This window comes from Mustela putorius, unplaced genomic scaffold, assembly GCF_011764305.1.
Source record: "Mustela putorius furo isolate JIRA1106 unplaced genomic scaffold, ASM1176430v1.1 tig00537227_pilon_pilon_pilon, whole genome shotgun sequence".
NCBI classification, from domain to species: domain Eukaryota; kingdom Metazoa; phylum Chordata; class Mammalia; order Carnivora; family Mustelidae; genus Mustela; species Mustela putorius.
This window is the reverse complement of record NW_025422368.1, coordinates 36,867,100-36,939,188: the sequence shown is the minus strand read 5'-3', so window position 1 is coordinate 36,939,188 and position 72,089 is coordinate 36,867,100. Positions and strand designations below refer to the sequence as shown.

Genomic DNA, 72,089 nt, shown 5'->3' with positions numbered 1-72,089 from the left:
CTACCTCTCCAAGAGACTTAACGCCACCTAGAGTGGATGGGACTTGGTGACTTTGTACAAAGAACACAGAATAGAAGGCAGAAAATGGTTAACTCTACCATAGAAATAGGCAAATGCTAAATTAACCAATCAATAATGTTAATAAGCCCAGTGATGTCATGTAGATAACATGTACCCTTGATGAGATTTGATTCTACCTTTGGAACTGCCATTCTAGTAACCAGTAACTCCATTCTGAACACGAGAGAAACATTAGAAAAACAAAAATTGAGAGGCATTTTACATACAATCTGGCTGCAAGAAAAGACTGCAAGTGTCACAGATCAAAGAAAATGTGATGACTAAATGTCATGACGTATTCTCAATTAAACCTTTTTTTAAAGGAATATTAACTAAGGAGGTGATAAAATTCTAATACTATGTGGAGACTCTTTATTAGCAATGTGTCAATGTTCAGTAATTTGGGTTTTGACTGTGGTAACATATGATTACATTAAAGGAAACTAAATGAGGAATGTAAGGAAATTGTACTATATCACCAACTTTTCTGTAAAATCTAAAGTTATTATAAAATAGGGGTGTCTGGGTGGCTCAGTCATTAAGCATCTGCCTTCAGCTCAGGTCATGAACCCAGGGTCCTGGGATGAAGGCCCACATCAGGCTCCCTGCTCAGCAGGAAGCTTGCTTCTCCCTCTCCCATTCCCCATGCTTGTGTTTCCTTTCTCGTTATATCTCTTTCTGTCAAATAAATTTAAAAATCTTTAAAAATAAAAAGAAATAAATAAGATCATTATAAAATAACAAGTTATTTTTCATCACATTTAAAGAATATTCTTGCACAAAAATATGTAACAGTACTATTAGTCATTTGAAGAAAATAGAACACCTAAAGTCTGTCACTTATTTTACAAAAAATCATAACAAAGATGTTTGCCTAATATTTAAATGTTTTATTGAGTAGCTATTGTTAAAATTTTTTTAACTCTACTTACAAAGTACTAATATTTCTTTTTTCAGAGAGCAAAATATTTACTACTAATGGCTATAACCAATTATTATTTAAATACTACATGGGACAGAAAGGAAAATACAGTGTATGTAGTGTATAAAGGAAGTCAGAAAATGTAAAACTGATTCTTAATTTTCATAATCAAAGAAATAAGGCATAAAGACTATTTTGAAAAATGTAATGTTTTTCAAATATTATTTTTAAAAATACGTCTGCCTCATAGATGACAAATATTGCGTTCCCAATGCTAACATTTTCTTAGTACTCTCAACTTTTCCATGTATTTAAGTAAGCCCCATATCCAGCATGGAGCCCAATGTGGGGCTTGAACTCATGACCCTGAGATCAAAACCTGAGCTGAGTTCAGAAGTCAGATGCTCAAATGACTGAGCCATGAGGTGCCCTCCATAATTTAAATGTTGAGTTATTTAAACTTGTTTTTTTATTCTTGATGTTAAGTAATGGCTACCTGAGGCTTACATGAATAGGGTTGGTTGGTTGGTTTTTTTTGTGTGTGTGCTTATTTTCATATTTTTTGAGTCTTCATTTTAATTTAATTTAGTTAATATATACTGCATTATTATTTTCAGAGGTAGAATTTAGTGCTTCATCATATAATTGCATATAACTGAATTGACACCTCTAAGCGCTTAGCACAGTGCTGACTTTTAAAGTGTTCAGTAATCTGGGTGAATTAATACTAAAAAATTAGAGAAAGTAATTGTAAAGTGAGGCATAATATAGTGAAGACTAAGAGAACCGTGTTGAATAGGAAAGATTAAAGAATTAGTGAAATTTGGGGAAATAATGGGGCTCATGTTCTGTATAATGAAAATAACTATTATAGTCTTATCATTCCTTAAAAAAAGATGAAGTGCTAAGAAGAATTAAAACATTTGACAGACTTGCAAATGTGAGAAGCTCAGGCCTCAGCAAATAATTTCAGGGTCTAACATTCCCATCGCATCCGTGTTGAGAGCTGAGCTTGCCAGGGGGCTGTTGCGGTGTAGTCTCTAGCTGTTGGAGAGATCAGGACCCAAATGAGAAATAGCTTTAGAAATCCCAAAGGAACATACAGTCAGAACAAAAGTAGCATTATTCTTTCACAGGCTGCCTGTAGTTATCCTTTGATTGCATTCTCTCTGTCTGAACATTTCTTTCTTTTACTACCGAAACAGATTTCCCATTACCTCATTTTTCCAGACTAGAACTCAATGGAGGATGTTTACAAATATGCCACTCCCCCAAAGTTTTTCCATATGAATGGAATCCACCACTGAAATATATCCCTTTACTGTGCTAATTGAATGTGAAAACAGATAAAACTATTTCAGTCTTCCTCTACTGCGCCAGAATCCATTTATTTCACCTACGTTTGTGACCTTTTACTTCTGATCCCATAGGCAATGCTTCTTCAGACTACAAAGAAGGAAGCTAACATATTTCTATTTCTTATAATTACAGACTGAAGAGGAAGGGCACCAACAATTATTATAACTTGAAATTTAGTTTAAATATACTCTATACTTACGTTGGAATGAACTGAAAAGCAGACTGCAAATACAGCAGCATGTTACGGGGGAAAAATATTTCGAGAGGTAAACCAATTGAATTTACATGTATTTTGAAACCACGGATTGAGTGGTTCTCAATCTAATAAACTATAAGACCTAAAGAATTTGTTTTTCAATAATTTCTTTCAGATAAATGTGAGGAATGATAGGCTATTAGTGTTTATGGATTTTCACCTGACACAATAGTAGTTTAGAAGATGGATTTAAGTATCTCATTAAGAACAGTTTCTATTTAGAACCCTAAAGGTTAGTGTCTGTTATAGGGATTATATTTAGAATCTTAGCACTTAGTGGTGATGGTGGTCTTTCTTTTTTATATATATATATATATATACTGTATTTTGATTCTGCAAAAAATGGGCATGGCCCTTTAAATTATATTGCCCTTTCATCTTCTCTGTTGGATAAACTGCCTATTTCCATATTAAAGTATGCAAATGAGAAGCCAGAAGTTCAAATATGAACTGCTTTCCCACACTTTCACATGTAGCTGACAAATACTGACGCCTGATGGGTAACAAGAGCAGAGAGCATACAGAGCCCAGAAGAATCGCATTGGGTCCCAGCTCCCACATCTATCCCATCCGCCTGCTGGAGCTCCCCTCTTCTGTTTGAATCAGACTCCGTGCCCTTAGAAGCTGCAGCCCACGGATACAGGTATCACCAACTCTATCTATAGCTATTGCTTTCAGCGCATCTCACTGGTACTAGTACTGCTTGATTGTGTATAGAATAGAGAATTTAAAAAAAAAAAATCCAGTCAATTTTATCTTGCAGGCAGACAAGCTAATTAATTCAGACTTAAAAGTTACTTTACAAGATGAATTTTTCATGGCTTACTATTGAATATAACTATAGTTTTCTTAGCAAATATTTCAATATATCCCTGGCATTAACCATATGTGTTAATAAAGCAAATGGTCACGTCGGGGAAGATAGGATATGAGTATTAACTAATTATTTAATCAATGATTAATTTTTCTTGTCTACATAATAATGTATTTCTCTATTTCACATCCACATTGAGACTTTGCTTATTTATGTGATATAGTTTCTACATTCTGATATACTCCAGACTTGGAAAACAATTTTTAAAGCTGCTATAAATGTTTTTCTGAATGATCATAATTTATTTTATTTTATTTTATGTTTTTGGAGAGACGAAAAGAGAGAGTGCTAGCAGTGGGGTGGGGGGCAGAGGGAGAGGGAGAGAAAGAATCCAAGGCAGGCTCCATGCTCAACAGAGCCCAATGTGGGGCTCAATCTCAGGACCCTGACATTATGACCTGATCTAAAAATCAAGAGTCAGTCATTTTAAATGACTACACTACCCAGGAGCACCACGATCATAATTCCTAAAGAACAGTCATCATGAGGGAAATTATTAAGTATCAGAAGTGAACATTATGAACACATACAGGCCCATATATTTCTAATTACACTATAAGAGATAACAATAGAGCATAATTCTCTGAAAATACTAAAATATGTAAAAAGTGTTTAGTGTGAATGAATACTGGCAAAGAAGTGAGCATAAAAACTGTAAAAATTCTTATGGTATCAGCATTCTATTTGATATAAATTTGTTTGACTACAAGATATTTAAATACTTGAAACAAATTAACTGCTTAAAAATTTGCAAGGAAAATCAGTTGCTTTTAATCTATGCCTTCAAATAATATGGAAATACAGCACACCCCACAGGAGCACAGCTAAACCAAATTGTTCCTAATTGTAGAGCATTCATTTTTTTTTTTTAATTTTTTATTTTAACATCATGATGGAAGAGTTGACAATAATCCTTTAGGAGATTATGGAAAACAAATTGTCTTTGAGTCATAAAAAAGACTCAGTAAAGATAAATCAAATAAAAATACATCAGGAAAGATCACGAGGGAGAAATTTTAGAATGATCTGTTTATAACACATAACACTATTTTTACAATACAAATGACATATGGGAATTTTTTGGTATTTTTCTGGATAGGGACAATTTTTAAATGTAGTATAAACATATCATAGGTTACCATTGTTGTACTTTTAAAATTTATTTAACACCACATCTGGAAAACTCCAAGTGGTAAGTGAATGACAATACCTAAGCATGCTAAAGAGATATGCTAATCACTAAAAGAAAATAATCTGAAGCAAAAATATTTTTTAGAAAAAAACTGAAAGATAAAATCATACATTAGCAATTAAATGGCATGAAATACCAATTTCAGTGGTATATAGAAAACCCAGGATGAGCAGAATGTGAAAACTTACTTTAAAAGACAACTGTCAATCTTTGTGTCTTTTAGAATTGTATCTTAAAGTTTCTCAGAGATGAATGAAAATTATTCAGAGATCGAACTTATTGCACCAAAGAAGCACATGGAAAAAGAAAGTAAGTATTTTTCCTCAAACCTTACTGAATCTTGATATTATATTTTGTTCCTTATTCTGTTGTTGTTGTTGTTTAAATTCAATTTATTTATTTTCAGCATAACAGTATTCATTATTTTTTCACCACACCCAGTGCTCCATGCAGTCCGTGCCCTCTATAATACCCACCACCTGGTACCCCGACCTCTCACCACCCCCCGCCACTTCAAACCCCTCAGGTTGTTTTTCAGAGTCCATAGTCTCTCATGGTTCACCTCTCCTTCCAATTTCCCCCAACTCCCTTCCCCTCTCTATCTCCCCATGTCCCTCCATGCTATTTGTTATGCTCCACAAATAAGTGAAACCATATGATAATTGACTCTCTCTGCTTGACTTATTGTTCCTTGGTTTTTGTTTGTTTGTTTGTTTGTTTGTTTTATGTTTGTTTGTTTGCTTTTTTTTGGACAAGGGGTACCTGGGTGGCTCAGTCAGGTAAGCATTTGATTTCAGCTCAGGTCATGACTTCTTGGTCCTAGGATCCAGCCCAGCTTTGGGATTCTGTCTTAGTGGGGAGTCTGCTTTCCCTCTCCCTCCCCCTCTTTTTTCCCCCACACCCCCTTCTGCTCCTCTCTCTCTCTTTCTCTAATGAATAAATAAAATCTTTTTTTCTTAAGAATTTCATTATATTTTAACATTTGATACATTATGTCTAACTTATGTTCAAGATTTTGTCATTTAAAAGATTTACCTGATTGGCTTAAGCTACTAAGCAGAAAACAATTCCATTGATTGTCTTTATTTGGGAAAAATCTTACTCTGCCAACTCTCTTCATGCATATTAATAATTACATGCTTTCTCAGAAATGATGAGAATATGAAGCAGTAAGTACATTTCTGTCTTAATCTTCAGAAAGGAAAATCCAGCCAGTTTACTCAGAAGTGAAAATATATACTTCAAACTCCAATCAGACAAAGATGAGAAAAATGCAATCATCTATAGAAAAAGGTAAAGTACATGTAGAACACCTAGCTTACCTGTCCTCCAATTGCTTAGCCTGTATGTATGTGACTCAAGCAACTTCAAACAGATGAAACGGATCCAAATAAGAGTGAACCTTGCCCATTCATGAGGTTCATGAGGTTGCTTAAACTGTATCTTACGAGGTAAGTGAAAAAAGCAGTGTTGAAAACCAAATATCCATTGTACATTAAATTAGTTTGAGTGCTATAATCATACATTCATAATCAAGTCAAGTATGGAAATTATTTCTTTTCAATTTGTTTGGAAACAATTGTGGGTCTCCTGATGTCACTACTGACTCATTCTATGATGTTTAAAGAAATGACACTTGATTAACATTATTGGATACATGTTTGTGATTATAATTTCTTCCATATAATAGCTGTGGCTATTCCTAATGTTGAGAACACTATTGCGGCTCCAGTGAGACAATTGTGTATGTTTAAATACCTAAGCAAGCATATGATGTTACAAGCTAATAAATATCTTCTGATTGCGGGTCATTAAAAGAGTTTTCTACAGATATATTTTAGAACATATTACTTTACATTTTTGAAACCAAGTCCATATATCTATTCCACTTTGAACCCTTAAATCACTGAGCTAAATTGGGGAGTTATTTTGATAAAGGTAGAATCAGTGCGTTCCCTACCAGATAGCATACTAACAGAGTTGGGAGCAGAAGCTAGGCATGTAACTCTCAGTTCATTATTGTTTCCAGATGATCAATGTCCCTTTCAATTTAACGTTCCCAGTTTGAAGACATTCAAGAGTTAGGCTCTTGAATTTATGGGAAAATCTCCCTCCAAACCCTGCTCTTTAATTCAGTGTTTTCTCTGCTGACTTTCTCAGTGTCTCATTTTCTCTCTGGGCAGGGTCTTCAGTACCATTTGCCTGGTGTCTCACTGTAGTGATTCTTGGAATCTGCTGTTTCTTTCTCCTTTTAACAGTGGGAGTCTTGGGATTCTATGGTAAGTTAGACAAGATCCGTGCCTTGAACCAAAAATCTCCTGCTTTAGGAATAACTATTTTTATTGGTCTTCCGCTTCTGCTAGTTCCATAGCTATGATTTCTAATTTTACGCAGAAAGCCCTTCCACCTTCACCAATGATGTCATTACTTGGCAATTACAATATTCCTCAGAAGCCTCTGATGCCTCCCTTACTTATAAACCCTGGATTGTATTCCAGATATTTTCGGAAAGCTTATCTTTGAGGTTTATTTTTGTTTGTTTGTTTGTTTTATTAAATTGATTTATTTATTTTCAGAAAAACAGTATTCATTATTTTTTTCACCACACCCAGTACTCCATGCAATCCATGCTCTCTATAATACCCACCACCTGGTACCCCGATCTCCCAACCCCCCCACCACTTCAAACCCCTCAGATTGTTTTTCAGAGTCCATAGTCTCTCATGATTCACCTCCCCTTCCAATCTTTGAGGTTTTATTGATGGTCAGTCATGCTGGATGGAGAGGAATCGCTCCCTCCTCTCTGACATATCTTTTCAATAAACTGTCCCAACCTCAGATCTACCTCCATGTTTCCATTCTGCAACACAAATTTAGTTTTTAAATTGTTTTTTCTCATAAATACTTAATACAATCATCCATAGTTTTCTCCTGTACTATTCCAATCACTTCCTAATTTACCCTGAAGTCATCAGACTCTCAAACTCCTATTTAAATAGCAAAAAAAAAAAAAAAAAAAAAAAAAAAAAAAAAAAAAAAAAAAAGATTTCTACAAATACATCTCTGATCATGTCACCAAATGCCAAGAAAATATTAAGTTTTTCGTTTTTCCCTGAATTAAGTTGATGTTCTCCTGCTTATATTTATTTCATGGATCATAATCTTATTTCAACCAAATAATTTTCAGCTCACAGGTCATGGCCCAAGGGTACAGACTCTCAGTGGTCTCATCAAGACTTAGCACATTGTCTTACATAAAAGTTTCTTACTTTGGCATATGCCCCTAGGCAAATTCCAAAGACTTTAAACGGTTGATATTTTATAATGGTGGTGCTTTTCATCAGTTATGGTTATTTTGCTGAAGAGCAGTTCTACATGCCACCATTCTGGCAGGAAAACTCCTCTCTGCATATTTTAAATATACTCTTTAGAAGTTAAAACCTCTGTATTTGTTAGCCGCAACATTTTCAGGACATCTTACATGTAGTGGATCCTTATTTAGTATCTTCTGGATTGAAATATAGTTTACATTTCAGTCCTGCACCTAACATATTGTAGCAACATTGAGACAAGCAATTCTGCTGTATTTGTGTAAGATCCATTTAAATCTTAGCTTATAGAGAGGAAGGTGAGGAACAACCTTAGAATGATTCAAATTATGTAATCAGAATGCCTCATAGTGCTGCATTCAAGTGTTTTACTCCTTATTAATTAAAGAACACATAGAAGAACTTCTAGGCTATGTTTTTTTCCCCCTTTTTTCTCTCTCTGGGCACTGAGAGATGAGTTTCACACCAAGATTTGTTTTTATTTAATTGTCTTTTAAAAATGCAATTTAATAAATGTATAATCTTTTTTGAAATGCATTCATCCTTACCTTGAAGAGATTTGGAGATCAATGGATATAATTTATCTTTTAGTAGTTGTAGATTATTTGTAACATGGTAGCAAAAAATATAAGGCTCCGTTTGTGGTGATGCTATACAATTTTCCTTCAAATAAACTTATTTAAATTGAAAATAGTTAACATAACACACTACTTATATAATTATATGGATTGCATGTAAATACAGGAAATTTATCACATGGCAGATAAATGACTAGGGTTTACAAAAAGTATAAAAACACTAATTCAAATGAATATGTGCCTCCTGTATTTTTGGAGCATTATTACATAGCTAAGAAGTGGAAACAGCCCAAGTGTTCTTTGGCTGATGAATGGATAAAGAAAATGTAGTGTGTGTGTGTGTGTGTGTGTGTGTGTGTGTGTGTGTATTATTCAGCCATAAAAAATGATCCCTTGCTATTTGCTAGAAAGTATAATGCTAAGTGAATTAAGTTAGTCAGAGTAAGACAAATGCCATATGATTTCACTCATATGAACTACTTATGAAACAAATAATCAAAGGAAAAAAGAGACAAACTAAGAAACAGATTCTTTAAAAAAAAAAAAAAAAAAGATTTTATTGTGGCACCTGGATGGCTCAGTGGGTTAAGCTTCTGCCTTCGGCTCAGATCATGATCTCAGGATCCTCGGATTGAGCCCCGCATCAGGCTCTCTACTCAGCAGAGAGCCTGCTTCTCCCTCTTTTTCTCTGCCTGCCTCTCTGCCTACTTGTGATCTCTCTCTCTCTGTCAAATAAATAAATAAAATCTTTTTTTTAAAAAAAAGGAACTTAAAAAAGAGATTTTTATTTATTTGACACAGAGAGAGATCACAAGTAGACAGAACAGCAGGCAGAAAGAGGGGGAAGCAGACTCCCTGCTGAGCAGAGAGCCCAATGCAGAGCTTGATCCCAGGACCCTGAGGTCATGACCTGAGCCGAAGGCAGAGGCTTAACCCACTGACCCCCCAGGGGCCCCAGAAACAGACTCTTGAACATAAGACAACAAACCAATGGTAAGCAGAAGGGAAGGCAGTGAGAGAATGGATTAAATAAGTGAGGGGGATTAAGGAGGGCACTTGTGATGAGCACTGGGTGATGTATGGAATTGTAGAATCACTGTATTGTGCACCTAAAACTAATACAACAGTGTGTGTTAACTATACCAAAATCAAAATAAAAACAGTTTAAAACAAAGGAAGAAAAATACCAGTTATTTCAAGTGTCTGTCCAATGATGAATGAATAAAGATGTGGTGTATATACAATGGAAAGATACTCAGCTGTTAAAACAATGAGATCCGGCCCTTTGCAGTAACATGGACAGACCTAGAGAGTATTACACTAAGTGATATAAGTCAGAGAAAGGCAAATACTATATGATTTCACTCATCTGTACTATTTAAGAAACAAAACAACTGAACAAACAAAGAAAAATAGAGACTAACAAAAAAGAATAAATTGGTGGTTGCCAGAGAGAAGGTGGGTGGGGTAAGACAGAAGAAGGGGACTAAAAGTATGCTTATCTTGATGAGCGTGATTAATGTATAGAATTGTTGAATTATTATATTATGTATCTGAAACTAAAATAACACTTATGTTAATTATACTTCAATTTAAAAACAATTAAATGACTGGGATTTAAAACAGTGCTTAATTTAAGTTTTAAAAGGAACATCTTTAAAAAAATTTATAAATTTTTGAAATATATTATTTCCCCTTAAAATAAGTAATATACTACGTATAAAACATCAACCGTTCTCTTTAAAAGACAATTCTCATAAAAGATACACTCCATTTTACATACACACACCACGTCTTTATCCATTCATCTAGCAATAGATTCTTAGGTTGCTTCCATTTCTTAGTTATTTTCAGTAATGCTACAAGAAACATAGGGGTATATATGTCTTTTTGAATTGCTGTTTTCCTTTTCTTGGATAAATACGCAGAATTTGATTTATTAGAATATATGGTATTTCTATTTTTTCTTATTTTTTGAGGAAACTCCATACTGTTTTCCACATGACTGCACCAATTTGTGTTCCTCCCAACAGTGTATGAGTCTCTTTGAGTATTATTCAGTCATAAAAGAGAAAGAAATCTTGCCTTTTGCAACAGTACAGATGGATGTAGATGTTTTATACTAAATGGAATAAGTCAGGATGAGAAGAAAAGTACCAAATGATTTCTCTTATATGTAGATTTTTTTTAAGTATATACAAACAAAAACCAAGAACAGACCATAAATTCAGAGAACAAACTAATGGTTACCAGAGCGGAAGATGGTTGGGGGATGAGTAAAATAGGTAAAGGGGAGTGGGAGGTAGTGGCTTCAGTTATAGAATAAATAAATCATGGTTACGAAAGATACAACATAGGGAATGTATTCATTGTTATCATAATAGCATTGCATGGTGACAGATGGTAGCTACACACTTGTGGTGAGCCTAGCATGATGAACAGAGTTGTCAAATCACTATGGTATACACCTGAAACTATTATAAAATTAGTTTGTCAACTATATTTCAATAAAAAAATAAAAATTTTTTAAAAGATGTAAGAATTCATCATCAATATTTTAAAAGGTTCTATCTGGAAATTACTTTTTTATATTGTGGAGAGAGTGAGAAACAGGGCTAACTAATAGAAAAAATATCACTGAACAAAATTAATATACTAATCGAGAAATTTTATCATGTATCCAGGAGCACTATTCTAAGTTGTTACAAATATTATTCATTCATTCATTATCAAATACAATTTGTGTCACATAGTAAACACTCAAACTCTGTTTTTATCATTTTATCATTTCAAAATCAAAACACAAAACAAATAAGAATTAAACCATCTAACTATTGAGGGAATTTCTATCACAAACTTTCCACAGAAGGATAGTAAGGATATTCCTTAGTTAGACTGAAAAATGAACTGTTCAGAAAATGTTTCTCATACAAAGAGTAAGACTCTGATTTACCTAAAGAAGAATTAAAAATCAATAGATGGGAGGAAAGGCAGATATTTAAGGAAGATAAATATTCAGACTTCATTTTATGGCTGATAAGTTGTGGGATATAAAGGAGAAGAATAAATGATATTTTAAATCCATATTCTGGGGTCCTTTTATGTGGATAGTGTACTTTGCAAGAAAAGAAATAGAAAAGTTCAGAGGATATTATACTGTTTTGCAAAAGATACTGAGCTGTATAAGAGCTTTTGAGTTTGAGGTGATTGCAAACAGCCCAGTATGGAGCTGGTAATGTAATAGTTGTAGGACTGCAGCATGAAAGATTTAGGAAAACAATTGTGCCTCTAAATTACTTTTCATAATTCCCATATCTTTCACTTGTGTTCATCCCTTGCTCAGCAATCAAGTGCTATTTAAAATCTGATCATTTGGCTTTACTGTTAGGTAATTTTCAAAAGTTAAACAAACTCCATATCAATGATTTTCAGTGAATGGGGTAGTGACATAGTCTTCATGATGATCAAGGCCATTAGAATAACTAGCAGAATATTGAACATTACTGATTTCACAAGTGTACTGGTGTGGAAATTAAAACCATTTAGACTGTGGTCCTGTGTTAATAAATTAGCATCTATATAAAATTATATCTTTTTTATGATGTGATTTTTGTTTTTCTTCACAGCCTTATTCCCCTAAAATCCTTTATATACAGTGTACCTTCTGGATGGACTAACTTTGAACCAAATTAATACACCATGTTGTCTCCCTTTTTCAATTTTAGAAAATTGAGTGCCCAAATCTAGATTTTATCATCCATCCTTTTCACTTTCCTATCTCTCATCCATAGACAAACAGCAATTTTAAGGTTAATACTAACATGTGAAGTCTTGCTGACCTGCCACACTATTTTGAAACATATATTTAGTCCGTCAGCCCTCTTCTGAGTTCTAAGAGCAGCTCCCATTACCTTTGCTCTATCACCCACCACATAGTCCTATAATTTCATGCTCTCCCCATTATAGTGAGTTCCTTGAAGCCAGAAGCTTTGCATTTCTGATTGCTGTATTATCAAGCTCTAGTAAGATGTCTTGTCATTAGTTTATGGATTTTCCGCAAATGGGGTATAAGTGTGTAAATCATATGTGGAGAAGAGAGGCCTAAAAACAACAGAAATGAAAATGGTCCTTATTCATGGACATTGACTAATATATTAAAATTTAAATTATGCCATTTATTCAGTCCCATGTTGTTTCCTTCAAGCTAATGATGTAGACTAAAGTTTTTCAGGGTCAGAAGACATGCCAACCCCAGACTCTTTTGCTGGACAACATAACACAAGAAGACAATTCCACATTTAAGAATACGACTTTCAAAGAATCTCCACTTAACACAGGTATGCAGGTATGGATTGACAGAGACCTACAGGTTTCTACTGTTTCCCTGGCAATATCCTGCTGCTCTGATCAAATTGGACTTTCTTACAGACTTATAGAGTCCCATTTTATTCTTATATAATTGCAAAAGAAATCAGTCTTTCCCAGAGCTTAGATTTTTCTGGAAGAATGATATTATATATTTTATATCACCATCTCTCAAAATAATATTTTTCTACAAAACATCCCCAAAGATTTATTTTATCATATTTTCTTTTTTTTTCCTTTACTAATCATTATGCCCTTTAATACTGGAACACACTGGAATATAGTCAAGTACTAAGTTAAGACCAACTCTGTCCCTACAGATTTTCCTCATCTTGAGAAAACAAAGAAGCCACTTTCCACCCTGGAGTCCTTTCAGTAAGGTCCTTTTCCTAGAGATCTTTGGATATACATAAGTAATGTGACCCTCTTCCTGGCTCTTTTCAGAAAGCAGAAATGGAGAGCATCAGTCTTATAAAATAAGTGTCCTTCAAATGACTAGGACTCGATCTCTAAAAACCAGAGGTGCCTGTCAGGGACAACACTGAGTTGTCTCTGGGGCGTATCTTTTGTTTTCAAGGAAACAAGTACGGTACATGTAAAACTCAATGGTCATGTTGTGAAGATAAATGCTATCATTTTTCAAGTGAAATGAAGAACTTTGAAGACAGTAGGAACTCCTGCAAGACAATGGGCTCCATTCTTGCTAAAATAGAAGATGAAAAGGAACTGGTGATGTATATTTTCTGTTTTCTACCTCACACTGTATTTGTCTAGCCTGTAGTTGTTGGCTAAACCTTAATGCTCAGTAATATTTGAGTGCTTCAAAGGCTGATTCAGATCCAGACAGGGGCCATGTTGAAATCAGACACACCAATTGAAATGAGATTAGAATTTCATTTAACTTGTGTGATTCATCCACTATTAGAGCTTCCACAGTAATATCAAATATAAAGTCAAACATGAAGCAACTAGAAAATATTTATCTTTAAAATATATTGTTTTTCACAAATGCCTTTATGTCTCCTAAGAGTAAATCATAGAGGTAAAGGTAAAAGTAAAGATTGAGGTAAAAAAAAAAATCTCTATATGAATTTAAATTGAAGATTAGTTCATCCCAACTCATATAACATTTCAATTCACATTAGCTTCCAAAGAACTGAAATGAATGTTTTATAATACTTACCATTATGTCTTGCTTTGAATATAGAAATAATTCACCATTATTTCTGTAAAAATAAATATGTTAATATTCTCAGATGAGGGTAATCTTTTAATATCCTCCCAAAGATAGATTAATAGTAAGAATCACTCAGTTCTCTGTACTAGTTCAATTATCCACATATGTTCAACAGCTCTGAAATGGCTATAAAAAATATGACCATGAAAACCATCAATAAAACCAAGCAAACTTGGAATCCAGAAAGAAAACATTTGCAGAGTCTGAATTAATCTCCTTTTTACTCCATTACAAAATTGCATGTGTGGTGAAGAGGTTGACTAGATTTATTGAGATCATTTCTCAATACATTCAAATAGTAAATCATTATGTTGTACACCTGAAATTAATATAACCTTATATGCCCACCTATATCTCAGATTTAAAAAAAAGAAAACTGAAATTTTTCTGTTGTTATTGTTAATACAATTAATTTTTAAAATCCTAATTTGTTTACACACAAGGTAAAGAATTTATATAAAAATATAGTGAATGTAGCCAGATAATGGAGTGAATGTGAAATCTGTTCAGCATAAATTAATAATCACATTGAGGTGAGAAAATACCTTATAATCTTTTTAGATGAGAACTATACAATACACATGGAAAGTGACCACATTTTTAGAAATATTATGTAACTGTACTCATACCATCCAGCACTAATACAGAAGCACAGGAAAAGAGATGAGAAGGGTTAGCCTGTGGAACTTTGGCTCTTCCTATGAGTGTCTCTACTTTAACTGAATTTGTTTACCTTCAGCCTTCGTATAGACCTACAGAAATTTCAGAACATTGTAAAAGATGTATTCAGTCATCCTCTATTGGTTTACCCACAGGTGACGCATCGTTCAACATAAGAAATCTTAACTTGGGCTGCATGGGTATACAGAGAGTCCAAGTATGAGTGTCAGGTTTAGAAGCCTTAATTTTTCCTTCAGTTTATCTTCACTGACAAATAAAGCCATATGGAGAAACCCTGAAGTCAAGTGTCACAGCTGATGTTCAGATGCTCATATCTCAGGGTAGAGTGACTAAGCCTTCCTCATTTTCTCAAAGGGGTAGGCATAAAACTAAGGAATAAAAACTAAGGGTGAAAATTAAAGCAGAATGGAGAAACAGAAAGTATAGTCAAAAACCATAAGTTTAGGGTGCCTGGGTGGCTCAGTCATTAAGCATCATTAGCATTAAGTGATGCTAATGACTTAGCCTGGCTAAGTCATTAAGCATTAAGCTCAGGTCATGATCCCAGCATCCTGGGATTGAGCCCTCCATCAGGCTCCCTGCTTAGCAGGAAGCCTGCTCCTCCCTCTCCTTCCTGCTACACACCCTGCTTGTGTTTCCACTTTCACTGTGTCTGTCTCAAATAAATAAATAAAATCTTAAAAAAAAAAAAGAAACCATGAATTTAACTCTCTTTCACATGTTATTTTGTGTAACTAAATGAATTAGAGCATCAGTCTCCCCACTTGAAAATGGCAGGAAGTAGCTGCACTTGTGGTGAGCAGAACAATAACCTATAAAGTTGAACCACTATGCTTACTCTACACCTGAAATTAATAATTGTGTGTCAACTATACTCAGATAAACAAACAAGCAAATAAATAAACTATCCTGAGTGTCCTCCCTCCCCCCCAAAAAAGCTGACTGTATTTTCTTTCCAACATATTTAGGAAGATCAAGTAAAATAATATATGTGCAGATGCTTTGTAAAAATTAAAGTACAAGATGAATATCGATATTTTATACTTAGCAAGTATACCAAGCTATACAAACACCTTATCTGATGGGATCAGGACCCTTTCCTCAAGATGACCATTTTGTAAGAAATAAACACAGTGCATATGGAATGAATATATAAAACAACATTGGTAGTAATCTTAGAGCTATTATACCTGCACTTCAAGGGAAAAACCAGACTTTGCTAAGAATTCATCTTTGAGCTGCAGGAATGAGTTCTGCAAGGAAATTAAGAAATAAACATGGATGGAACTAGAGCGTATCATGCTTAGCGAAATAAGTCAAGTAGAGAAAGACAACTATCATATGATCTCCCTGATATGAGGAAGTGGTGATACAACATGGAGGCTTAAGTGGGTAGAAGAAGAATAAATGAAACAAGATGGGATTGGGAGGGAGACAAACCATAAGTGACTCTTAATCTCACAAAACAAACTGAGGGTTGCTGGGGGGAGGGGGTTTGGGAGAAGGGGGTGGGATTATGGACATTGGGGAGGGTATGTGATTTGGTGAGTGCTGTGAAGTGTGTAAACCTGGTGATTCACAGACCTGTACCCCTGGGGATAAAAATATATGTTTATAAAAAATAAAAAATTAAAAAAAAAAAAAAGAAATAAACATAGTTAAACTAAGAGACCCTTATTTTATGTCTCAATCATGCCTCTGTTTTTAATAAAGTATCAATAATTGAAATTTATTATTTGGTGATTTGAATCAGTATGAAATTAATTATATGCTTCTTGTTAGTCACGATTACAAAATAATGTTAAGATTATTACTTAATTTCAGAAACTTAAAAAGATTCTTTTTCTTACAAAATGTGTTCCTTGTTTTACAGAACTTCATTCGAAATCAGGTGTCCTATTTCACTTGGATTGGACTGTCCCGTAAAGGAACCCAAAGTACCTGGACATGGGAAGATAACTCACCACCCTTCCCCAAAATGTAAGGTTCTAAAATAGATACTAACTAGTAATTTCTATATCCACAGACAGGGATTTGCACTCCTGTAAGTACAGAGGAAAAAGATGCACACATATGTATATAGGCATATGCATACATACATATATACATGTGTACACAAACACACACACAAACGCACACTAACACACCAACTCCACGCACACCTCCAAAGGACTTAAGCTCAGAAAAGGACTTTGTGCAGAGAGAGAGAGAGGCTTTCTGACTGCGTGCCTCTCTTCTTTATAAGTCACTCTCTGGGAAAGCCTAGGGTACAAAGGATGAGTTTCTATAAGGAAAGAAAAGACATACCACCTTAGTTTTGGACCAATATTTTCTATTATCTCTGCATTTATGAATTTTTTTACATCATTTATATGCTCCAGTTTCAGGGAAATTGAATGGAAAGGGCTAAAGGCTGGAAAATGTGCAAGCCTGGCTGCAAAGCAGATAGCTCCTTTTGACTGTTCCAGACTCATGCCTTCTATTTGTGAGAAGAAAATTACTTCTCTGGCCACCTGATAATAGGAACAACAGCAGAAGACAAGTGCAATATTTTTTCTTATAAAGACCCAAACTCTTGAAAGTCCTAATCTTCCTCTCCCATTTCAGAGTATCTTTGCTCTTTTATGGGCTGTACCCACATTTCAGTTTTTAACTGATATGACGTTGGAGTATTGGGTGCACATTCTTGTACATTGTGGTACATCGGTCCCTCCACCTCTCCTTTTCACGTAGAGACAGCCATGTTATGGGCACAGTTCGGTGGAGTAAGAGAATATTGGTGCTCCTGATAAAGACTAAAAAGCAAGTATCTCTATAGTTTATTTCTGTAACTCATACAAATTAAGGAAGTAACCCTGCAAAACTTCGATCACTATCATGCATATTTTGTCTGGAATCCAGTACCCAAAGTAATTAAAACGATTACTATTCAGAAAAATTGTGTATGCATTTCTATTTGATTCCTTACTTTTCAAGAGAAGGACAACGTGGTATCCTGGAAAGTAAACGGTATCTTGAATTAGATCCGAGTTTGAGTTAACTCTGTGCTCTCTAGCAAGTTTAAACTTCTGGGTCTTAATTTCTTTATCCACGGGTAAACTACAAGCTGCTTTTGCAAGGTGCATATATCATTTTGCATTTCCATCCATGGTGTATGAAAGTTCCATTGTTTGCATCTCTCCAACATCTAGTACTGTAGTTTTTAAAGCCATTTTCGTAAGAGTGTACTATAATTAAATGTGCTTTTAGTATTTTCCTAATGAATAAAAAAATTCTAACCATACTTTCAATGCATTTTTTTGTCAACCGTGTGTCTTTTTTCTTTTTTTATTAACATATAATGTATTACTTGTTACAGTTCTGTGAATCATCAGTCTTATACAATTCACAGCATTTGCCATAGCACATACCCTCCCCAATGTCCATCACCCGGCCACCTATCCTCCCCACCTCCCTCTAGCAACCCTCAGTTTGTTTCTTTTATGGTAAAGTGTTGATTCAAATTTTTGCCTATTTTTATTTGGCTGTTCGTTTTCTTATTATTCTTTTTCTTTTGGGAGGGGAAAGCAGGGAAATTTGGATTTATTGTTTCTGACAAATGAGTAGTAACTTTCACTTTGTTCCTAGCATTACAAATATGAAATATAGTTTTTATCCTCAATTGAGAACACATGCTCTTAAAAATGTTTTCATAGTGCATTTTTTAAATGCACCAAATAATTAATTAATTTAATTTTATCTTATTCTATTTAGATTCAGGTATAGATTTGAGTGATTTATCACTTATCTCCAATGCCCAGGGCTCATCACAGGTGCCTCCATAATCCCCATAACTTCTTCATCCGTCCTTCACCTGCCCACGTCCCCTATAGCAACCCACAGTTTGTCTCTTTTCTTATCTTTCATTCTCTTAATATTATCTTTAGAAGATTTTGGAAGTTTAGAAGAGCAGAACGTTCCAATTTGATAAAGTATAATAATTTTTTTAATTCATGATTTCTGAAGGTTTTTTTCCTAAGAAATGTTTAATTGACTTGAGGTTGAAAATTTCTCCCCCATGCAGTCTTCTAGAAGCTCTAAGTTTACATTGAATTCTAGATTCCATTTTTTAAAATTTTTTTTAAAAATTCTAGCAAGTTAATATACAGTGCCATACTGATTTCAAGGTGATATTCAGTGATTCATCACGCACATACAACAACTAGTGCCCATCACAACAAATGCCCTTTTCAATACCCAACACTGACATAGCCCATCCCTTACCCATCTCCTCATCCACCCTCACTTTGGTCTCTATCATTAGAGCCTCTCCTGGTTTCTCTCTCTTCTTCTTTAGTTTGTTTTCCCCCATTCCCATATGTTCATCTGTTTTGTTTCTTAAATTCAACATATCAGTGAAATCATATGGTGTTGTCTTTCTCTGACTGACTTATTTTGCTTACCATAATACACTCTAGCTCCATCCACATCATTGCAAATGGTGAGATTTCATTCTTTTGATAGCCATGTAATATTCACTTGTATCTGTATTTGAGGTTTTCTTAATCCATTCATGAGTCAATGGATATTTGGGCTCCTTCCATAATTTCACTATTGTTGTAATGCTGTTGTAAATATGGGGGTGCATGTATTCTTTCAAATCTCTATTTTTTTTTTTTTTTAAAGATTTTATTTATTTATTTGACAGAGAGAGATCACAAGTAGGCAGAGAGGCAGGCAGAGAGAGAGGAGGAAGCAGGCTCCCCGCTGAGCAGAGAGCCCGATGCGGGCCTCGATCCCAGGACCCTGAGATCATGACCTGAGCCGAAGGCAGCGGCTTAACCCACTGAGCCACCCAGGCGCCCTCAAATCTCTATTTTTGTATTCTTGTTTAAATATCTAGTTGTGCAATTGCTAGGTTGTATGGTAGTTTTATTTTTAACTTTTTGAGGAAACCTCAATAATGTTTTGCAGAATGGCTGCACCAGTTTGCATTCCAACCAACAGCACAAGAGTGCTCCTCTTCCCCACATTCTTGCAACACCTGTTTTTTCTTTCTTTTATTTTTAATTTTAGCTATCCTGACAGGTGTGAGGTGGTATCTCACCATGGCTATGATTTGTATTTCCTTGATGATGAGCGATGTTGAGCATCTTTTCATGTGTCTGCTGGCCATTGGGATGTCTTCTGTGGAATAATGTCTATTCATGCCCTCTGGCCATTTTTTGCCTGGATTATTTCGTTTTTGGTGTGGATGTTAATAAGTTCTTTTTTTAAAAATTTTATTTATTTTATTTCTTTTCAGAGTTCCAGAATTCATTGTTTATGCACCACACCCAGTGCTCCATGCAATATGTGCCCTCCATAATACCCACCACCAGGTTCACGCAACCTCCCAACCGCCTCCCCTCCAAACCCTCCGTTTCTTTCTCAGAGTTCTGTTCTTTATAGATTTTGGATACTAACCCTTTATCAGCTATGGCATTTGCAAATAACTTCTCCTCTTCCATAAACTGCCTTTTAGTGATTGTTTCCTTTGCAGTGTGGAAGCTCCTTCTCTTCATGAAGTCCCAATCATATGTTTTTGCTTTTGTTTCCCTTGCCTCTGGTGACATGTACAGTAAGAAGTTGCCGTGGCCAAAGTCAAAGAGGTTGCTGCCCGTGTTCTCTCTAAAGATTTAATGGTTTCCGCTCCCACATTGAGGCCTTTCATCCCCTTTGAATTTCCTTTTGTGTATGGCAGGAGAAAGTAGTCAAGTTTCATTCTTCTGCATGTTTGCTGTCCAGTTTTCCCAACACCATTTGTTAAAAAGATGGTCTTTATCCACTGGATACTCTTTCCTGCTTTGTCAAAGATTAATTGACCATAGAGCTGTGGGTTCATTTCTTGGTTTTGTATTCTGTTCCATGGATCTCTATATCTGTTTTTGTGCCAGTGTCATACTTGATGTGGTCTTGATGACTACAGCTTTGTAAAACAGCTTGAAGTCCAGACTTGTGGTGTCTCCAGTTTTGTTTAGTTTTGTTTCTCTTTTTCAGAATTGATTTGGCCATTCCTGGTCTTTTCTGTCTCCATTCAAATTTAGGGTTATTTATTTATTTATTTATTTGGGATTGTTTATTTATTTATTTATTTGGTTTTATTTATTATTTATTTTATTTTAGCTCTGTGAAAAAGGCTGGTGGTGTTTTGATAGGGATGCATCAAATGTGTAGTTTGATTTGGGTAGTACAGACATTTTAACAGTATTAGTTCTTATAATCCATGAGCACGAATTGTTTTTCCATTTTCTTGTGTCCTCTTTAGTTTCCTTCATAAGTGTTTTATAGTTTTCAAATACAGATCTTTTGCACCTTTGGTTAGGTTTATTCCTAGGTATTTGTGTTTTGGGGTGTAATTGTAACTGGGATCAATTCATTGATTTTTTCCTGCTGTTTTGTTTTCAATGTATAGAATTGCACTGGATTTCTGTATGTTGATTTTATATCCTGTATGTTGATTTTATATCCAATTTGTTGAACTCATGTATCAGTTCTAGCAACTTTTTGGTGCAGGCTTTTGGGTTTTCCATACAGAGTATCTTGTTGCTGATTCCATCTTGTTGTCTGCAAAAAGTGAATGTTTGACTTCTTTGCTGATTTGGATGCCTTTTCTTTCTGTTTGCTGTCTGAATCCTGAAGCTAGGACTTCCGGTACTATGTTAAACAGTAATGGTGAGAGTGGACACTTGGTCTTGTTCCTGACCATAGGGGAAGGGCTCTCAGTTTTTCCCCATTGAAAATGATATTAGCTGTGGATCTCTCATATGTGACCTTAATGATATTGAGGTATGTTCCATCTATCACTACTTTCTCGAGAGTTCTTGTCAAGAATGGATGCTGTATTTTGTCAAATGCTTTTTCTGTATCTATTTAGAGGGTTATATGATTCTTATCCTTTATTTTATTAATGTGGTGTATCAAATTGATTGCTTTGTGAAAATTGAACCAGTCCTGAAGTCCAAAAATGAATCCTACTTAATTGTGGTGAATAATTCTTTTAATGAAGTGTTGAATTCAATTAGCTAGTATCTTATTGAGAATTTTTCCATCCATATCTATCAGAGATATCTCTAAATATAGTTTTTATTGGGGTCTTTGTTTGGTTTGGGGATCAAGGTAATGCGGACCTCATAGTATGAGTTTGGAAGTTTCTTTCCATTTCTAATTTTTGGAACAATTTCAGAAGAATAGGTATTAACTCTTCTCTAAATGTCCAGTAGAATTTCCCTAGAAAGACATTTAGTCTTGAAATACTGTTTGTTTGGGAGATTTTGATTACCAACTCAATTTCTTCATTAGTTATGAATCTGTTCTAATTTTGTCTATCATCTTGTTTCTGGTTTGGTAGTTTGTATGTTTGTAGTACTTTGTCCATTTCTTTCAGATAGCCTAATTTGTTGCTCAAAATATTCTCTCTTTAAAGATTTTATTTATCCATTTGACAGACAGAGATCACAAATAAGCAGAGAGGCAGGCAGAGAGAGATGGGGAAGCAAGCTCCCCACTTGAGCAGCGAGCCCGATGTGGGGCTTGATCCCAGAACCCCGGGATCATGACCTGAGCAGAAGGCAGAGGCCTCAACCCACTGAGCCACCCAGGCACCTCAAAATATTCTCTAATAATTGTTTATACTTCTGTGTTATTGGTTAAGATCTTTCCCCTTTCATTCATGATTTTGTTTATTTGGGTACTTTTCTCTTTTCTTTTTGTTAAGTCTGGCTAGGGGTTTATCAATTTTATTAATTCTCTCAAAGAACCAGCTGTTACTTTTGTTCATCTGTTCTACTGATTTTTATGTTTCTCTCTCATTTATTTTTGCTCTAATATTTATTATTTCCCTTCTCCTACCAGCTTCAGGCTTTACTTCCAGTTCTTTTTATAGCTCCTTTTAGGTGTAAGGTTAGCCTGCCATTTGAGACTTTTCTTGCTTCCTGAGGTAGGCCTCTGTATTGCAATATACTTCCCTCTTAGGACGGCCCTCGCTGCATCCTAAAGATTTTGGAATGTCATGTTTTCATTTTCACTTGTTTCCATGTATCTTTTATTTCATATCTAATTTCTCGTTTGATCCACTCATTCCTTAGTAGGATGTTCTTTAAACTCCATGTATTTGTGGTTTTCCAAACTTTTTTTCTTGTGATTGACTTCAAGTTTCATAGAGTGTCATCTAAAACTATGCATGGTATGACATCAATCTTTTTGTACTTGTTGGGGGCTAATTTATGACACAGTATGTGGTCTATTCTGGAGAATGTTCGATGTGCACTCAAAAAGAATGTGCGTTCTGCTACTTTAGGACAAAATGTTCTCAATATGCATATTAAATCCATCTGGTCCAATGTGTGTCATTCAGAGCCATTGTTTCCTTGTTGATTTTCTGCTTATATAATCTGTCCATTGATGTAAGTGGGATGTTAAAGTCCCCTATTATTATTATATTATTATCAGTTTCTTTAATTTTGCTATTAATTTATTTTTAAATTTTTGTGCTCCCAAGTTGGGGGCATAAATATTTACAATTGTTGGATCTTCTTAAGGAAAAGACCCCTTAATTATGATATAATGTTCTTCTTCATCTCTTGTTACAGTCTGTTTTTAAAATCTATTTTTTATATAAGTACACTGGTTTTCTTTTGACATCCGTTAGCATAATAGATGGTTCTCCAACTTCTCATTTTCAATCTGCAGGTTTGTTTAGTTCTAAAATGAATCTCTTGTGGGGCGCTTAGGTGGCTTACTCAGTTAAGTGTCCACCTCTTGGTTTTGGCTCAGGTCATGATTACAGGGTCCTGGGATCGAGCCCCGGGTAAGGCTCCCCACTTAGTGGGAAGGCTGCTTGTCTTCCTCTCCCCCTGCCCATCCCCCCAACTCTTGTGCATTCTCTCACCCTGAAATAAATAAATCTATTATAAAATTTTAAAATATTTAAAAATTAAATAAAATGAGTCTTTTGTAGGGAGCATATAGATGGATCTTCTTTTTTTTTTCATCTGTTTTGAGGACAGATGTGCTACAAACCTGATCTGTCTTCTCTTGTAGGTTAAGGACTTCTTTTTTTCCCCTTGCTGCCAGTATTCTCTCCTTATCTCTGTATCTGGTGAGTTTGGCTGATATGCCTTGGCAATGGCTGGTTTTTGTTAAATTTAATGGGAGTACTCTGCACTTGGATTTTGATGTCCATGCCCTTCTCTAGATTAGAGAAACTTTCAGTGATAGTTTGCTTAAGTCAACCTTCTGCTCATTTTCTTTCTCTTCATTTTCTGGGACTCCTACAATATGAGTGTTATTACATTTTAATAAACCACTGAGTTCTTAATAAGTCACTAACTACCTTCATGGTCCATTACCTTTGTTTTCCTCTTCTTTCCAGTTTCATTATTTTCCATAATTTTAACTTTTATGTCACTGATTGCTCTGTTTCATCCATCCTTGCTGTTTGGCATCCATTTGGGTTTGCATCTTGGCTATAGAATTTTTTATTTCAGCCTGACTAGATTTTCACTCCTTTTTTTATCTGCAGTAAGGGATTCTCTAGCGTCTTCTATGCTTTTTTTTTTTTTCAAGCCCAGCTATTATCCTTATAATTGTTGTTTCAAATTCTTGTTATAACTGTATTGACTAGATCCTTGGCTGTCATTTCTTCCTGCTATTTCTTTTGGGGTAAATTCCTCTGTCTCGTCACTTTGGAGGTAAAAAAAAAAAAAAGGTAAGATTAAAATAAATAAAGTAAGGAAACTAGATCCTAGGTGTGTTTTTGGTCTGCTTTAAGAGAAGCTTGATGGAAAAAAGAAAAAATATGTACTTTGAAAAAATAAAATAGAATAAATAAAATTTAAAACTTGCCCTTTCTATGCGCAAAAAAAAAAAAAAAAAATTAAAAACTCAAAGAAAGCCAGATCCTCTTTATGCTAGAGCTGAATTTTTGCAGCACTCTAAAACTGATTTTGTGTCTGTGGAGGGTTCCTGCTGTTCTTCTGAGGCAGGAGACTGCTGCTCTGATTTTTTTTTAATTAATTTTTTATTTTTTATAAACATATATTTTTATCCCCAGGGGTACAGGTGTGTGAATCACCAGGTTTACACACTTCACAGCACTCACCAAAGCACATACCCTCCCCAATGTCCATAATCCCACCCCCTTCTCCCAAACCCCCTCCCCCCAGCAACCCTCAGTTTGTTTTGTGAGATTAAGAGTCACTTATGGTTTGTCTCCCTCCCAATCCCATCTTGTTTCATTTATTCTTCTTGTACCCACTTAAGCCCCCATGTTGCATCACCACTTCCTCATATCAGGGAGATCATATGATAGTTGTCTTTCTCTGCTTGACTTATTTCGCTAAGCATGATAAGCTCTAGTTCCATCCATGTTGTCGCAAATGGCAAGATTTCATTTCTTTTGATGGCTGGAACGTATGTCCCTCTTTCATTTCTGAAGAATACATTAGCCAGATAGATAGTTCTTGTTTGGCATTTTCTCTGTCATCATGTTGAATATATCTTCTCATTCCTTTCTGGCTGTAAAATTTTTGCTGAAAAATCCACCATAGCCTAATAGTGGATCTTTTTGTGTTACAAAGGAACGTACAACGAAAACAAAAGCCATCTACAAGTTCAAGGCAATGCCTATCAAAATTCCAACAGCATTAGTCACAGAAATAAAGAAGGCAATTCTAAAATTTACATGAAACCACAAAACCTTAAAATATACAAAACAATCAAGAATGAGAACAAAATTAAAGGTATCCCAATTCCTGATTTTAAACTATACTACAAAGCTATAGTAATCAAAACAGCATAGTACTGGCATAGTAATAGAAAAATGGAACAGAACCCAGAGCCCAGAAATAAACCTATGTACATAAGGACAAATAATATTGACAAAGAAGCCAAGAAAAGTCATCGGAAAAATGAAAGTCTCTTCAATAAATGGTGTGGGAAAAACTGGATACCATGTGCAGCATAGTGAAATTGGACCCTAATTAACCTAATCACAAAAATTTGAGCTAATTTTTATATGTATTAAAGACATACAAATTACATATTTGTATAAGACATATTATGTATTAAAGACATAAACATAAAACCAAAAACCTTAAAACTCTGCATTGGCAACTCTGTTATGGTTTTTTAGAAGTATCATTTAGAAATGACACCAAAACCACAAGAAACAAGGGTATAAAAAATATGCTGAAATTATAATTCCTATTACCTGTGAATATGACCTTATTTGGAAATGAGGTCTTCACAGATGTAATCAAGTTTAAATGAGGTCCTTATGAAGAGGCCTAAGACTCTCCTTATAAAAAGATGGGTATTTTAACAGGGACACAGAGGAAGAATGCCATGTGATAACAGAAGCAAAGATTGAAGTGATACAGAGAGGAACGAGGAACAAAAGAATTGCCCACAACAGACAGAAACTAGGAAGAGACAAGGAAGGCACATATTGCAATGAGCACTGGGCGTTATACGCAAATAATGAATCATGGAACACTACATCAAAGACAAAGGGAGCACTGTATGGTGACTAACATAATAAGTAAATAAATAAATATCAAACAAGTAAAATAGTCTCAAATGAAACTTTGTCCTAACAACTTCACTTAAAATTGCTAGCCTGCACAACTATGGGAAAAAAAATGTATGTATATTGTTCAAAGACACCCAGGTTATGGTACTTGTCATGGCAGGAGAAGGAATAAATATACCGCCCACACAACCAGCACCCAGATTATTGCACGATTATTATCAGCACCTGAGAATTGTCCCTTGGACCATGTTTCTTTCCAAGAAGAACTCTGTACCATAGCAAATAGTATTCATTCTCTATTATTGTTCCTTTTAGGAATAAATCCACATGGCAGGAATTTCTGTCCTAATTTCTAATCACAGAGATTAGATTTATTTGGGTTGAATCTCATAAATAGGGGAATTATATTGGATAAACTATTTTGTGTCTGGTTTCTTGGCTCAAATTGTGTTTGGGGTATCAATCTACAAAGACACGGACAGATAGTTTAAATTAAAGAAATACCAGAAAGAGATGCTGGCCTCACACATAATAGGAAATTGTACATTTAAAATGATACAAGATAACCCCTATTATACTGGTGAATATTTTATTGGCAAAATCAAACAGATTGATGACACATGGTGATAAAGAAGTGAGGAATCAGGAACCCTTGAATACTGCTGTGTGGAGATGATAGGTGTATAAGCTCTACTGAAATATTACATGCTTATTAAAATTTAATGTACACATCTTTTGATATAGAGATTTCACTGCCAGATACTTACCACATATATAAATATATGCTAAATATTTTTATATATTGCCATATATATATATGGCAAATGATACTGTGTTAAGTACTATTCATTCTAGCATTTTTCTACCACTGTAAAACTCTCGGACACACCTAAATATCCATTGGAAATAAAACTTGTAGATAAATTTTTGGTATCTATTTAGTGAAACATTTGCATTTACTTACAAACACTGATGTAGCTCCTATGTACTGACATGGAACAAACTGCACGATATATTTTTAAACAAAAATGTAAAAAGCAATACTATTGTAGTTATGTAACATTTTTTTTTAGCAGATAGCATGCATATGGCAGTACTTCCCTAGGAATATTTTCAGAATACTATATTTTACATGTTTGCCTAAAAGAAGAGAACTAGGTGAATAAGGAACAAGATAGGTTAAGATAATTTGTTCATCATTATGTATCTCTTATATTTTGAACAATGTGAATATATTAATTAACTACTTATATCAGGATCATTTAATTATTTTTAAATGTAAAATCTTACACTCAATCAAAATGAATTTGTTTCACATTCTCTGATGGATTCGTTCTTGAAATTTCTAAACAATAAACTTATTTTTTGGATGTATAATTTTCCTATTTATAAATTTTAGTGCTTTAACCTTGCTGAGGAATGTTTGAAAGATCATTACCCTTAATAAATCATGCATAGTAAACCAATTTGAGTGAATACCCTAAGTTTATTCCCTAATAGCTGTTAAAGAAAGAAAATATGAAAATTTTGATGACAGTAATTCTTTTAATAACAAGGGCCAGTGAACAGCTTTTCACAAATGTAATGAAAGTGTTTTTGACAATCAGCAGTAGAAATAGTGGATGGCTTGAGGTGTCCACATTTTATATCCAATAAATTTTGCTGGAAATTCCTGCATCAGAGAATATATTTATTTTAGAAAGTCATTTGTCAGGCAAAATTTATCACAAATTTACAACATAGGTGCAATGATTTCAGTAGACATACAAATCGTATAACAGACATATAGCTGTAAGATTATGAAGTGTAATTGTATCTAAAACTAATGGAAATGTCAGTGGACAGCTGGAGATAGGGAAGTAGAAAGACTAGTATAGATTGGGATGTATACATAACTTAGATAGGTACACTTGAAAAATTCTTCTAAAACTCCTGAAACTCCTGGAAAGTGACCAAATGTAATAAATTCATTATGTGACATACTGTAACTACATATAAAAATATTCCAGTTTCCTATGATTCAGATTAATGTGCACAGAGTATGCATTTAAAATGCTAGCCTCACTTGAATCACAGAGGGTGCTTATATGCAGTTAAAACAGAGTGCACTTTTCCCGACTCAGCTTACTGTTTTCCACACCAAACAAAATTTCAAATATTGTGAAATGGACTATGAGAATAAGGTACCTGGATTTTAAATTTGGGGACTAGGCTACAGCATAGAGTAAAAAAAATGTTACTTAGTATTAATTTCCCTTCAAATGACCATGAATGTAACTGATAAGAACAATTGCAAGTAGTAAAATTTATCAGCGAGAACTCACCAACATTTTTAATTCTATTACTTCAGTAGTACTTCCTTTATAAGGATTCCATCACCCTACCTGTCCCTTCATGGTTTTACTTTTGTATCTCGAAGAACTTTTCTCAATGATATTTTCTGGTTATCCTTATCTCCCCGTTATCTTATCATTATCTTAAACACTCGGGTGTCCAAGGACCTTAGATTTCCTGAGAATCACTTCCACCCTCTTACTTATTTCACTGTGCACTGCTGTGTACAACATCTGCATTCCCTGCACTGACCTCTCATGTGAGCTTCATGATCATGTATCACAATGCCCCGTGTGACACCTGTAGACATAGCTAAATGTTGAAGAGGGTCATTCAAATTGTATCTAACACTGAATTCCAATTATGCTCTAGTAACATTAATAGCAGAATCACTCTTACAACTTCTGGACCAAAAACCCTGGAGCCATCCCTGATTTGTCTCTCTTTCACACATCTTTGAAAGAAGTGTGGAATCTGGCCACGTTACACCAGCGTCAACCCTGCCAACCATCATTAAGTCACAACATCTCAGCGGGATGACTGCAACAGACTCTTCAGCAGCCTTCCGCATCCTCATTTAGCCTCTCTGCTTCCTCCCCCAAAAGAACACACACCAAGTAATCTCAACAGAGTGTCCAGAGGCACCCTAGAACAAGAAGCCTGTTTTTGTCCCTCCTCTGCTCAAAACCCTCTAATAGCTTCTCATGCCTTCATGAAAAAATCCAAGTTCTTACACTTTTCTGATATCTTACACACTCCCACTGTCATTAAGTCTCTAACCTACATCTCCCCCTACCCCTTGGTCACCTTGTTCAACGATGCAGGCCCTCTTGCTATTTCCTCAAGCATGTTAAATACACTCCTACTTCAAGGTCTTTACACCAGCTGTGTCTACTATTAGGGAGCCATCCCATCAGGTAATCTAAATGGCTGGTTCATTCAAGGTACTGTACAAACATTTCTCCAGGAGATTGTCTCTGACATCCCATTTAAAACAGTGAAATCTCTTTCTTTTACCGTCATACACAAAAGACACTGCCATATAGCAAAAAAATAAGAGACTTCACAACACTCCAGAGCACTTATCTTCTTCTAATGTGCCACATCATTTACTCAGCCTATTTGTTTGGTCCTCATTCATCCCCACCAGCACTATCATGCCTGCATTAGACTGTAATATCCGTAAGGGGAGGATACTGTGGCCTGTTTTCTTTATCAATGTAGTTTTAATACCTAGAGCAGTGCCTGACATATTACAGGCAATCAATAAACATGTTAAATAACCCAATGTCTAAAGGACCACATTAGGGATGCAAGATTACCAAGTCACTTAGTGGAAAAAGCTTTTTTCTTTTTAGTTCTTGAATGACACCAACTAAATAGGTACAAGTTGCACTCACAGAGAGAGCTGGGTTTAGATACGACTTTTCTTTCCTCATTATACTTTTACCATTTCCTGCACCCAAACTAGTGAACATGCTAGTATCACAGAACATACAAGAGAAAGATACAAAAGCAAAATGTCTCTTTACCATGTTTGGAAGGACCCTCCATTGAGGAACATGGGAATAAATAATGCTCTTTTGGTCTATTGGAGGCCTGAGATTTGCATTTGGTTGCCTAGCTGAGAAGTGAGATCACATGGAATTCAAGATATTCCCTAAGTCCCCAAGGATCCTTTCCTCTTCTTGACCTATAATCTACCAGGCAGTTCCTGAGCAGGAGAGGGAATGGGAAACAGTGACATGAAAACTTACACCGTCTGAGATAGGGGTGTGCCATCCAGCCACTTCCAGGGATGCTTAGCTCCTACTTTATATAATCCTATCCAGTAATTGTATCTTATTTTTGTTTGAATGAAGTTCTGTGGGAAAGGAGAATTAGGTATTATTCATAACATCACTGAAAATACATCACCCACAGAGGACTCGTAAAATACCGGGCACATTTATCTTCCAATGCTACTCTGATAAATGGAGAAGGCAGACTAATTTCTCCATGTGCACAGAAGAAATGGATACGGAATGATTTAATGAACAAATCACTCAACTCTTTAAGACTGAATGAAAGATATCCAGAAAGGGACATGATGGATTTAAAAACAAACTTCACATAAGATAAAGTAGATAGGTAAATAGGATTGCACTAAACCTAGAACTTCTCTCTACCTTAAAGAATATGAAAATACAAGCTTCAAATCTGGAGACATCTGCAGTATCTTAAAGAACAAACACATATTTCTATCAAGCAATATCAAAATAAAATTATCCAGTAAGAAAAAAATGGACAAAACATAGAAACACATTTCAAATAAATATAGCATATAGCCAATAAATAGAAAAGAGCCAAGCTCACTATAGATCAGGAGATATTTTACAACTATTCAATTGGAAGAAAGTAAAAATAACAACACCAAGATTGTGGTATAGTAAAGATCAAAGATCTTTAAAACTGTTGTTAAAATCATATTGAAACAAAACCATATTGAAAAATGATCTGGAATTCGCATATGAAATTGAACCTGTACAAATCCTACTGACCAATGATTCCACTCATAGAATGATTTATCATAAAAAAAAAAAAAGAGAGAGAGAGAGAGCGAAGGCACATGGGAGACATGTCTTAGAATGTTTCATGAAGGACTATTCATAACAACAAGAGCTAAAAACAACCCAAATTCCCATCATCTAGAGAATGGATGAAGCTTATCCACACTGTAGCATATTTTATTCACTTCAAATGTTCCCTTATGGAATAAATGAAACAAGATGGGATCAGGAGGGAGACAAACCATAAGAGACTTAATCTCACAAAACAAACTGAGGATTGCTGGGGGGGGGGGGTAGGGAGGTGGTTGGGTTATGGACTTTGGGGAAGGTATGTACTATGGTGAGTGCTGTGAAGTGTGTAAACCTGGCGATTCACAGACCTGTATACTCGTGGGGCTAATAATACATTACATGTTAATAAAAAGTAAAAATTATTTTAAAACGGTAAATGTAAAGCAACAAATAAATGTTCTTTCCTAAAAGCAATGTATTTATTACCTCCCTCCATCTCTCTCTCTCTCAAATCCTCTCCCTCTGTCTGGTCTCCCACTCTTCTTTCTCTCTCCTCTCTCTCCTCTCTCTCTCTTTCTCTCACACACACACAGACTTCAATATTTTTTCACTATAATTAAATTGTATAAGAAAAAATCTCAGTAGTATATCTTTTAGAGTAGGGAAGATTGATGAATATTACATAAAATATACTTTATCATTTCTAGGTCTCCGAAGAAACACCAAAATTAAATGTTCATTGATCCTTTCACTCACATATTTTTGTTAGATTTACAGGTATAACTACTTGTATAAAAGCCAATCTCATTTTTCTGCATCATTGAATTTAAGGCACAGCTTTCATTATACTTCTAGACTTTGGAAAATAGCAAAAGACTAAAATCCGAAACCATTACTGTCAGAGCAATGCTGCTCTGCAGCAAAGTCTGTCTCTGGTTTCTACAGTGCATCAGCATTCCAGGGTAGGTCCTGACAACAAGGTTATCAGATTATAGACTATGCAACAGAGCTTTGCTTTACCCACGGCGAAAGTCACAAGGAATTTCAAGGGCTCTGGAATAGTTCACGGAGATACAGGGGCAACAAAAATAAGAAGTTTCGCTGAAACTTTGAAGCCTAGAAACTTCAATGGTAGGACTAAAACTGAAGAACACTGAATTGGAAATTACAGATTACAGGGAGAGTACAGATTACAAATAAAGTAAATTTCTGAGAAAAGAAAACAAATCATTTCAAAACAGACTGACAACCACTGATGTTTAAATGAATCAAGGTATTAATAAGATGTAGCTGGATTTTTAAAATATGACTCCTTAATATGATTTCTTAGTTCATCTGTTTCTTATAGGTAAAAGTGATTTATTCATATTTTTATTTTAATAAGAATTTTATAAACAAGAAAACATAGGGCTTTTTATTTTATTTATTTAATCATTATACTATTACTATCATTATTATTATTATTATTATTGCCATTGTTATTATTATTATTTTAGGTAACCTCTACACCCAACATGGAGCTTGAACTCACAACTCTTGAGATCAAGAGTCACATGCCCCACTGACTGAGCCAGGCAGGCACCCCTGAGTAATGTTGCCGTTTTGCAAACATAGGGCTTTTCACTCATCCTTCACAAGATACTATTAGAAGTCACATTGCTAAGACTAAACAGTGTAACTGGAATTTGGTGCCTAAATGGAATTATTAGAAGGAAATCTACAGATCCATTCAATTGACTTTGTAGTCCTAAATTTTATAAGAAATGGCAAATTTGATCTAGGTTGTCTCTACTAGAGAAGAGATGTTTCCTCTGCCATTCTGGATTAAAAGTAAAATAAGACAAGCAGAGAGAGCGAATTATCATATGTTTCAATTACTTGTGGAGCATAAGGAATAAAATGGAGGACATAGGGAGATGGAGAGGAGAAGTGAGTTGGGGGAAATCGGAGGAGGAGACAAACCATGAGAGACTGTGGACTCTGAGAAACAAACTGAGGGCTTTTTGGGGGGGGGGGTGCGTAGGTGAGCCTGGTGGTGGGTATTATGGAAGACACGTATTGCATGGAGTACTGGGGGTGGTGCATAGACAATGAATTCTGGAACACTGAAAAGAAATAAAATGGAAAAAAAAATAAAAGTTTATTTTTAAAGAATCTTTCCAGTATATTCAGTCTCTATTTTTCATCTTTTTTCCCATGGCCACACATGAAACTGAGAGACTAATCTTCCCTTACAAGTGTGACTCCTTCCAAATACTGAACAAGAAGGAACAACAGAACTCAGATAATGAGAATTATCACTTTACATTGCTCACACCATTGAAGGTAGTTTTTCTTTTGCCCTGTAGTAGCCCTGAGAAGCTAAAACCTAACTCTCTAATGTATACTAAAATGTGAAGATGTAACACATACAATAAAAAGACAAACAGTAAAATGGCTCTCCTGTTCATTTTTCAAACAATGGATCTTGGGGTGCATAGGCGGCTTGGTTGCTTAAGTACCTGACCCTTGATATCATCTCAGGTCTTGATCTCAGGGTCATGAGTTAAAGCCTCATGTGGGCTCCAGGCTGGGCTGGAGACTACTTAAAAAAATAAGTAAATAAAACAGGGGTTCTTCTAGGTCCATGTTACACCTTCATCTCCTCTTTAGAGAAATAACAAGTGCTTCAAAACAAAGAGGCCAAATAATACGGGAGGAAAGTCGAAACAATGATCCTAACTCAAGACATAGGACTTCTCATAAAGCACTTATCAAGTTTAATAAAGCAGCATACCTGCTCTGCTTTATTATCAATCTTCATGAGTCTAGAACTCAGGACTTCACATGACTTCTTACTCTCCTCCCAACTTTTCTCTTCTTCTGAAAAATAGTAACAGCTTTTTCCACAGCAGTGCCAATTTCCTTGAAATGACTCATAGTCTTCATCTTGAAAACAAAAGCCACCATGATCTTCAACCACAAGGCCTCTTACAGAAATGCACTTTACACATATTTCTGGCTTACTTCAGGCTGAACGACCAAAAATTAGGTGGTTTTCCCATTTCCCAAAAGTCTAATGCTGGTAATAGCTCTTTGCCCAAACTGTGGGTCCTAGGACTGTCTCTGACAGACCTCAAATCATCGTTAGAATTGCACTGAGAAATTTTGACTTCACAAGGACAAATAAACTGCAGCCATGTGGAGCAGATATCCTTAATTCCAAGAGATCTGTACTGGCAAAAAGTCATCCAAAAGCGTGAATTACTCAAATAATCAAATCACATGACTTTGTGAAAGTCAAGAGTTATATTAGCTATAATAAAGAAAATGGGTTTGATTTCAAAAAAAAAAAAAGAAGAAGAAGAAGAAGAAGAAAAAGAAAAAAATAAATAAAAGGTGAGCAAAATTAAAGGACCTAACAAAACACAACATAAAGTTTTAAAATTCTGTATTGAAATGGGACAGAATGGATAATTCCATTTAAAAAATTGTATAAGTATTCAGTACATACCTATAATAGGTGGTAAAATTGAGTCATCTTCAACCTCTCCTAAGGAAGCATTTTTTTCTTTTGTGTCATTCTTATTCTGCATTGTGTGTGCAGGACATTTCTGAAAAACTTCAGTCCATATTATAAAATTATGGTTGTGAATGCCTTTCATATATCACATTATTATACTTGCTGCTTGCTCTAATTCTAAATGGCATAGTGAATGTTGTTGACTAAATGAAAGTACAATCAGAGAAAATGGTAGTTTAAAATAGTTTGAAGTATCAAAAATGAAACAGATTTTTTAAATAAAAGGTTAACTGCTATCTATTTTAAGTATATAAAACTTATAAAACACAAAATATAAAACTTATAAACATATACATATATGTTTATACATATATGTATAAACATATACATTGGAAAATATAAACTTGAAATAAAACATTAACCATTTTCTATGTCATCCACTCTTCAAATAAAGATTTCAACATTGGTGAGATTTTGTATTCAGTACTTACTTAGCAACTGACTCTGTACTAGGATAAGCTTGTAATTGATACAGTGAATTTACCTGACTTAGATATTTAATTCCAGTATGCAAAAGGAAAGTTAAACAACTCTGAGAGAAATAACAATATCTTCCCAAAACTCACAAATAAAAAAATATATAAAAGCATAAAATACACTTCTATGTAAGAGTGTGGGTATTAAAGGAAAAATTCTTTAAAGTTTGTTACACAACTGATAATCTTAATTTCCAATTCTGCTACTACCAGTCATCAGTGAGAATGAGTGACTCATCATGTAAATCTTTATTTTTTTAAAGATTTTATATATTTATTTGAAAAAGAGAGAGAGAGAGAGAACGAGAAAGGGAACACAAGCAGGGGGAGAAGCAGGCCTCCCGCAGAGCAGGGAGCCCAACATGGGGCTCAGTCCCAAGATGCTAGGATCATAACATGAGTCTAAGACAGACACATTAACAACTGAGCCACCCAAGTGCCCCTCATGTTCAGTTTTAGGAGCTAATACCAGAGTGTATCAGTTTACAGTCCCTTTATGAGATCATGTAGATCCACATACTTTCAAAATTTGGTAAAGTTTTTGCTTTGCCATAATTAAAAAAATAATTTTCTGTATTTATTATCTCTGCTTCCTAATGTTTGAAGTATAAGCCATTGCAATCAGGCTTTGATGATACCCACCATTCAACTGAATCTACTCTAGCAAATATCTTTAGTGACCTCTCTCTGGCCAAATTTAGTAAGCATACTGTTGGCCATTATTTTACTTGATCATCTGATACCATTTGGAACCCATGACTATCTTTACCCTCCTTCCATATGATGTCATAATGTTTTGGATTCCCTCGCACTTCTTTAACCAAAGCATCACTGTTTTTTTCACTTCCACCTATTCTAAATGTTAATTTTCCTAAGAATCATCCTCCTCCATCAGAAAGGATGAATACCCAACTTTTGTAGCAACATGGATGGGACTCAAAAAAATTATGCTGAGAGAAATAAGTCAAGCAGAGAGAGTCAATTATCATATGGTTTCACTTATTTGTGGAGCATAACAAATAGCATGGAGGACATGGGGAGTTAGAGAGGAGAAGGGAGTTGGGGGAAATTGGAAGGGGAGGTGAATCATGAGAGACTATGGACTCTGAAAAACAATCTGAGGGGTTTGAAGTGGCAGGGGGGTGGGGGGTTGGGGTACCAGGTGGTGGGTATTACAGAGGGCACAGATTGCAGGGAGCACTGGGTGTGGTGAAAAAATAATGAATACTGTTATGCTGAAAATAAATAAATTTAATTTAAAAAAAAAGAATCATCCTCCTCGCCATTTTTCTTCTAGAAAATCTATTCTCTCTAGTTTTATAAGGTAAAGCATGGTCTAGCTTCTGCCTTCCTCTATTATGCTTACCAATACTTGTTACATTAATTGATGAAAGTTCAAATTATATCTCTAATCTAGGTATCTCTCTTGATCTCCAGACTTTTAGTCCTACCATATGCATGCTGATGGTCTGCAACTTATAAACATAAGCAAAAATGCTCACTCTAAGAGACTCAAACCAATCTAATTCTTTCTGTTCATCTCCACTGATATGCCACAACTCCTCACTCCTCACCATTATTCACACACACACACACATACACACACACTTGATAGACCAATGTTTTTTGTAACATTTGGTAGAATATATTTGCCAAAGTATATAGCCTGACATCAAATGGTATCACTAATTCATTTCTCTCCCTCACACATACCCTAACAATTCTATATAGTAAATATTTCTCATAAACAGTCCCAATGCCTCATCACTTAAGACACTAATTCAGTCATTCTAACTAACCCTAATTCCTGAAATATCCTCCTGTCTGGTCCCTCCACCCACTTTCCAGGCTATTCAAATTGACTCTTCCCAAATCTCTCTATGTTTGTGGGACATGAATCCTGTTTTCCCTCTGTAATATCTTCCCAAAGTTCCTTTTGGTTTTTAGAACAAATCTAAAATTGCTTAACATGATATTAAAGTTATCATCAATTATATACCTAGCCACCCTGTTTTATAGCTACTTCTTTTATTTGCACAGAAACTTAAATCTCCTCACACGTTAATGCTTCTTTTGTTCATCTTGTTCTCTGCCTAGATGAGTCTTCTCTTCCCTGACCCTTCTGATTAAGTCCTACCTAACCTTCTTATCATATCAATTATTATCTCCTGGAGAAAAACTTTCTTGACCTCCGGGACTATCCCATCCATCTGATATCTTCATGCCATTACCCCAGCACTGACAATATTTATTTTTAAAACTGCTTCACTTAAAAAGTCTTCCCCTTTAAACTAAGCTCATTGTGAAGTGACTTAAAATTCCTATGTCCTTAGTATACATAGTTCCTGAGCCAAAATTGTGTTGAAAGAATAAACCAAATATTTAATAACATCAGGGAAAAGATATTAAGAGGAGGTGTTGTATAGATAGTGTACAAATTGACATGCAATAGGGGCTCCTGGGTGGCTCAGTAGGTTAAACGTCTCCCTTCATTCAGTTCAGGTCATGATTCCAGGATCCTGGGATCAAGCCCTGTAACGGGGGCTCCAAGCTCAGCCAGAAGCCTGCTTCTCCCTCTCCCTCTGCTTGCTGCTCAATCTTTGAAAAAAAAAAGGAACTGATATGAAATATATAAGTGATATAGAAAATATATCAACCTTTATTCCTCTGTGATTTTATTAGAATTAGAATATGATAAGGAATGTAATATACAAGTAAAGATTTTTTCCAATTCTTGATTATATAGAAAACCTTCTTCCACACAAAATATAAGGATGAATATATATGTAAGCTACACTACACATTTCAGCCAAATTCTGTGCTATTACAACTATTACGTACCCTCTTTTGTGTAGCATAAAAACTGACAGCCAAATAATAAAATCATCATCATCAATATTATCATCAACACCATTATTAACGTCTGTATAGGACTTCATGATATACACGGGCTCTGCAGAAACCCAGTAGTTATATCATTTATCACTCTGGCTCGTCGTTCTCATAAGAACTGTATATGTCTGATACTCACATATAGAGCTTAAGCCTGTGATTGCCAACAGGAGGATAACACACATAACTCCCAGGGATAATGCAACAAAATGCCATGGAAATTCTGTACAAATGAGAAGGCAAAATATATAGTAAGCATTGAGCATAAAAACACCCGCAGAATTAGAAGGAAATGGAAATTCATTCTGGAACTAAAATGAATGTCCCTATTCACTGTGATAATAAAACTCATTGAATATGACATTTAAGTATGTCCATTGATATATAAAGAGCCAGACATAAAATATCAAATAAGTATAGACATGATTATTATGACTGCACTTTTTCTTATTTGACATCATAATGTTTTCACAAAACAAAATAAACTGAAAAACCTTTACCTCTCTTTTTATCACCTGGTCCTCTTTTGCCCTTCTGTTTCCTTGAATTGGGTGCTTTAAGGTCTGTATATGTCACTCTCTCCTCGTTCATTTTTGAGGGCCGCAGTCAAGGAACACAGCTCAAATCCTATGCAATGTTTCATGAGGCATGAAAATAACGTGATCTATCATGAAGGAACAGGGACAGCTAAAAGAATGATGAGCATGATCATCTGAAATAAGCAAGTCAAAGTATTTATCTGGGAACATTAGAAAGAAAATTATTTTCATCTTTGCTTTTTGTAATGATTTACAACAGTGATCCTACACAATTAAGTAAAGGTCCATTACGTTTATGGACATGCTATGCTAAGCTTTCACTGTTTTTATAAATATTGAATTAATTGCCAATATTTAAAAATGTACATTATATCCCACATTACCTAAAAGTCTAGATTTATAACATCTTTGGAAAAATCATGTTTATCACTTAGTGCCTGTTTTATGCCCCAATGGGTAATACACTGACACCAAAAAGAGTAACTCCCTCTTTAGTAAGGACACCCATGCCCCAATTTGACAGACTCTGTACCTGCCACCTTACTTATGTCAGACCCCACTCATTCATTCACAGGAACTTCATACTCACTGGGTCATGACTCCATTTCCAAGTGTGAGGAAAATGTGGAAATCCTGGGATTCAAGGAAAGGGAGTTTAGGAAGTGATATTAAATGAGGGAGGCATAACATGTCATTCTAACCACTAGGCTGCACAGGCGTGCTTTCATTTCTCCTGGGAAATGAAGAAAACTGAGTCTCCGAGACATGTAGTATATACAAATATATATTGAGTTCAAGCATGCATATTACATAGAGCTTGTGTATCTTTATATAAATAAATGATCCTTCACCCAACTTAACTTGTATAAACAATACCTTCCAAAAAGTACTTAATAAACTCTCTCCCTTAAAATATAAATAAATACATAGTGATTAAAGAGGAGAAAACATTTTCCCAAAAGAATATTTTTGGTAAATGTAGAAAGCAGCAGTTAACTGTTTTTCCTACATAGATTTGATTCTTGGGTTTTCAAAATACCTTAATGTTTTACCATTTAATTACTTTATAATATCAGGAAACTTTATTTGAACAATCATCTACACTGATATAATGTATAAACACATTGCCATTTGTTTTTCAATGAATATTCTCTCTACCAAAGTGCCAAATCAAATAGTAAATCTTGTGTCAATGTCATGTTTTCTTAGCTAAGTGGTTTCTGTTTAATAGTATTTTAATTGAATATCTGTATTAAAAAATAACAAGGGGGTGGGGTTATGGACATTGGGGAGGGTATGTGCTTTGGTGAGTGCTGTGAAGTGTGTAAACCTGGCGATTCACAGACCTGTACCCCTGGGGATAAAAATATATGTTTATAAAAAATAAAAAATTAAAAAAAAATAAAATAAAATAAAATAAAAATAAAAAATTCACAGACCTGTACCCCTGGGGATAAAAATATATGTTTATAAAAATAAAAAATTAAAATAAAAAAAAAATAAAATAAAAATAAATAAATAAAATCTTTAAAAAAAAAAATTTTTTAAAAAATAACAAGAAAATAAATGTATGAATATAAAACTGGATATGATATAATAGAAAAATAATATTCTCAAAACAAAAAACTTTTTTTTTTATTACACTGAGCTGAAAGGTGAGAGAATTTAAGCTTTGGATAATGCATTGCTAACTAGTTAGGTAGCACCCATAGAGATAAGAGGGGAAAAAACACAGATTTATATATTAAATATTCCTTGAAATTAAAGAGAATTACTTAATATTCCTTGAAAGAGAATTAAATATTCCTTGAAATATCTAAGGGTTAAAAAATCATATTTTGCATAGGAAATATTCTGACCCACTCTCATTCTGATCCATTCATGTCTTCATTTGCAGAATAAAGTTAATATTAGTTATGAATTAATGCAGATCCCAAAGTCAATTATTTTATGCAACATTCCAAACCGCCCCCCAACTTCACACATAGCTTTCCTGTAGCAGATTCTACTTTATCCCTCTTTGCCCCACAATGGGACAGCACAGACATGGGGCACACAAGCTCTCTGGCTGCAATACCTGCTTCCAGGGCTTGGGATTTCACCAGCTGGACAATAGCTTGGTCAGGAACACAGCTGCGATGTCCTGGCTCTGAGGCCTTTCACCTCTGCTTTGATCTAGGAGGTACCTGCTGATATGTTGCACTGACTCTCAGAGAGACCATGTCAGAAGAAAGATAGCCAATGATCATGGGACATTAGATATTCCCCCCACCACAGAGTTTCCATTGGTGTCAGCATTAACTCCTGCACTCAACTCTGAATCAGACAAGAGTCATAGAAAACTCAAATGTTAAATCTTAAACACATTTTTGGAATCACTTTAAACCTAGGATTTAGCATGTAATATGAAGATTGAAAAAAAAAAGATCTTCTCAAAATCTCATAAGATTAGGAAATGCTTAACAATAAAATTTAAAAATTATAAGAAAAAAAAAGAAATATCCATATTCAACCTGACATGATTCATACATTTTCTTTTCATGGAATGAAAGTGAGTTCCCAGGTGTTACATATATACAGTAAAAATAAGGAATGCCAAAATGTGTACACATTTTACCCTCTATTTTTTAACAAACATCCAAAGGGTAGTCAGATTGTTTAATATATTAAGTAAATCTAAATACCTAAAAATTGAGATATTTGAGAATTAGAAAAACATCATATTTCTAATTATGGTGTTCTCTTCAAATTGCTAGAAGAAACAATCTCTTTAGTAAAAATTAAGACAGAAACATTGAGACACAAAATTTTGAATACTTTTCACAGTAGCCCTTTTAGAGCATCAACACCAAGTTCATTTGTTCTATTACTTCTATCAGAGCATGTTCAAAAATATATTATGAGTTTAACTCATTGAGCAGCTCTAAGCCCTATGTAATCCTAGAACTCAGTGTTAGGCAGGAACAAAATCAGTTTTGCTTTGTTTTTCATATCAACCACATTAACCTATGTACCTCAAGGTTCTCAATGCTCTGCTGCTTTAAAATTCTTCTTAGAAATATGTAGTTATAAGAACTGGAATCCATTTCTATGCCAGCTACACCAAGTGAAGTATTTTCATTTCAAAACACTCTCCCACGGTTTGAGCTTCCTTTTCCATCACTTCCAAACACGAATGTCTTATCCTCTTCTAAATAATGATAGTAGCACTTGTGAGAGTCTCTAGCTCTTTTTCTTGTCAGTTTGTCTTTTTCGCATACAGTTTCTTTGCTAAGATCTAACTAATACTTTTCAGGAAGTAGGTTTCTGACATAAAGAAAGAAAGCATTCTGCAAATTCTCCATGCAACAGGGCTTTCTATTAAAGGCGAACATGGTCTTTAAGCATGCCTGTGAACTGAGATCTTCCCAGTCCTGGTGTAATTACTCCGCATGGCAGCTGCACATCTCTGTCTATGTCTTGTATCAAATCCCCAGTTCTAAAATATGTCATTTAGCAGAAATATATTTGATTACTCTTTTTATGCTACTAAATGCTATATACCTTACTGGTAAAGGATGGTTAAACCACCAAACTGACTGTGAATGTGTGTTTTAGAGGGTGAACAGTATGACTTCTAAACTCTCAGTGCAGTGCTGACTTCTGGGGTGTGGGGCATGAAGACTGACTGTAGTTTACACTTGTCTGCTTCTGAAGCAGCAGCTGAGTGAAGTGACTAACTTTGGAAGTCCCAGCCTTAGGATCAGAACCCATTAGGTGGTATTGAATAAATACGTGTTAAGAACCAAATGGAGAATTGACTCTAAAAGTTTGCATGTATTCACAGGAATTCATTGCCTCTTACCTTTTTGAAAGTTAAATAGATTATGTTTATCATTGTGTAATATTAACTGGCCAACCAATGCATATATATCTCTAAAAACTTGGGGCAAACCACCAATGAAAAACACTTAACTGGCATTTTTCGTTGTTAGAGCTTTTTAAATAAGATGGCAGGCTTATCATACTAAAATAAATATAATAGGTTTTAGTAAACCTATCAAACTGTATACCTTTAAATATTTTTTCAACAGTATTAGCAAGCAAATATATAAAGTATTATTGTCAGACTCTGGACATACAACTTTTTAGGAGTGACTTTGAATTTTCTAACTACTATGAGGAATGAGGTTATTATTATTTAGTTAACTATAAAGGCACTATACACAAAGATCTTTCTGTCTTTAAAACACCCACACACTTTTGTAACCAATGTCAATGTATTTTTAGTGCTTCTAAAATTATTTCCTATACCTCTTTTCTACTTCAATTTTTCTTTATTATGTAAGATTTCACTAAGATATCACTTGTATTCACTATTTTGACATTTAGCAAGCCTAGCTCGTGACAAAGAAAAGTAAAAACTATAACAACATTGAATGAAAAAAAAAATTAAGGTAGTAGAAACTGCAATTTAACCTGAAGATGAAATCATAAGTAAATAAACTGAGGAGAGAGACAGATGTGTTCATGATAGCATAGGTAAATAAAACAGAGCAGAATGACAGCAGAATCTGATTAAGCAGTGTGAACATTTTTTTTTAAGATTTTATTTATTTATTTGACAGACAAAGATCACAGGTAGGCAGAGAGGCAGGCAGAGAGAGAGGAGGAAGCAGGCTCCCCACTGAGCCGAGAGCCCAATGCGGGGCTCAATCCCAGGAACCTGAGATCATGACCTGAGCCGAAGGAAGGCAGAGCCTTTAACCCACTGAGCCACCCAGGCACCCCTAGCCTGAAATTTATAGTAAAGCAGTTAGAGCACATAGAATTTTGAAAGAATGTTCCAAAAACAAAGGTTTAATTTTTTTATTATGCTTTTCTTATATATTATTTTCATTTATTTGTTTTTATAATAAAGTTGATAGACGTTAAGTGAGTGTGAATAAATTAAAAGTAATCACAATCAAAATTCTTGGTTACATTAAGACAAGGAATAGAGACAAGTGATTTACTCTGAAAACAAATATGAACATATGAATAGAAATAAAAACAATGAAGGGATACAGTTTGCTTTATTTTTGATCCTTAGAATATTTCTTTGTGTAGGTTTTTATTAATAACATAGATTGGTAGATTAAATTTCAAATTACTGGCAAGGATTTCTGTTACACTTTTGCCTTTAGTAGCTAAAGACTTGGGCTCTGATTTGCCTTCTCCAATCACTGTGTCTATTGGCATTTTCCTTACCTTAGTTTCAAGAAGAATCTTTAGTTCAGTAAAGTTGTCAGCAGAAACATACCTATCACTTTTTTTTTAAAAAAAAAAAAGGTTTGTTTTTTCTCGTACTTCAGATTTTTGCTGTTTCTCAATCTTACACTCTATCTTGAACGATTATGAACAACAGTTATGTTTTTACATGAAATGTCAAAGCAGACTTGCCTGTTTTTAAGTCACCTATCTTTAATGTCATTTTGGAAGCAGCAGCAATGCAAAATAGACCTTTCTAAAAATTTGAATTATATAAAAAGTGAAAGATATTGAGTTATCACTTGTAATTTTAATTAGAAGTAAATTTTAATTAGAGGGTTGGGAGATGCAAATATGGTGGCATAATAGGAAGACCCTAGGCTCATTTCATCCCTCAAAAACAACTGGATAATGATCAAATCATTCTGCATACCCAAGAAATTGACCTGACTGAGAAAACTCTACAGCTAGAGGGAGAGAAGGACCCACAATGAGGAAAATAAGAAATGCAAAAACATGGTGTGGGGAAGAAATGGAAGAAATGGAGCTGTGGAGGCGAGAGCCCTAGTCATGGAGAAATGTGAAAGGGAGAAACTCAGAGGGGCAAGTACATGGAGAACATTTAGCCAAAACATGAGAATACTTCCCCAGTGCCATTGACAAGGAAAATGAGAAGGGAGGGGCTGATTTTCATGAGTTATTGCAAAAAGCAGGACCCGAAAACCAGAGTTTTGGCAGACAGTGGCTTGTCTGTGAGAGAGCACTGATGGCGCTGCCCTACTCCTGGAAAGAAGGCAGGAAAGCAACCTGGGGGCAAATGGCTTGATCTGAGGATCTCCTAAGGTATACAGGAAGAGACTATTCACTATTCTTGGACCACATCTGAGAGGAGTCACCTCCCCTGAAGCAATAGAGCTGATGGGCAGCATTTTCCTATCTTATCCCTTATCACTGGCAGAGTCATCTACAGAGGATGGCAAACCCAGACAATGGTTGCCTAGCAAGCTTGCTCCAAATCCCACCACACTGCATTGTGGTGCAACTGCCCTTCTCAGTCAAACATCCCTCAGTCCCAGCATTTTGACACTTTCCCCAAGAAGACCAGCATGGGCCCTGCCCACACCAGAGACCTAAAGCCAAAAGTTTTAAAAGTCTAGAGGGCATCTCACTGCTCCTGGAGAGAAGACAGAAAAACAATCTAGAGGTAGACAACATGAAAACTATGACCTGAAAATTGCCTGAAATCCACAGGGGAAGATTATTTGTCTTGCTTAGAGTACCTCCCTGAGAGCAACAAACATGGAGACCCTTCTCTGGGGACAAAGGAGTCAGTGACCTTTTCCTATCCCTGTCCTCAGCATAAGCACAGAACCACCTGCAATAAATAGCACAGCATTGGCACTGGTTGCCTAACCTCTTTACACTAAGTCACACACCTCTGCACTTTGGCAATACTGCCCTTCTCAGCCCATGGTTGCCTCAATCCCATGCACTGGGCCTCTTCTGCAGAAGACCAATAGAAACACCTGACCACACCATGTCTCCAAACAAGAGAGTTCAGCACAGCCTTAGCTATAGTGAAAGTAACATTAGGTCTCATTTAGCAACCATATCAGAGCACACCTAGTTAAAACTAACCTTACTCTGCCCAAGGACCAAACATTGCCCAGAGCCAGCGAGATGAGCCTCTGTGGATGCCTGGCCTGATGGACAGAGCAGCCAGAACACAACAGCAGAGTGCATGCAGCACATACCAGGACAATTTCTGAAGCACCAGGCCCTGGACATTACATGGCCTTCTCTGAATAAAGCTGTAATTCTCAAGAGCAGAAATATATCAGGCTTTACTAACACAGAAAAGAAAACAGAGAATTAGAGAAAATGCCAAAATGAAGAATTCATCCCAAAGGAAACAACAAGGAAAGGTCATGGCCAGAGATGTAATCAAAACACATATAAGTAATATGCCTGATGAAGAATTTAAAGCCACAATCATAAAGATATGTGCTGGAGGTCACGGTCAAAGAGATAAAACACATAAAAAATAGTCAGTAATGAAAAATGCAATACTTGAAATTTAAGACATACATGATGCAATGAACACAAGGATAGAAGAAGCCAAGGAATGAATCAGTGGTATAAAAGACAAAATAATGGAAATTAATGAAGCTGGAAAAAAGAGCATAATTATGGAACATGAGAATGGGCTTAGAGAAATCAGTGACTCCATCAAATTTAATAACATTTGTATTATAGGATTCCCAGTAGAAGAAGAGAGAGAAAAAGGGCAGAAAATTTATTTGAGGAAATAATAGCTGAAAATTTCCCATATCTGGGGAAGGAAACAAACATCCAGATCCAGGAGGCACAGAGAACTTCCATCAAAATCAACAAAAGCAGGCCAATACCAACACATATTGTAATTAAATATGCAAAATATAGCAATAAAAACAATCCTAATAGTAGCATGACGAAAGAAAATCCCTAACTTATAAGGAAAACCTATAATGCAAACTGCAGATCTCTCAAAAGAAATTTGGCAAACCTGAGAAAGTGGCATGATATATTCAAGGTGCTGAATGGGAAGAATTTGCAGCCAAGAATACTCTATCCAGCAGGGCTGTTATTCAGAATAGAAGGAGAGATAAAGATTTTCCCAGATAAACAAAAACTAAAGGAGTTCATGACACAAAATCAGTCCTGCAAAAATATTAAAGGGGACTCTCAGTGGAAAGGAAAGACCAAAAGCAGCAAAGGCAAGAAAAGAACAGGGAAAATCTCATGAAATAATGACAAAACATGCAATAAAAAGCTACTAAGTAAATATCTATCAATAATTCTCTACATGTAAATGGAATAAATGCTCAAATCAGAAGTCATAAGGTGTTAGACTGGATAAAAAAACAAAATCCATCTATATGCTGCTTACAAGAGACCCATTTTAGACATAAAGACACCTGCCTATTGAAAGTGAGATAATGGAGAAACATCTGTCATGTAAATAGATGTCCAAATAAAGGCAGAGTAGCAGTTTAATCCAAAGACTGCAACAAGAGATGAAGAAGGGTATTATATCATACTAAAAGGGACTATCCATCAAAAAGTTCAGGGTCACTTGTGTAGCTCAGTCAGTTAACCATTTGACTTCAGCTCAGATCTTGGGGTCCTGGAACTGAGCACTGCAATAGACTCCCCACTTAGTGGGAAGATGGCTAGTTCCTCTCTCTCTGCCCCTCTTCTATTCACATGCACTCTCTCTCTCAAATAAATAAAATATTTTTTAAAAACTTTAACAATTGTAAATATTTATCTCCCCAATATAGGAGCACTCAAATATATTAAACAATTAATAACAAACATAAAGAAACTCACTGAAAATAATACAATAATGATACAATAATAATACAATAATGATAAAGAAACTCACTGAAAATAATACAATAATGGGAACTCTAACACCCAACTTAGATTCTTGGACAGATCATCTCAGCAGAAAATCAACAAGGAAATAATGGCTCTGAATTACACATTGGACCAGAGAAAGTTAACAAACATATGTAGAACTTTTTCTCCTAAAACAGCAGAATACACACTCTTTTCAGGTGCACATGGGACATTTCTCAGAATGGATCACATACTAAGTCACAATCAGGTCTCAACAAGTACAAAAAGATAGAGAAAATGCCATGCATACTTCCTGACCACAATTCTATGAAACTTGAAGTCAACCACAAAAAAAATTTGGAAAGAGAACAAACACATGCAGGTTAAACAGCATGTTACTAAAGAATAAATGGGTCAACCAGAAAATTAAAGAAAAAATGTTAAAAATATGTGGAAACAGAAGAAAATGAACAGACAACTGTCCAAAACCTTAGGCCTGCAGCAAATAAAACTCCTAAGAGGAAAGTATACAGTAATACAGTCTTTCCTCAAGAAGCAAAAATAAATAAATAAATAAATAACAAAAATCTACAATTAAAAAAAAAAAAATTGGGGCACCTGGGTGGCTCAGAGGGTTAAGCCTCTGCCTTTGGCTCAGGTCATGGTTCCAGGGTCCTGGGATCGAGCCCTACATCGGGCCCTCTGCTCACCAGGGAACCTGATTCCTCCTCTCACTCTGCCTGCCTCTCTGTCTACTTGTGATCTCTGTCTGTCAAATAAATAAATAAAATCTTTAAAGAAAAAAAAACTAGTCTTTTACCTAAAAATGCTAGTAAAGAACAATTAAAGTCTAAAACAAAGGAAAAGGAATAAAATAATAAAGATCAGAGTAGAGATCAATGAAATAGAAGCCAAAAGAATGGTAAAACAGATCAATGGAACAGGAACTGGTTTTTTGAAAGAATTAATAAGATTGATAAACCCCTGGCCAGACTCATCAAAAAGAAAAGGGAAAGGATCAGGCTCTCTGCTCACAGGAGCCTGCTTCCTCCTCTCTCTCTGCCTGCCTCTCTGTCTACTTGTGATCTCTATCTGTCAAATAAATAAATAAAATCTTTTAAAAAAAGAAAAAGAAAAGGGAAAGGACCCAAATTAATAAAATCAAGAATGAAAAAGGAGAGATTACAACCAGTACCAAAGAAATACAAACAATTATAAGAACATATTATGAGCAACTATACACCAGCAAATTTGACAATCTGGAAGAAATGGATCCATTTCTACCAAAACCGAACCAGAAAGAAATAGAAAAACTGAACAGGCCCATAACCAGTAAAGAGATTGAAGAAGTCATCAAAAATCTCCTAACAAACAAGAGGCCAGGGCGAGATAGCTTGAGAGGGGAATTCTACCAAACATGTAAGGAAGATTTAATACCTATTTTCCTGAAGCTGTTTCAAAAAATAGAAATGGAAGGAAAACTTCCAAACTCATTTTATGAGGCCAGCATTACCTTGAACCCAAAACCAGACAAAGACCCCATCAAAAAGGATAATTACAAACCAGTATCCTTGATGAACATGGATGCAAAAATTCTCACCAAAATACTAGCCAATAGGATCCACAATACATTAAAATGATTACTCACCATGACCAAGTGCAATTTATTCCTGGGCTGCAAGTTTGGTTCACATCCGCAAATCAATCAATGTGATACAATACATTAATAAAAGAAAGAACAAGAACCATATGATACTCTCAATAGCTGTTCAAAAACCATTTGATAATGTACAACATCCTTTCTTGATCATAACTCATCACAGTGTAGAGAGCACATACCTCAATATCATCAAAGCCATCTATGAAAAACCCACAGTGAATATAATCCTTAATGGGAAAAAACTGAGTTTTCCCCCTAAGCTCAGGAACATGGTAGGGCTGTCCTCTATCACCACTGCAATTCAACATAGTACTAGAAGTCCTAGTCTCAGCAATCAGACAGCAAAAAGAAATTAAAGGCATCTGAATCAGCAAAGAAGAAGTCAAACTCTCACTCTTTGCAGATGATAGGATACTTTATGTGGAAAACCCAAAAGGCTCCACTAGATCTGTGTGCTAGATCTCATACAGGAATTCAGTAAAGTGTCAGGATATAAAACCAATGCTCAGAAATCAGTTGCATTTCTATACACCAACAGCAAGAAAGAAGAAAAAAATTTAAAGAATCGGTCCCATTTACAACTGCACCCAAAACCGTATGAAACGTAAGAATAAATATAACCAAGGAGGCAAAGAATCTGTACTCAGAAAAATATAGAATACTCATGAAAGAAATTGAGGAATACACAAAGAAATTGAAGAACATTCCATGCTCATGGATTGAAGAACAAATATTGTGAAAATGTCTATACTACCTACAGCAATCTACACATTTAATCGAATCCTTATCAAAATACCACCAATATTTTTCAAAGAAATGGAAAAAATAATCCTAAAATTTATATGGAACTAGAAAAGACCTCAAATAGCCAGAGGAATGTTGAAAAAGAAAACCAAAGTTGACAGCATCACAATTCCAGACTTTAAGCTTTATTACAAAGCTGTAATCATCAAGACAGTATGGTACTGGCACAAAAGCAGACACATACATCAATGGAACAGAATAGAGAGCTCAGCAATGGACCCTCAACTCTAGAGTCAACTAATCTTTGACAAAGCAAAAATGAATGTCCAGTGGAAAAAAAGACAGTCTCTTCAATAAAAGGTGTTGGAAAATTGGACAGCCACATGCAGAAGAATGAAACCGGACCATTTCCTTATACCACACAAGAAAATAGACTTAAAATGGTTGAAAGACCACAATGTGAGACAGGAATCCATCAAAATCCTTGAGGAAAACACAGGCAGCAACCTTTTTGACCTCAGCCACAGCAACTTCTTCCTAGAAACATCACCAAAGGCAAGGGAAGCAAGGGCAAAAACGAACTATTGGGACTTCAAGATCAAAACTTTTGAACAGCAAAGAAAAACAGTCAACAAAACCTAAAGACAACTGACAGAATGGGAGAAGATATTTGCAAATGACATATCAGATAAAGGGCTAGTATCCAAAGTCGTCAAAGAACTTACCAAACTCAACACCCAGAGAATAAATAATCCAATCAAGAAATGGGCAGAAGACATGAACAGATATTTATGCAAAGAAGACATCCAAATGGCCAACAGACATATGAAAAAGTACTCAACATCACTTGGCATCAAGGAAATATAAATCAAAACCACAGTAATATACCACCTCACACCAGTCAGAATGGTTAAAATTAACCAGTCAAGAAACAACAGGTGTTGGTGAGGATGCAGAGAAAGAGTAACCCTCCTACACCATTGGTTGGAATGCAGGCTGGTGTAGCCACTCTGGAAAACAGCATGGAGGTTCCTCAAAAAGTTTAAAATAAAGCTACCTTACAGCCCAGCGATTGTACTACTGGGAATATACCCTAAAGATACAAATGTCATGATCCAAAGTGCCATGTGCACTCCAATGTTTATAGCAGCAATGTCCACAAGGGCCAAAGTATGGAAAGAACCTAGATGTCCATCAACAGATGAATGGATAAAGATTATATATATATATATATATATATATATATATATATATACAATGGAATACTATGCAGCCACAATTCTTGCCATTTTCAATGACATGGATGGAACTAGAGGGTATTATACTAAATGAAGTAAGTCAATTAGAGAAAGACAATTATCATATGATCTCTCTTATATGAGGAATTTGAGAGGCAGGGGGTAAGGAGAGAAAAAATGAAACAAGATGGGACCCGAAGGGAGACAAACCATAAGAGACTCTTAATCTCGGGAAACAAAGTGAGGGTTGCTGGGTGGGGGGGTAAGGGAGAGGATGGTTGGGTTATGGACATTGGGGAGGGTATGTGCTATGGTGAGTGCTGTGAATTGTGTAAGACTGATGATTCAGAGACCTGTATCCCTGAGCAATTAATTCATTACACGTTAATAAAAAAAGGAAAACAAATAAAAAACTATCATCTTAAAAATAAAAAAATAAAAGCAAATAAAAATGAAAAAAATGACACAAGGAAACCCTTTTATTGGTGAAGATTTTATTGGCAAAATCAAACAGATCGATAACACACTGTGGCAAAAAGAAATGCGGAGCCAGGAATTTTTTAATGTTGCTATGTGAAGATGATAGGCATACAACCTCTACTGAAATATATATATATGCCTCTTAAAACTTAATGTACACACTTTTTGACATAGAAATTTTACTGCTAGAAAATGGAACAGACCAATGTATGGGCTGTCCTTTCTATGTTTCAGGTAGGGACTTACAGGTAAATGCTAACAGTTGTAAAATAAGTGGCTAGTGCCAGTACAAAAAAAAAAAAAAAAAAAAAGAGTAAGAGAGAGAGAGAGAAAGAAAAAGAAGAAGAAGAAAGAAAGAAAGATAGTTTTTCTGCTAGAGATTTACCCTATATTCTATGGTAAATGATACTGCATGAAGTACTATTCATTCCGGCATTTTCTACGTGTGTCAAATTCTGGGGCAAACCTAAATACCCATTGGAAATAAAACTGGTAAACAAATTTTTGGTATATTCATTTAATGTAGTATTTGCAGCTGTTTATAAACACTGATGAAGCTCCTTACATACTGATAAAAAAAAAAAAAAACTATTATAGTTTTAAACAACAAAAAAAAAAAAACTAAAGAAGAAGTGTGTAAACCTGGCCATTCACAGACCTGTACCCCTGGGGAAAAAAATATATGTTTAAAAAAAAAAAAACTAAAGAAGCAATGCTGGTTTTGGCAGTTATGTAGTATTTTGTTTAGAGGACAGCATGTATATGGTTGCACTTTCCTAGACTATGTCTCACCTACCCTCTAAACTATTACATGTTTGCCTCTGAGAAGGGAACTAGGTGAATAGGGGATAAAATAGATAAGCAAAATTGTTCATTATTTCATATCTCTTACATTTTGAACAATGTGAATGTATGAATTACATATTTATATCAAGATCATTTAATTATTTTTAATGTAAAATATTATACTTGATCAAAATGAACTTGTTTTTGTTGATAGATTTGTTCCCAGACTTCCAAAACAATACATTAAGTTTTTGAATGTATGGTTTTACTATTGATAAAACTTGTTTGTTCATCCTTGCTTGTTTGAAAGATCAGAATCCTTCATAAATCAAGCATAGTTGACAGAATACACTAATTTTTTCATATACACTAATTTGACAGAATACACTAAGTTTTTTCCTAATACCTACTAAAGAATGAAAATATTAATACTTCAATGACAATAATGCTTTTAATTATCAGGGCCAGTGAACTCCTTTTCACAAATGTAATTAAAGTGTCTACTATAATCAGCACTAAAAATACTTGATGATTGAGGTATCCACATTTTATATCCGGTAAACTCTGTTGGAAATGCCTGCAGCAGAGAATATATATGTTTTAGAAAGTCATTTCTCAGGTAATATTTATCACAAATTTAAAACCTAGGTGCAATTATTGCAAAGGATGTGCAACATGTGCCTTCCTAGCACCGATCTCTCACTTGAACATCTTAATCATGTGCCACAGTTCCCAAGGGCCACCTGCATACACAGCTAAAAGGTTAAGAGATTTATTAAACTTGGATCTAAACCTGAATTCCAAATAGGTTCTAGTAACATTAATGGCTACATCATTCTTACAATTACTGGGCCAAAAACCTTAGAAACATCCCTGAATTGTCAGTCTCTCTCACACATTCTTTTTTGCCTCTCACACATCTTTGAAAGAAGTGTAGAATCTGACCACATGGCATCCGCACCAACCCCACCATCTTCATCAAGACACCACATACCACCTGGATGAATCCAACAGACTCTTCTTACCTCGTCTCCCACATCCTAACTTTAAGTTGCCCCTGCTCACACACCAAGGAACACACACCACCTAATGTTGACAGTGTCCACAGGGAGTCTGAAACAGGAAACCAGCTTTTGTCACTCCTTTGTTCAAAACCTTCTAACAGCTTCATTGCCTACATGAAATAAACCACGCTCTTACACTTTTCTCATGTCCTGCATGGGTTTCACCATCATTACCTCATTACCTCTCTGACCTAATTCTCTCCCCCTTGTTCACTTCGCTCTAGCATTGCATACCCTCTTGCTATTTCCTCAAACATGTTAAATATACTCCTACCTCAGAGCCTTTACACCAGCTGTTACTTTTGTTTGTTTGTTTACTTATCTGGCTTTTATTTTTTTAACTTAAATTCAATTAGCTAACATATAGTACATCAAAGGTTTTTTATGTACTTTTCAGTGATTCATCAGTTACATATAACACCCGGTGCTCATTAGATCATGTGCCCACCTTAATGCTCAGCACCCAGTTACCCCATCCCTCCACGCTGCTCCTTTCCACAACCCTCAGTTTGTTTCCAGGAGTCAAGAGTCTCTCGTGCTATGTCTCCCTCTCTGATTTCTTCACACCAGCTGTTTCTACGGCTAGGATGCTGTCCCATCAGGTAATCCACATGGATTGCTCATTCAAGATATGATACAAATGTCATTTCTCAAGGATTCTGTCTGAGCACCCCCATTTAAAACAGTAAAATCCCTTCCTCTTACCTTCATACACAAAAGACACTATGATGTAGCAAAAAATAAAAGACTTCACAACACTCCATTTATCTTCTTCTAATGTGCCATATCATTTACTTGGCCTATTTGTTTTGCCCTCAATCATCAGCACTCTCATTCCCCCATTAGAATGTAATATCCATAAGGGGAGAATACCGTTGCCTGTTTTATTCATCACTGTAGCTTCAATAGATGCAGTAGTGCCTGGAATATTACAGGCAATCAGTAAACAGCATGTTAAGTATACCATGTCTCTCATACTGTCCCCCATATTACTTAGATTAGGTAGGACAAATCATTTTTCTTCAGTTTCTATACTAGTTTCCTGGATAACAAACCAACAAATCTATAGGACTTACCAATCAGAGAGGACTACTGAAATTTTGTGGATTTGTGTAAAAGAATAGCATGATAAATACTAAATGATCACATTACAGATACAAGATTATCAAGTCACTTAGTGGAAAAACCTCTTTTCTTTTCTTTTTCTTTTAATTTTTTATTTTTTATAAACATATACTTTTATCCCCAGGGGTACAGGTCTGTGAATCGCCAGGTTTACACACTTCAGAGCACTCACCAAAGCACATACCCTCCCCAAAGTCCATAACCCCACCCCCCTTCTACCAAACCCCCTCACCCCAGCAACCTTCAGTTTGTTTTGTGAGATTAAGAGTCACTTATGGTTTGTCTCCCTCCCAATCCCATCTTGTTTCATTGATTCTTCTCCTACCAACTTAAGCCCACATGTTGCATGACCACTTCCTCATATCAGGCAGATCATATGATAGTTGTCTTTCTCTGATTGACTTATTTCACTAAGCATGATACCCTCTAGTTCCATCCATGTTGTCACAAATCGCAACATTTCATTTCTTTTGATGGCTGCATAGTATCCCATTGTGTATGTATACCACCTCTTCTTTATCCATTCATCTGTTGATGGACATCTAGGTTCTTTCCACAGTTCGGCTATTGTGGACATTGCTGCTATAAACATTCGGGTACACGTGCCCCTTCGGATCACTACGTTTGTATCTTTAGGGTAAATACCCAGTAGTGCAATTGCTGGGTCATAGGGCAGCTCTATTTTCAACATTTTGAGGAACCTCCATGCTGTTTTCCAGAGTGGTTGCACCAGCTTGCATTCCCACCAACAGTGTAGGAGGATTCCCCTTTCTCCACATCCTCGCCAGCATCTGTCATTTCCTGACTTGTTGATTTTAGCCATTCTGACTGGTGTGAGGTGATATCTCATTGTGGTTTTGATTTGTATTTCCCTGATGCCGAGTGCTATGGAGCACTTTTTCATGTGTCTGTTGGCCATCTGGATGTCTTCTTTGCAGAAATGTCTGTTCATGTCCTCTGCCCATTTCTTGATTGGATTATTTGTTCTTTGGGTGTTGAGTTTGCTAAGTTCTTTATAGATTCTGGACACTAGTCCTTTATCTGATAAGTTGTTTGCAAATATCTTCTCCCATTCTGTCAGTTGTCTTTTGATTTTGTTAACTGTTTCCTTTGCTGTGCAAAAGCTTTTGATCTTGATGAAATCCCAATAGTTCATTTAGCCCTTGCTTCTCTTGCCTTTGGCGAAGTTCCTAGGAAGATGTTGCTGTGGCTGAGGTTGAAGAGGTTGCTGCCTGTGTTCTCCTCAAGGATTTTGATGGATTCCTTTCTCACATTGAGGTCCTTCATCCATTTTGAGTCTATTTTTGTGTGTGGTGTAAGGAAATGGTCCAATTTCATTTTTCTGCATGTGGCTGTCCAATTTTCCCAACACCATTTATTGAAGAGGCTGTCTTTTTTCCATTGCACATTCTTTCCTGCTTTGTCGAACATTAGTTGACCATAGAGTTGAGGGTCTATTTCTGGGCTTTCTATTCTGTTCCATTGATCTATGTGTCTGTTTTTGTGCCAGTACCATGCTGTCTTGATGATGACAGCTTTGTAATAGAGCTTGAAATCTGGAATTGTGATGCCACCAACGTTGGCTTTCTTTTTCAATATCCCTTTGGCTATTCGAGGTCTTTTCTGGTTCCATATAAATTTTAGAATTATTCGTTCCATTTCTTTGAAAAAGATGGATGGTACTTTGATAGGAATTGCATTAAATGTGTAGATTGCTTTAGGTAGCATAGACATTTTCACAATATTTATTCTTCCAATCCAGGAGCATGGAACATTTTTCCATTTCTTTGTGTCTTCCTCAATTTCTTTCATGAGTACTTTATAGTTTTCTGAGTATAGATTCTTAGCCTCTTTGGTTAGTTTTATTCCTAGGTATCTTATGGTTTGGGGTGCCATTGTAAATGAGATTGACTCCTTAATTTCTTTTTCTTCTGTCTTGTTGTTGGTGTAGAGAAATGCAACTGATTTCTGTGCATTGATTTTATATCCTGACACTTTACTGAATTGCTGTACAAGTTCTAGCAGTTTTGGAGTGGAGTCTTTTGGGTTTTCCACATATAGTATCATATCATCTGCGAAGAGTGATAATTTGACTTCTTCTTTGCTGATTTGGATGCCTTTAATTTCCTTTTGTTGTCTGATTGCTGAGGCTAGGACCTCTAGTACTATGTTGAATATCAGTGGTGATAATGGACATCCCTGCCGTGTTCCTGACCTTAGCAGAAAAGCTTTCAGTTTTTCTCCATTGAGAATGATATTTGCGGTGGGTTTTTCATAGATGGCTTTGATGATATTGAGGTATGTGCCCTCTATCCCTACACTTTGAAGAGTTTTGATCAGGAAGGGATGCTGTACTTTGTCAAATGCTTTTTCAGCATCTATTGAGAGTATCATATGGTTCTTGTTCTTTCTTTTATTGATGTGTTGTATCACATTGACTGATTTGCGGATGTTGAACCAATCTTGCAGCCCTGGAATAAATCCCACTTGGTCGTGGTGAATAATCCTTTTAATGTATTGTTGAATCCTATTGGCTAGTATTTTGTTGAGTACTTTCGCATCTGTGTTCATCAAGGATATTGGTCTATAGCTCTCTTTTTTGATGGGATCCTTGTCTGGTTTTGGGATCAAGGTGATGCTGGCCTCATAAAATGAGTTTGGAAGTTTTCCTTCCATTTCTATTTTTTGGAACAGTTTCAGGAGAATAGGAATTATTTCTTCTTTAAATGTTTGGTAGAATTCCCCCGGGAAGGCATCTGGCCCTGGGCTTTTGTTTGTTTGGAGATTTTTAATGACTGTTTCAATCTCCTTTCTGTTATGGGTCTGTTCAAGCTTTCTATTTCTTCCTGGTTCAGTTGTGGTAGTTTATATGTTTCTAGGAATGCATCCATTTCTTCCAGATTGTCAAATTTGTTGGCGTAGAGTTGCTCATAGTATGTTCTTATAATTGTCTGTATTTCCTTAGTGTTAGTTGTGATCTCTCCTCTTTCATTCATGATTTTATTTATTTGGGTCCTTTCTCTTTTCTTTTTGATAAGACTGGCCAGGGGTTTATCATTTTATTAATTCTTTCAAAGAACCAGCTCCTAGTTTCGTTGATTTGTTCAATTGTTTTTTTGGTTTCTATTTCATTGATTTCTGCTCTGATCTTTATGATTTCTCTTTCCTGCTGGGCTTGGGGTTCCTTTCTTGTTCTTTCTCCAGCTCATTTAGATGTAGGGTTAGGTTGTGTACCTGAGACCTTTCTTGTTTCTTGAGAAAGGCTTGTACCGCTATATATTTTCCTCTCAGGACTGCCTTTGTTGTGTCCCACAGACTTTGAACCATTGTATTTTCATTAACATTTGTTTCATGATTTTTTTTCAATTCTTCTTTAATTTCCCGGTTGACCCATTCATTCTTTAGAAGGATGCTGTTTAGTCTCCATGTATTTGGGCTCTTTCCAAACTTCCCCTTGTGGTTGAGTTCTAGCTTCAGAGAATTGAGGTCTGAAAATATGCAGGGAATGATCCCAATCTTTTGATACCAGTTGAGTCCTGATTTAGGAACGAGGATGTGATCTATTCCGGAGAATGTTCCATGTGCACTAGAGAAGAATGTGTATTCTGTTGCTTTGGGATGAAATGTTCTGAATATATCTGTGATGTCCATCTGGTCCAGTGTGTCACTTAAGGCCTTTATTTCCTTGCTGATCTTTTGCTTGGATGACCTGTCCATTTCAGTGAGGGGAGTGTTAAAGTCCCCTACTATTATTGTATTATTGTTGATGTGTTTCTTTGATTTTGTTATTAATTGGTTTATATAGTTGGCTGCTCCCACGTTGGGGGCATAGATATTTAAAATTGTTAGATCTTCTTGTTGGACAGACCCTTTGAGTATGATATAGTGTCCTTCCTCATCTCTTATTATAGTCTTTGGCTTAAAATCTAATTGATCTGATATAAGGATTGCCACTCCTGCTTTCTTCTGATGTCCATTAGCATGGTAAATTGTTTTCCACCCCCTCACTTTAAATCGGGAGGTGTCTTTGGGCTTAAAATGAGTTTCTTGTAGGCAACAGATAGATGGGTTTTGTTTTTTTATCCATTCTGAAACCCTGTGTCTTTTGATTGGGGCATTTATCGCTTTAACATTCAGGGTAACTATTGAGAGATATGAATTTAGTGCCATTGTATTGCCTGTAAGGTGACTGTTACTGTATATTGTCTCTGTTCCTTTCTGATCTACCACTTGTAGGCTCTCTCTTTGCTTAGAGGACCCCTTTCAAGATTTCCTGTAGAGCTGGTTTGGTGTTTGCAAATTCTTTCAGTTTTTGTTTGTCCTGGAAGCTTTTAATCTCTCCATTTTCAATGATAGCCTAGCTGGATATAGTATTCTTGGCTGCATGTTTTTCTCATTTAGTGTTCTGAAAATATCATGCCAGCTCTTTCTGGCCTGCCAGGTCTCTGTGGATAAGTCAGCTGCCAATATAATATTTTTACCATTGTATGTTACAAACTTCTTTTCCCGGGCTACTTTCATGATTTTCTCTTTGTCACTAAGACTTGTAAATTTTACTATTAGGTGACGGGGTGTGGGCCTATTCTTATTGATTTTGAGGGGCGTTCTCTGAACCTCCTGAATTTTGATGCTCGTTCCCTTTGCCATATTGGGGGAATTCTCTCCAATAATTCTCTCCAGTATACCTTCTGCTCCCCTCTCTCTTTCTTCTTCTTCTGGAATCCCAATTATTCTAATGTTGTTTCGTCTTATGGTGTCACTTATCTCTCGAATTCTCCCCTCGTGGTCCAGTAGCTGTTTGTCCCTCTTTTGCTCAGCTTCTTTATTCTCTGTCATTTGGTCTTCTATATCACTAATTCTTTCTTCTGCCTCATTTATCCTAGCAGTGAGAGCCTCCAACTTTGATTGCACCTCACTAATAGCTTTTTTTATTTCGACTTGTTTAGATTTTAGTTCTTTTATTTTTCCAGAAATAGCTTTTATATCTCCAGAGAGGTTTCTCTAATATCTTCCATGCTTTTTTCGAGCCCGGCTAGAACCTTGAGAATTGTCATTCTGAACTCTAGATCTGACATATTACCAATGTCTGTATTGATTAGGTCCCTAGCCTTCGGTACTGCCTCTTATTCTTTTTTTTGTGGTGAATTTTTCCGCCTTGTCATTTTGTCCAGATAAGAGTATATGAAGGAGCAAGTAAAATACTAAAAGGGTGATGCAACATGGGGGCTTAAGTGGGTATGAGAAGAATAAATGAAAGAAGATGGGATTGGGAGGGAGACAAACCATAAGTGACTCTTAATCTCACAATATAAACTGAGGGTTGCTGGGGGGAGGGGGTTTGGGAGAAGGGGGTGGTATTATGGACATTGGGGAGGGTATGTGTTTTGGTGAGTGCTGTGAAGTGTGTAAACCTGGTGATTCACAGACCTGTACCCCTGGGGATAAAAATATATGTTTATAAAAAATAAAAAATTATATTAAAAAAAAAAGGGTGGCAAAAACCCCAGGATAATATGCTTTAACCAAATCAGAAGAGATCCCAAATAGTGAGTGGGGAGAAAGGGGATAAAAACAGGTTCAAAAAGAAAGAAAGAAAAAAAAGAAAAGAATTTAAAAAAAGATAATGAATAAAGAAAAGTATAAAAAAGAAAAAATATATATATTAGATAAACTATTTAAAATACGTTAAAAAAGAAAAGGGTAAAAGTTAAAAAAATTTTAGCAGAAGAAAAAAATGAAAAAGAAAAAAATTAAATTAACTGCAAGACTGAAAAATCACAGCGAGAATCCATGAGTTCCGTGCTTTGCTTTCTCCTCCTCTGGAATTCTGCTGCTCTCCTTGGTATTGAAACTGCACTCCTTGGTAGGTGAACTTGATCTTGGCTGGATTTCTTGTTGATCTTCTGGGTGAGGGGCCTGGTGTAGTGTTTCTCAAGTGTCTTTGCCCCAGGCGGAATTGCACCACCCTTACCAGGCTTTGCTTTCAGGAACTTTTGTTCCCTGAGCGCCTTCCGTAGAGTTCTGGAGAATGGGAATACAAATGGTGGCCTCCTGGTCTCCGGCCCAGAGGAGCCGAGAGCCCGGGGCCCCACTCCTCAGTGCGCCCTCAGAGAACAGCACCCAGTAACTCCCATCTGCCTGACCTCTGGCCGCGCTCCGAGCTCACTGAGCCTGCGGCTTGTTCAAGGTAACCCTGAGCTGTGAGCTTACTGTTAGCTCTGTCTCTGTAGCCGGTTTTCCCGTTCCAATACCCGCAAGCTCTGTGACACTCAGACAACCCCAATCCTTCTGTGACTCTGCGGGACCTGAGGCCACCCTGACCCCGCATGGGCTTCTCCCCGGTTTAGCCTCTGGAGCGATGTCCCTCAGCGGAACAGACTTTTAAAAGTCCTGATTTTGTGCTCCGTTGCTCCTCCACTTGCCGGGAGCCGGCCCCTCCCCCTGGGGTCTATCTTCCCGTCGCTTTGGATTCACTTCTCCGCCAGTCCTACCTTTCAGAAAGTGGCTGTTTTTCTGTTTATAGAATTGCTGTTCTTCTTCTTTTCAATCTGCCGATGGATTTGCAGGTGTTTGCAATCTTTAGATAAGCTATCTATCTGATCTCCTGTTAGCTGATGTAGTCTCAGCCTGCTACTTCTCCACCATCTTGACTCCTCCTCAAAACCTCTTTTCTTTTTAGTTCTTGAATGATACCAACAAAACAGGTACAAGTTGCACTGACAAAGGGAGTTGGGTTTAGATACAACTTTTCTTTCCTCATTATACTTTTACCATTTCCTGCAACCATACCAGTGAACATGCTAGTACCCCAGAACATACCAGAGAAAGACAAAAATGCAAAATGTCTCTTTACCATGTTTGGAAGGACTATCTATTGAAGAACATGAGAATAAATAATGTTCTTTGGGTCTGTTGGAGGTCTGAGATTTGCATTTGGTTGCGTAGAAGTGAGATGATATGGAATTCAAGATATTCCCTAAGTCCCCAAGGATCCTTTCCTCTTCTTGATCTATAATCTACCAGGCAGTTCCTGAGCAGGAGAGGGAATGGAAAAACAGTACATGAAAACTTATACCATCAGGGATAGGGGTGTGCCATCCAGCCACTCCCAGGGATGCTTAGCTCCTACTTTATATAATCCAATCCAGTAACTGTATTTTATTTTTCACTGAATGAATTTCTGTGGAAAAGTAGAATTATTGGTATAACATCATTGCAAACACCTCACCTGCAAAGGAGTCATGAAACACTGGACACTTTTATCTTCAAACACCACTCTGATAAGCAGAGGAGGCAGGCTAATTTCTCCATGTTGTAGAGAAGTTGAAATGGAAAGTCTCAATGAGTGAATGAGCCAATTCCTTGTGACTAGATGAAAGAGACCAACAAAGGACATGATAAACTCTCCATCAATCATAAAGTGGATCGGAAAATATGACTGCACTAAACCTAGAATTTCTCTTCATTATAAGACATCTTAAAGAATGTGGAAAGACAAATTTCAAATCTGGAGATATTGGTAATCATTTAAAGAATAATATTTTTATAAATCAACAAGAAAACAAAATGATCCGATAAAAAATAGACAAAACACAAGAATGTATTTCAAATAAATAAAGCTTATAGCCAATAAATATGAAAAGAGCTAAGCTCAGTACAGATCAGAAAAATGCAAATCAGAGTCACAGGTATATATTTTACAACTGTTCAATTGGCAGAAAAAAATAACAGCACCAAGTTTGTGGGATGGTAAAGGTCAACAATATCTTTAAAACTGTTGCTAAAATCATGTTGAAAAATAATTTGGAATTCTTATATAAAATTAAACTTGTACAAATCCTATTGGCCAACAATTCCATTCCTTGGAAGATTTGTGAAAAAGAGAAGAGAGGACACATGGAACAATTTTGCACAGAGACATGTCTAAGAATGTAAAATGAAGGACTATTCATAACAACAAAAGCTGGAAACAAGGCAAATTCCCATCATCTAGAGAATGGATGAAGCAAACACAAGCTGTGGAATATTATACAGCAGTGAAAAAGAAGAACCTATACCTACAGGTGTTAAAACAGCTTATGTCATTTACTCACTATGTACACTGAAGCAAATAAAACCTCTTTGAGCATTTTCTTTGACCTACAGAGGGAACCATACTGTCTGTTTTGAAGATTTTTGTGCACTGATTAAGCATGCAGAGTCAAAAATGTCTTTAACAAAAGTTTGTACATTATTTGTAATCATTATTTCAATTCACATATTTTATTCACATTAAATATTTCTTATGGATCCAAATGTTAAGCAACAAATTAATGTTCTTTCCTAAAGGCAGTGTAATGTAATCTTCCTCTCTCCCTCTCTCAACACACACACACACTCCAATATTTTTCACTGTAATTAAATTGTATAAGAAAAAAATCTTAGTGCATCTTTTAGAGTAGGAAAAGTGGGTGGGTATTATTTAAGCATCACAAAACTACAGCCTATTATTTCCAGATCTCCAAGGAAACACCAAAATGAAATGTTCATTGCTTCTTTCACTCACATAATTTTGTTAGATTTAGGGGTATATACAAATATACAAAAGCCAATCTCAGTTTTCAGTGTCAATGGATTTAAGGCACTGCTTTCATTTCACTCTTGGGCATGATAAAGCAGAAAAAGACTAGAATCTTTAACCATTAGAGTAAGAGTAATGCTGTGTGTGTGTGTGTGTGTGTGTTTTTTTAATTTATTCATTTGAGAGAGAGAGTGAGCAAGTGCATGAGCAGGGGGGAGAGGGAGGGAGAGAAGAAGACTCCCTGCTGAGCAGGTAGCTTGATGTTGGGCTTGATCCCAGGACCCCAGGATCATGACCAGAGCCAAAGACAAGACACTTTAACTGATGGAGCCACCCAGGCACAACCTCCCCCCTTTTTTAAGTAAGCTCTACACCTAACATGGGGCTTGACTCACAACTCCAACATCAATAATACACCCACTACTGACCAAATGAGCTAGTCATATACCTCTGAATGTTGTTGTTAATGTTTAACATTAAGTTTTTAAGTATTCCTTCACAAGAGACTAATAGAAATTACATTGTTAGCACTAAGCAGTGTAACTGGAATTCAGTGCCTAAACGGAATCATTTGAAGGAAAATTACAGAATCCAATCTGCTGACTTAACATAACAATTCTACAAGGAATGACAAATGTGATCTAGATGTTCTTTTCTAGAAAAGAGATGCTTCCTTTGTCATTCCAGATAAGTAAAAGAAAAATTTATTTTTAGAGAATCATTCCAGTTACAATCAAGCTCTTCATTTTTCTTTCTTTTTCCCAGGGCCATGAAAGTGAGAGACTCATCTTCCCTTAAGGTGTGATCCCTCCCAAATCCTGATAAAGGAACAGAACTCAGTACAATGAGAAATGGTCTTTTTCAGAATGCTCAAACAATTGAAGGCACTTTTTCTTTTACCCTGTATCAGTCCCAAGAAACTAAAAACTGGATTGCCTAGTGTATACTAAATTTGAACATGCAATACATACAATAAAAGGACTGAAAATCAGTACATGGCACACACAACAGAGACATTTCTCTTGTTTTAAACAGTTCTTCTGGGTCTCTGTTAGTACTGTGTCTATTCTACAGAGCAATTTGTACCAGTTAACAAGTGCTTCATAACAAAGTGGCCGAAGGACAGCACGGTGGCTCAGTTAGTTCAGTGCCTACCATGGGTTCAGGTCATGATCCCAAGACCCTGGGTTCCAACCTAACATGGGGCTCCCTGCTCAGCCCAGGAGCCTGCTTCTCCCTCTCCCACTGCCCTTCCACTGCCCCCCCCAACAACTAGCTCATAAACTAACCACCTTGCTCTGCTCTCTCTCTCTCTCCCTAAAATAAATCAATAAAACTTCCTTTTTTAAATGTGGCCAAATAATACTGGAGGAAAGTCTAAACAATTACCTTAATTCAGGATATAGGAACTTGACATAAAAAGCATTTACTCAAGTTTTATGAAGTAGACATACCTGCTTGTCTTTATTATCAATCTTAATGAGGCTAGAATGCATGTCTTGGCATAACTCCTTACTCCTCTCCCTTGAAAAATATTAACAGCTTTTTCCACAGAAGTACTTTTTTTCCTGAAGTATGATATAGTGTTTATCTTGAAAACAAAATCCACCATGATCTTCAATCACAAGAATACTTGGAGACTTGCACCTTCTATATATTTCGTTGCTTCATTCAGACAGAATGACCAGAAAAATAAGTGGTATTTCTGTATCCCAAAAGTCTAATATGGGGAATAGTTCTTGGGTCAAATTGTGGAACCAGGGACTGTCTCTGACAGACCTCAGATCATGGTTAGTATTGCACTGAGAAATCCTGACTTCTCAAGGGCAAAGACATTGCAGCAACATGGAACAGTTCTCCCTGCAGGGAGAAATCCACCAATGGAATTATGGGGATGGTATTAATCATAAGTGACCTATGTTGGGGAAAAATCATTGATGGGGATAAATTACTCAAATAATCAAACCAACCTGACTATATGAAAGTCAAGAGTTCAATTACCTGTAATAAAGAAAATTGATTTGATTCTAAAAGGTGAGCAAGATTAAAGGACCTGACAAAGTACAATGTAAAGTTTTAAAATTATATATTGAAATGGGAAAAAATGGATGATTCCATGAAAACCAAATCTGTGAACTATCAGTGTAAGTATTCAGTACATACCTGAAATAGGTGGTAAAACTGAGTGATCTTCAACTTCTCCAAAGGAATCATTTTTGTCTTTTATGCCTTTCATGTATTGATTGTGTTTCCAGAATCCCTCTGAAAAACATCAACCCATATTAGAAAATTAAGGTCATGAATGCCTTTAATAGGTCAATTTAGTATAATCATTTACTCTAACTCTAGGGTGAATGCTGTTGACCAAACGAAAGTACAATCAGAGGAAATGTTAGGATAAAATACTATGAAGTGCCAGAACATAAAACATATTTTTACTAGACAAGTTTAACTTACTATCTATTATTTGTTAAGTATGTAAGACAGTAATCAGCTTTCATAACACAGAAAATATAAACAGGAAATCAACTATATTACTAGTTTCTATGCCATCTACACTTTAAATAAAGATCTCAAAGTTGTTGGAATTGAGTATTCAGTATATAATTTCTCATTTAGTATTTGCATGTAAAGCTAAATACAGGGATTTGGCTCCCCTCTAGAATAAACTTATAATTGATTCATTGAATGTACATGGAGTAAGAGCTCAGGGGACTTCTTCTAATATCCAAAAAGAAAATTAAAAATCTCTGAGAGAAATAGCAATACCTTCCCAAGACTCACAAAAAAACAAGTGAAAAAACATGAAATATATGGCTCTTTCAGTGTGTGAGCACTGAAAGAAAAATCCTGTAAGAATTTGATATACAATTGAGAATTTGATATACAATTTCTAAATCTGCTATCACCCACCATCATTCAAAGAAATTCAGTGTCTTCTTGTAAAATTCCAGAAATCCATTGCACAGTCTGTGTTGCAATAAATATAACAATTAAATATAAATAAATAAAATAATAATTTTATTATAATATAATACTATAATTATATTATATTTATTATAATATGATATAATATTTATAAATATATTATAACTGAAATAAATAAATAAATATTAAATATAAATATATATAAATATAAATAAATATAACTATTGCTTCAATTCACCCATTCATTCCAATGTTCATATACTGGATCTGAATTTAAAAAGCACATTAAGGGGTTCCTGAGTGGTTCACTTGTTTCAGCTTCCAATTCTTGGTTTCACTCTGGTCATGATCTCAGGGTCCTGGCTTCAAGCTCCCTGACAGCCTGGGGTTTGCTTGAAAGTCTCTCCCTCTGGCCCTCCTCTGGCTCTCTCACATCTCTCTAAAAGAAGTAAATAAATTTTAAAAAGCAAGACACGTTAAGACCTCTGGTACCTAAATACTAGAAGCTCTTGTGACTAATCACTTCCCTTGTCCCTTCCTTGCTGACTATCCAAGGACACATGGTACAAAACTGTTTCAGCAGGACCTCCAAGAGGCTTACAACATAGACATTATGCACATCTAAAAATAGCCAACTTCATTGGGACACATGGCTTGCTCAGTGGGGAGAGCAAGAGACTCCTGATCTCAGTGTCTTCAGTTAAAGCCCTATGTTAGGTGTGAAGCTATTTAATAAGCAAAAAAAAAAAAAAAAAAAACTTATGTTCCACATATAAGTGAAACCATATGATAATTGTCTTTCTCTGCTTGACCTATTTCACTTAGCATAATCCCCTCCAGTTCCATCCATGTTGATGGGTAGTCATCTTTTCTGATGGCTGAGTAATAATAGTCCATGGTGTGGAGGAACATGGGCCAACAGAGGGAAAACTGAATGGGAAGAAATCAGAGAGAGAGAGACAAAACATGAGAGACTCTGGACTCTGGGAAACAAACTGAGGGTACAGAAGGGTGCAGGTAGGAAGACGGGGTAACTGGATGATGGATATTATGTGTTAGGATGAACAGTCAGTGTTACATGCAACTAATGAGTCATTGAGCACTGCAACAAAACATATGATGTACTGTGTGCTGGATAATTGAATATAATAAAAAAAGAAAATTAAGAAATCAAAAATATACAAACATACACAAACCTGGACACTCCTGTCATTCACCATCTCATCTCTGCATAAGCTTCTGAAAGTCAGAGTCAAAAAACTAAAAATTGTACACATACAGTTTAATGCTGACCAACACTCAACCCTTTTCATCACTAGTTTACCTCAACATTACACTATATAGTTATTGAGTCACTATTTCAAGTATTTATAATATTTATATACTAATATTTCACTATTTCAAGTATTTATACTTTTCCTAAATTATCAAGTGCACCTCCTTGACTCTCCTCTCAGAAGATGGCCTCATTTGCTATTTCACATGGAAACAGTAACCAACAAGTACATGTTCCTCTCAACTTCCTGCTTATCTTCCAGTAAATACACAGGTATCCTTCACTCTGTCCAGAAAAAAAAAAAATGCTTTTCTTTGGGCAAGACAGAAATTCTCACCCCATGTGTGGATTTCATCCCCTATTGACTCTTTGGTGATCCTAATCTCCAACTACTATATTTTTCTCTTGAACCCTCAACATTTTCCTTCTCATGGTTCTCTTCTGCATATGCTCATCTCAAGTCACCCCTACCACAAAATTTCCTGTCCTTTGTTCTTCATCTTTTTTGTAACAGAATTGTTTTCCTAACTCCTGGATTGGGGATAGAATAAGGTTGTTCATAAACTTCACTCATAGACACTCAACATTGTTCTCAGAACTTCTACTTTTTTATGTATTTACTTCATTTGTTAGCACCCCAATGGTAGCTAGCACCTAAACCATTACATCTACCTACTTCTATATTTTATTTCATCCCATCTTCCTACTACCTCAATCAGTGCAACTAAAGTCCATTACAAACATAGCCTTGATACATTTTACATATACTTTTATGGTCATTGTATTTATTTTATTTGCTTTTAATGACTTAATCTTATAAGAAAATATAAGGATATACAAGAACTTTGGTGCTCTTGCTCCTGTGTCATTTCATACTACCTTCTTGAATTTCATCCACATTGTTGTATACCACAGCAGTTTGTTTCAACTGCTACATAAACTGCATTGAGAAATAAATTGCAGAGGTTGCATTTACTCTCCCATTAGTGGTCATTTGTGTAGTTCTGAGATGTTTGATACTATGAATGGCACTGAACAGTCTGTAGATGTGCATGTCTGGGCACATGCAAGCGTATCTGTTGGACATATACTTGGGCTGAGAATGATTGGCTCATGCTCAGCTATAGGAGATAAGACCGAACTGACAAAGTGATCGTGTTATGGCCCCTTTATAATGTATGAGAGTGTATACAACCATGTATTTTCAACACTTGGTGAATTTTTTGCTTAGCCATAATTCAAAAATTAATTTTCTGTACTCAGTGTCTCAGTTGCCTAATGTTTGAATAAATTTCACTCATTGTGATCAAGTTTTGACCCAACCCACAATTTACTGAATCTACTCTAGAAAATATCATTAGTGGCCTCTCTCCTGCCAAATATAATAAGCATACATTTCACTATTGTAATACTTCATCTTTCTGTGCTGCTTGGAATCTGTAACTATCTTTAGCCTCCTCTCCACAGGATGTCATAATGTTTTGGATCCCCTCCTTGTTTAACCAAACCGCCACTGTTTTTCATTCTTTGCTCCTCTTACACTTACTTCAAAATGTCAAATTATCCTAATAATCGTCTTCCTCACCCGTGTTCTTCTAGCATAATCTACTCTCCCCAGTTTTACAAGGTGACACGTAGTCTAGCTTCTACTTTCCTCTACTATGTTTTTGAATATTTGCTACAATATTTGTTGTATCCACAATTCATATCTCTAATCTAGGCATCTCTCTTGATCTCCAGACTTTAAATCCTACCCTATAAGTGCTGGTGGTCTCTGTCTACTGCCAAAAGTCATTCTAGAAGACTTAGCCTAATCGAATCCTTTCTGGTCTTCTTCAATGATATGCCACCAGCTCTTCACTCTTCACCATTATTCTCACACACACACACACACACACACACACACACACACACACACACACACACTTGTCATAGCCTAAAATTCCTCTTGTGTTTTGTATCACGTTTGTGTAATATATTCACCAAGGTTTAGAGTTCGATGTCAAATGGTATCACTGATTAACTTGTCTCCCTCGCAGAATCAATAAAAGGCATATGCTAACAATTCTGCATATTAAATATTTCCCATATGTGAACCCTACCCTTCATTACTTCTTTTAAGACACTAATCCAGTCATTCGAACTAACCCTGATTCCTGAAATATCCTCCTATCTTCTTCGCTCACTCATTTTCAGTCTATTCAGATTGACCTTTCCAAAATCTTGGTCTGTTCATGGGGCATGAGTCCTGTTTTGTCCTCAGGTAAATCTTCCAGTAGTTTTTCTTTGCTTTGTTTTTAGAAGAGACCTAAAATGTTTTAACATGGTATTAAAATTATCATAAATTTCATACCTATTGAAACCTATTTCTACTTCTTCTATTTGCCCCAAAACTGTATTCTCCTGATACACAAATATGATCTTTCATGTTGTTCTGCCTGCAAGAGTCTTATCTACCATGAGTTTCCTGATTACATCCTACCCATCTTCCATATCATGTCAATCACGATCTTTGCCTGCCTCTGTGCCTACTTGTGATCTCTGTCAAATAAATAAGTAAAGAACTGGATATGTAATATCAAAATGTATAGACACAATTATCATGATTTCACCTTTTCTTACTTGGCATCATAATGTTTTCAGAAAACAAGAAAACAAACTGAAAAACCTTTACCTCTCCTTTTATTCATTGCACGTCTTTCACCCTTCTGTCTCCTTGCACAGGGTAATTTCAGCTCTGCATATGTCACTCTCTCCTCACTCATTTTTGAGGGCTACCGCAAGGACACAGCTCAAGTCCTATGCAATGTTTCATAAGGCATGAAAGTAACATTAGTTATCATGAAGTAACAGCGACAGCTAAACAAATGACAAGCATGAGCATCTGAAATAAACAAGTTAAAGTAAATATTTATCTGGGACTGTTAGGGAATTTCTTTTTTTTTTTACATTTCTCTTTGTAATGACTTAAACAGAGATTCTACACTATTAAATAATGGTCCACTACTGTTTATGGGCATGTTATGTTTCACTTTTTTTTAATTTTCCAAATTTAAAAATATATCTATTCCATACTCACCTAAAAATCTGACTTATTGGAAAATTATGTCTGATCACTTAATGCCTGTTTTCTGCCCAAGTGGTAACTTTATTGACACCAAATTCAGTAACTGCCTCTTTAGTAAAGACACACACATGCCAGTTTGACAAACTCCGCATCTGCCACATGGCTTACGTCATACCTCACTCATTCATCTACATTATCCTTTGAACTTCATAATCACTGGGTCATGACCCTGTTTTCAGAGTGTAAGGAAAATGCAGAAACCATGGGGCCCAAGGAAAGGGAGTTACAGAAGTAACATTACATGAGGGAGGCATAACTTGTAACTCTAACAACAGTGCTACACAGGGGCCCTTTCTATTTGTAGATGAGGAACACTGAGGCTCCAAGAACATAAACAGCACTCCCAAGGTCAGACAGCAAGTAAATGATAGTCTTTAATTAAAATAGATATGAATATTATAAATATAGTAAATAGATAAGTATAAAATAAATTAAATATAGTCTGGTTCAGATAAATAAATAAATTATTAAAATATTATACTTAAATATGATTTATATAAATATGTATTTTGTTCAAGTGTGTATATTATATATACATATAGCTAATTTATATTTATCCAAGTATATGATCCTTCACTTACAAGTAACTCATATGAACAATACCTTCCAAAGATTATCTAATATATTCTCTCCTGTAGAATTTAAAAAATACATATAAATATTTATTAAAGTGAAGAAAATATTTTTCCCAAAAGAATATTTTTGGTAAGTGTAGAAAGAACTAAATAATTGTTCCTAAACAGATTTGAAACTCGGGTTTTTAAAATACCTTAATATTTCACCATTCAGGGCACCTGGGTGGCTCAGTGGGTTAAAGCCTCTGCCTTCAGTTCAGGTCATGATCCCGGGGTCCTGGGATCCAGCCCTGCATGTGGCTCTCTGCTCCGCAGGGAGCCTGCTTCCTCCTCTCTCTCTGCCTGCCTCTCTGCCTACTTGTGATCTTTGTCTATCAAATAAATAAACAAAATCTTTAAAAAGAATTTTTAAAGTATTTCACCATTCAGTTACTTTAGAATGTCAGGAAACATGATTTGAACAATTACCAAAATTACCAATTATTGATAAAATTTATAAACAAAATGCAATTGGATTTTCAATAAATACTCTCTTCCAAAGTGCCAAATTATAAGCTAAATTTTGTGTTAAGGTCATATGTTCTTCCCTAATTGGATTTCCTTGGTTGTATTTTAATTGAATGTCTGTATGACAAAATAATAAGAAAATAAATTTGCAAATATAAACCTGGATTTATTTTGATTAAAAAAAATCACATTATCAAAGCATCAAACGTTTTTAATTATACTTAACTGAAAGATGAAAGAACTTAACCATTGGATAATTTATTGCTAACCAGTTAAGTAGTATCTTGAGAGATAAGGGGAGAACACATTTTATATTGTCTAAAAAAGAATTAAATCATTCTTAAAGCATCTAAGAATTTAAAAATGTCATATTCTGCCTAGGAAATATTTTGACCCACTCTCATTCTGATCCATTCATGTCTTCATTGTAGAATAAAGTTAACATTACATACGAATTAATGTGGATCCCAAAGTCAATTGTCTCCTGCAACATTCCAAAACCCTCCCAAGTTCACACATAGCTTTCCTGTAGCAGATTCTACTTTATCCCTCTTTGCTCCACAATGGGACAGCACAGGCATGGGGCACACAAGCTCTCTGGCTGCGATACCTGCTTCCAGGCCTTGGGATCTCACCAG

General features: G+C 35.6%; 1 protein-coding gene and 1 long non-coding RNA gene across 2 annotated transcripts; both read right to left on the bottom strand.

The window, feature by feature from the left end:
- Positions 1–27,929: 27,929 nt before the first annotated feature.
- On the bottom strand, positions 27,930–34,894 carry LOC123390056 (C-type lectin domain family 9 member A-like). The gene is made up of 4 exons (XM_045073433.1): positions 34,793–34,894; positions 34,076–34,227; positions 30,496–30,602; positions 27,930–28,076 (listed from the first exon to the last, which is right to left on the bottom strand). Exons 1-4 carry the CDS (start codon positions 34,872–34,874, stop codon positions 27,950–27,952), a joined length of 468 nt encoding a protein of 155 aa, XP_044929368.1. The 5' UTR covers positions 34,875–34,894; the 3' UTR covers positions 27,930–27,949.
- A 3,481-nt stretch (positions 34,895–38,375) lies between these two features.
- Positions 38,376–40,922, bottom strand: LOC123389954. Its single transcript, XR_006604625.1, has 4 exons — positions 40,846–40,922; positions 39,358–39,401; positions 38,730–38,856; positions 38,376–38,452 (listed from the first exon to the last, which is right to left on the bottom strand). It is a non-coding gene; the product is annotated as an uncharacterized LOC123389954 (long non-coding RNA).
- Positions 40,923–72,089: the final 31,167 nt, after the last annotated feature.

Coding starts and splice junctions, on each gene's coding strand:
- LOC123390056 (XM_045073433.1), bottom strand. CDS start 34,874: ATGCAGAATAAGAATGACACAAAAGAAAAAAATGCTTCCTTAGGAGAG. Junction 30,603..34,075: donor TTGATAATAAAGCAGAGCAG/GTATGCTGCTTT, acceptor CCTTTCCCACAG/AACTTCATTCAAACAAAAAT. Junction 28,077..30,495: donor ACACCCCTATCTCAGACGGT/GTAAGTTTTCAT, acceptor TCTCTGATGCAG/GAATTTCCAGCAAAATTTAT.